We start from the raw sequence: 71,764 nt of genomic DNA on the forward strand, positions 1-71,764 counted from the left end.
TCAGCCAGATATCGACTGGGGAAGGAAAATTCTCACCACCGCACTCCTGTGTATCTACTCCTCTGCTTCCAGTGGTGCTGGGTCTCCGTGAACCCGGCCAGGTCCCTGTAGTCAAATGAAGTGAATTACGGATCCGCACACACTATCTTCAAGCAGATGGGGATTGACACCAGTTTATTGTGCAACCACAAAGATCCTTTGTGGTTGCACAATAAACTGGGGTCAATCCCCATCTGCTTGAAGATATAGTGTGTGCGGATCCGTAATTCACTTCAATCGACTGGGGAAGCACATCAGAAGGCCTCATAACACTAATCAATAAGATGCTGACTTAATCTCTTGGCACCTTATATCAGCCTGTTTATGGTCACCTTAAAAATCTGTTTAGCTGGATAGTCTTCTAGTACAGTGCTGTCTAACAGGTGGCCCACTTCCCCCCCCTTGTGTGGCCCCCCGCATGAAAGTCTTTCTGCTGTGACTGCTTCCCTTGTTTAAGCTTTAAAATGTATCTGTAGTGAAATTAACTGGTTCCTGCATTGTTTACGCCTCACATATGAGTGATATCCCTGCAGTGAGCACCAGCCATTTGGTTTTTGGTGTGCTGCTACAATTTGGGGCAGATTTATCAAAGGTCAAGGTGAATTTTTGAATGATTTTTTTTTTATTTTTGGGTACCTCGAATGCGATATTAATTCAATTCATACTATTCAATAAAAAACGGACCTATTTGACAAAAAAACTTCAACTTGATTTCGGTTGGTTTTTTTGAATTCGAATTTCAACGTTTTTTTCAATTCAACCCTTGATAAATATACCCCTTAATGTGGACTTGGTTTTGTGGTAACCTGGGTGTGGTTTAAAAACAGGGAGTGGCTAATGTCGGCTTCCATTTTTTTGCCCTCCACCATGTAGGCGCAGACCTGGCCAAAAGAAACATCTGTAGAGACCACAGAATTCTGCCCTTGGTCCCATTCTTTTTCATTTAGAAAAAATTGTGATTTGTGTACTCGGTGCAGAATTATTGGACATTATTATTTACAGACAGAATCATGTACTGTGTTTGGTTAGTATTTTATACCTCTTAATTGCACTTACAACAAACTTCACAGAGGACAAGCAGCCATTTTTGCTGTAAAATCCACAAATAGCACTCCCTGAACTGCATTATAAATTCCAGGGACCAAAAAAAAATGGTTACTTGCTGACCTGCTCCTGACTCCTGGCCTGGGAGCTGCACTGGGACATTTCATATTAAAAATCTGGAAACACAAGTGATGGGCTTTACAGGGTTGACAGTTGTCTGGGGGCAATTTATCTGGGAGGAGGTGGCTATCTCTCTCTGTCTCTCCCTCTCTCCCCCAGATGGGAAATCAGACCAGTACCTGGAACAACCTCAGCAACCCTCTATTCCCTCCCATGCTAAAAACGCATTTAACCATCATATACAGTGGTGTTCAGAATAAGAGCAGTGTGTTTAAAAAAAATTATTAAAAAATCCTTTTAGTTCCATACATGTAAATGCAGTGGGGACACTGCACATTCTATTCCAAATCAAAACATGGCGAATGTATCTTATTCTTTTACAGAAATTGAACAAAGGGGAATATTTGGCTATTCCATAAAATAGCGTCTGATAGTGATGTGTGGGCTGGCCTGATGCCCGTGGGTTTGGGCCAACCTCGCTGCACCATTTGCAGGTCGTTGGCTCGAGATCTTACACGTCTGACTTCTGGTTTTATAGATGCGTGCATGCCCTGCCCCTTTTGTGATGTCATCAGTAGGGCGGGTCGGGTGTGGGGCGAGTTTTTCTCGATCTGCACGTCACTAATGTACATTCTTCTTTACAAACTCAAACATTCACTGTATAAACTGAAAAATGTTGCTTTCCTTTGAATGACTGAACTAATATTTAGTTGGATAATCAGTGTTTCTGAGAACTGCTGCACATCTGAGTTGCATGGAGTCCACCAACTTCCAACAACCTGTTACATTCCACAATTCTTCTGGATCTTTTTCTTGCTTTTGCCTCAGAAACAGCTTTTTTGATGTCACCACAAGTTTTTTATTGGATTAAGGTCTGGGGATTGGGCTGGTCACTTTATAAAGTCAATCTTGCTGGTCTGGAACCAAGATGCTGCTGGTTTACTGGTGTGTTTGGGTCGTTGTCTTGTTGAAACCTCCATTTCAAGGGCATTTCCTCTATGGCATAAGACAACATGATCTCTTCAAGTATTTTGATGTATTGAAACTGATCCCTGGTATGTGATAAATAGACTCAACACCAGAGTATGAGAAACATCCCCATATCATGATGCTTCACTGTCTTCACTCTGTACCGTGACTTGAATTCAGTGTTTTGGGGTCGCCTGTGGCCCCTAGACCCCAAAAGAACAATCTTGTTTCATCAGTCCACAAAATGTTGCTCCATTTCTCTTTAGGCCAGTCAATGTGTTCTTTAGCAAATTGTAAGCTCTTCAGCACGTTTTTTTTTCAACAACTTTGCGGGAGCTTCTTGCCGATAGCTTGGCTTCACATAGTCGTCTTCTAATTGTAACAGTATCACAGGTAACTTTACACCTTCTTTCATTTTCCTGGAACTGATCATTGGCTGAGTCTGCCATTTTGGCTATTCTTCTATCCATTCCAATTGGACATATTTATTCCCTTCCTTTTTTTTTTTTTTTTTAAAACTTCAAATTTCATGTACAGTGGGACAGCCTGACCAACACCTGGGGACAGATACCATAGGGCCTAGTGAGCAGTGAGCTCAGCAGTGGCAGCCATGGCATACTTCCCAACTGTCAAATTTTTCGCTGGACAGTCCCGATTTTGACAGTTCAACCAGCAGTCCCGGATTGTTACTGAAATGTCCCAACTTTATCTTTGATCTCCTGCACTGAACAGTCGGAAAAAGATACAACATTTCTAAAACGTAATTGGCTTTTGGCAGAGATCCCAGAATATGTGGCAGGTGCACGCAGATACCTTTGTAACAATTGAAGATAAGCAAAGAAACAATTGTAACAATTTAAGATAAGCCAATCTCTTGGGGAAACTGGCTTGCAGCTTAAAGGGCAATTCACCTTCATTAGCAAAACTGTAATAACACATAAAAACCACAGAAATGTGTCCAAACTGTCATGACTTGCCCGATTTTGTGAAATGAACATGGTAGTTAAAGGAGAAGGAAAGGTTAAAACTAAGTAAGCCTCATCAGAAAGTTCCACCTAAACATACCAGTAAACCCTCAAAGTATTGCTGCTCTGAGTCCCCTGTCAAAAGAAACACAGCATTTCTTTCCTTCTATTGTGTACACATGGGCTTCTGTATCAGACTTCCTGCCTTCAGCTTAAACCTCATTGCCCTGGGCAAGAGCATGCTCAGTTTGCTCCTCCCCCCCTTCTCTACTGTAATCTGAGCCTAAAGCAGACAGGAAGTGATGTCACACCACATTAATACTGCAGCTCCTATCCTAAACAAACAGAGAGTTTCTAGAGCTTTTTACTCAGGTATGGTAAAACATTCTACAGAATAAATATAGCATTCTAGCTTGCACTATTGCAGCTAATCTATTGCCAATAAAATGCCTCCGTAGCTTTCCTTCTCCTTTAAGGGGAGTGGCCACAAAATGGGTGTGGTCAAACATGTTTGCAACGCTACATGCTGCAAATCTTTTTGTCCCTCTTTCTATTTCCAAAATGTTGGGAGGTATGCCATGGGCAGGGCCTCATAGCAAGCCACTCAATTTCATTTGTTATTTTTGGGTTTGCTTTGGACTTGGAGGGGCTTAACAGTAGCCGAGGTCATTTGTAATGAGTAATTTGCTTGATTCCATCAGGAGAACAATAAACGTTTCCCAGCTAGGAGATGTTACTGAAATAGCATTTTGTTCACTGTGCTCCCTCCCCACATTAATCACATAGCATTTGGTGCTACCCACAGTATATCCTAGAGGATTACAAGAGGAATATACTCAGCTGGTAATAAATATTCTTGCTTCCAGTGCTTTGGGCGAGGCTGCTGAGCCTCATCTGCTATCCCGGTGACTGACAGCCTAGGTATATATATATATATATATAGGTATATATATAAAGCAGGGGCTTCAACCATCCCCAGTACAGCGTCCCCCTCACTCTGCAAGCTGCAGCTCAGCCATGGAGAACAAACGCGTGTTTTTCGATATTTCTGCGAATGATAGTCCTCTTGGTCGGATAGTGATGGAGGTGAGTATTTGCCACTGAAATGCACCAATAATGGAGTGGTTTCTAAAGTGAATGTTACCCTTTAAAAAAAAAGAATGTAATTACCCCCCACCGTGGCATCGAACAGAGAAATCTTATTGGCTAATTAGTGTAGTGAGAGGCTATACAAGGAATTGCATAGCGGATACAATATTAATGGGGCGGTTTACCTTTAGCTTTTAATATGTTATCGAATGTTCAGTTCTAAGCAACTACAATATTTTTTTTGATATGTTTTTTTGTTTTATTACTAAATCACCCTAAACGATAACTCAAAGCTGAACAACCCCTTAAGGGGGGGTTTATTGACTTTTCATATGATGTAGAAAGTGATATTCTAAGACAGTTTGTAATTAGTTTTCATTTTTTATTATTTGTGTTTTTTGAGTAATTTTGCTGTTTACTCAACAGCTCTCCCGTTAACAATTTCAGCAATCTGGTTGCTAGGGTCCTAATTACCATAGAAACCATCCATTGATTTAAATCTGGAATGTGAATATGAGAGTCCTGAATAACATAGTAAAAGTTAACTCAATGGTGAACCACCCCTAATATTCCATTAGGGCTCTGAAAGCTGAGTGCTGAAATGTACAGAAGTGTTTGTTTAATATCAGTGGGTACTGGAGTTCTAAGTCCGACTGACCATCAGTTATATATCAGCTTGTACACAGAAGTTCCCCATGGAAATCTAAAAAGCAGCTTAAGAAGCAAGTAAAGGGGTTGTTTACCTTCGTGTTAACTTTCAATAGGACGTAGGAAGTGATATTCTGAGACAATTTGCAATTGGTCTTCATTTTTTGTGTGTGTGATTTTTTAAATCATCACACCCATTGTTCAGCAGCTCTTGAGTTCAGAATTTTAGCAGCTATCTGGTTACCCTAGCCACCGGGCAGTGGTTTGAATGAGAGAGAATGAAATTAAAGAATTAAAGGAGAACTAAACCCTAAAAATTAAAATGGCTAAAATTGCCACTTTTTAAATACTGAACTTATTGCACCAGCCTAAAGTTTCCGCTTCTCAATAGCAGCAATGATCCAGGACTTCAAACTTGTCACAGGGGGTCACCATCTTGGGCTCTGAGCAGCTGTTGAGAAGCTAAGCTTAGGGGTCGTCGCAAATTATCATGCAGAAAAATGAGGTTTGTCTGTAATAAAAGTCAATGCTACAGGACTGATTATTAAATTCTGATGCTAGTTGCAATGGTTTCTGTGCTGCCATTTAATAATTATCCATATTAATTATTAATCAGCCTCATACTGTGACATTTCTATTCTATGTGTACTGTATATTTTGAGGTTGTCCCTAAGCTCAGTAAGTGACAGCAGCACAGAGCATGTGCAGTGAATCAGCAGAAAAGAAGATGGGGAGCTACTGGGGCATCTTTGGAGACACAGATCTTTACTGCTAAAGGGATGTTGTTGCCTTGGGCTGGTACAGAAGCCTGAAACATAATGTACAACATTTCTGGCTACTTCTTTAGTTAAGCTTTAGTTCTCCTTTAAGATCACATGGTTATCCAAGGGCCTGCATGATGGCACGGCTCAGGCTTATGCTGTGATATGCAGAGTGTGCAGAGTCGATGATGTGACAAATCCAGGGCCGCACTCCAGTTTTGGAGCAAAGCTAACAGGATAAATATCCCCCTTTCTTCATGCAAGTGTTTGGGTGGGTGAGCGGCCAGCTGATAAAACAGAAGACTTACTCTCCAAATCGTATTAAGCCCGCTGAGTCGTGCTGGAGCCTGTGCTATCTCCAGTTTAGGCGTTATACAGTCACTGTCCCCAACTACACACACTCCTTTCATGGGCCCATCACCTGCCCTGACCCTTCCAGCTCCACATTTTGGCACCTTGCTTGTGCTTATGGGGGAAACTCACTAAAACCAGAAGGCGAATCCAAAGCACATGGAAACCAATCAGCAATTAGCTTTTATCAGTGTGTAGTGGGCAGAGGAGTAATTACAAGATACTGCCCACAGAATTTTGGCAACCTTTTGTTAACACAGTGCTACTGAACTACACCTTCCAGTGAGGCCTGAGTACCCCTAGTGCTTCACCAAAGATCATTTAGTTCCAAAATGATTTGCTAGAGCAGGGGTCCAAATGCTTGTTTCTTATTCTTATCTCTTTATTCGTCTATAAACCTTTTATCTGTAATGCCTGAGAAATACATGACAGCACCCTGCAAAGAGGAGACAGTCCTGTGTCCCAGACAGAGCCACAAATGGCCATGCAGGAGCTAATGTTTCATAGTTCAAATAGTCCATTGCATATTTCAGTTAAAGGAATGCTGGGGGGTGGATGGATTCCAGACACCTGTAATCCCTGCTCATGGCTTTGTAGCTGCCGCCTCAGTTAGGGATACTGTGGGAGATAATCGCTTAGATGCTTAGACGGTACCTTGTATTGAAAAAAAGTCATGTTTGCTGCCCTGCGAAATCTGACCAATCCAATCTCTGGTTACATGCATGCCTTCTCTCTATACTTCACTCACATGCCAACATCTAATGCTCCTAAGCTTGCTCGTGAGATCTAGTGCATCATATTCCATCACAAGAAGGAGCAGAGCCAGAGTTAGAGAGAGGGCAGAGGGGGTTAAAATGTTGACGGTTGGGGGAGCCCATCTAAGTCCCATCAGGACTGTGGGTTGAGCTGTCAAAATCGGGGCTGTCCCATGAAAAACAGGACAGTTGGGAGGTATGTAGAAGGACCAGACGGACCCTGACTGATCAGCAATTTCATATTTACATATTATGATGTGTATAAAACGGCAGGATAATACATCACATATCACTAGCCTTTGACGTGTAAAAAAAAGTGTGTTTTTCCTTAAAGTGACTTCAGTCGGAAACAATGCAAAATAACGATGTAAAATCTGGCAGTCGCATGGCGTAAAATTACACACACACCTTGATAAACTCGCAATTTATTTTACACAACTTTGTACACCATTTTTTTCTGGCAAATGTATAATAAATATGCCCCTATGTATGTAGGGTTGCCACCCGGCCGATATTTTACCGGGCTAGCCGGTAAAACACCTGCCAAAGCCGGGGCCGGTATTGCAAATTTACCGGCAATGTAGCTGCCGGTAAATTTGTAATACTCCGAACAAAAGCCCTCGGCCCGCCCCAATCCGCTCAAATTTTACCTTTCTGGTGCCTTCTGTCCAATCGTGTGTTGTGGCTTTGCCCCTTTATGACACAACACGCCCTTTCTACGTCACAGCCCGCCCCTTTGTTCCCGCCCCCACCACCAGCCGATGGAAATTTTATTGAAAGGTGGCAACCCTATATTTATGTGAAAGGGATTATGTGTTTTGGGGAGCTATGATAGGCGCATTAACTTCTAACTGCAATGCTCAACCTACTGTATTGTCTTAGGGGCGAGTAAATGCTAGAACTACTTGTGGATTGGCTGGCATGGGTTACTATTTAGAATCCAGACATCTCTAGTTGTATGAATTTTCCCTTAGTATCTGCCTGTATGGGTACAACACAATATCATTACCCATGGTGCCCCCCACGTTCAGCCTCTTTAATCCCACCCTACTGTTCCAGTAGAAGACAAACAACCCACCTGCCTGATGGCCAAAATTATCCTCAAGGGGGTATAAAAATTCCTATTTGACCCCACAACTGACAAGTGGATCCATCTGGGATTAATCTAGAAGAACTGCATTAAATAATCAAGTAAAAATGCATTTTCTTTCTAGAAAGGCATTCAACTATTTAATTACCCAGCCAGTCCCCAGTGAATGTGTTTGGGCCCAACACACACACACTATATTATATTATTCCACCAGCCCTGCCCCTCCGACAACACCAAGGACACAGGTAAGTGTTTATACTTATAATCCCCAGTCCAGTAACCCATAGCAACCAATCAGCCATTATCTTTGATCAATCTATTGGAGACGGAAAATCATATCTGATTGGCATAGGTTACAGTCACATTTGCACCCTATTTATTATTTGCAGTTTTTAAGTTATTTAGCTTTTTATTCTGCAGCTCTCCAGTTTGAAATTTCAGCAGTCCAGTTGCTAGGGTCCAAATTACCCTAGCAACCATGCATTTTATGAATAAGAGACTGGAATCTCAATAGGAGAGGCTTGAATAGAAAGATGAGTAATAAAAAGTACCGTATAGACTCGAGTATAAGCCGAGTTTTTCAGCCCCCAAAATATGCTGAAAAACTCTACCTCGGCTTATACTCAGGTCAAGCGCAAAAACGGTCGCCGGCGTCTAAGAATAGTTGCCGGCGTCTAAAAATTGGCACCTCCAATGGGAGCAGAAAACCTCAATTTTTTGATTGAAACTTACCAGAAGCTGCTGCATTCTCACCCTTGGCTTATACTCGAGTCAATAAACTTTCCCAGTTTTTGGAGGTAAAATTAGGTACCTCGGCTTATACTCGGGATGGCTTATACTCGAGTATATACGGTAGCAATAATAATAAATGTGTAGCCTTAGGGCAGAGAAAAAAGGCGGAGATTCAGGGAGATTTAGTTGCCCGGCGACAAACATCTTCTTCGGGAGACTAATCTCCCCGAACTGCCTTCCCGCTGGCTAGAATGTAAATTGCCGCGGGATGGCACTCGGAGCGCTTCGTTTTCCGAAGTCACCCAAAGTTGTGTCTCTGCCCTTACAGAGCATTTGTTTTTAAGATGGGGTCAGTGACGCCCAATTAGTGATGGGTGAAACTTTTTAATTTTGCAACTAGCAGCAAATTGATGCGCAACAATTTTTTTTCACCAATTATACTCTATGGGCGTAATTTTCGTGGTTAAACTTGGTGACAAATTTCATTCATCACTACCCCAATGAAAGCTGGAAAGATTCAAAAGCAGCAAGCAAAAAAATCAAAAACTAAAAAAGGAAAAATGAAGGCCAATTGAAAAGTTGCTTAGAATGAGCCATTCTATATTCATACCAAAAGTTACAGCAACTTAAAGGTGAACCATCCCTTTAAAGGAACAGTAACACCAAAAAATGAAAGTGTGTTCAGTAATAAAAATATAGAGTACTGTTGCCCTGTACTTTTACAACTGGTGTGTTTGCTTCAGAAACTCTACTCTAGTTTATACTATAGTTTATATTCAAAGCTGGAAAAGGAGAAAAGGCACAGAATACACAGCAGATAACAGGTAAGCTCTGTAGTATACAATGGGATTCTTCAGAATTTATCAGTTATCTACTGTGTATCCTGTGCTTGAATGGCTGCCCCCATGGCTACACAGCAGCTTATTTATATAAACTATAATAGAGTTTTTGAAGCAAACACACCAGTTTTACCAATTCAGGGCAACACTGCATTATATTGTCATTCCACACTTTTTATTTTTTGGTGTTACTGTTCCTTTAAAAATACTGGCCGCATCGGGGGCAATTTTCCTGTTTTTTGTTACAGGGGTTAATCCTTCTTTGTTGTGTTGGGTGAGATTAAAAATAAACATTCCACAGATGAGTCATGTGTGTTAACTATTTAGTGACTGCACCTTAGGGTCTGGCACAGCTGCCTGTTTTTCTGGTGCTGAATGAAGCTTGTGGAGTGGCATGTGTGGCCTATTTATCTGTCACCGGCAGATTGGCACAGAACATCCGATTTTGGCTCCTGGGGCCATCCATTGGGATACTTGGGGGTCTCTTTGTATAAAACAGGGGTTTTCTAGCCTGTGGGCCTTCAGCTGTTTCTGTACAACAGCTGGTAGATGTAGCTAAACAACAGCTGGCGACTGCAGTATGGACTAACCTGGTATAAAGTTTCAGTTAAATCTGCTTACTAGATGCCCACTGCCATAGCCATGGACCCTTCCCAGATGGCAGTCTCAAAGCCTTGTATATACAGCTGCCAGAGTGTGGGGTTCCCTCAGCATGTGTGTGTTTTGCACCCCTGTGTGTGTTGTACCCCTGTGTGTGTGTCTTGTACCCCTGTGTGTATGTGTCTTGCACCCCCGTGTGTGTGTCTTGCACCCCTGTGTGTCTTGCACCCATGTGTGTGTGTTTTGCACCCTGTGTGTGTATCTTATACCCCCTGTGTGTGTGTGTGTGGTGTCCCCCTGTGTGTGTGTCTTGCATCCCTGTGTGTGTCTTTTGCACCCCTGTGTGTGTCTTGCATCCCTGTGTGTATGTCTTGCACCCCTGTGTGTGTGTCTTGCACCCCTGTGTGTGTGTGTGTCTTGCACCCCTGTGTGTGTGTCTTGCATCCCTGTGTCTTGCACCCCTGTGTGTGTTTTTTTGCACCCTGTGTGTCTGTGTGTCTTGCACCCCTGTGTGTGTATGTCTTGCACCCCTGTTTGTGTGTCTTGCAACCCTGTGTGTGTGTGTCTTGCACCCCTGTGTGTATGTCTTGCACCCCTGTGTGTGTATCCTGTACCCCCTGTGTGTGTGTTGTACTCCCTGTATGTGTGTGTGTGTCTTGCACCCCTGTGTGTGTGTGTCTTGATGAGTAAATGTGGTTTGTGATGCTGAGGTGCCAGGCTGTGAATTCTGCAGAGAGGAAGCTCCTGTGCGTGGGAGAAGGACGCAGAACCATGGGTGCACCTTCATTGTCAATGACATACCAATAGCCTCTCATGCAGTCACATATATAGTATATTACCATGGATACCCCCCCCCTGGCAATAAATTAGGTGCTCGTTACACTGGATATTGAGTCTGGATAGTGAAATAAGAGATTATTATGGCAAGGAAGCTGCAGTCGGTATCAGTGTGCAATCAGACACCGTGCATCTCGTTGTGTCATTAGCATATCAAGTAGGTGATGCTCAATTATTCCCCCTGCAGGTGGGTATCACTGAGGGAAATGATGAATTCATGTGCTGAATCATATGGCAGTCAGGTGCTGGAGGAGAATAATCACATGCAAAATAGTAATAAGGCACTCAGGGCATTGAGAGAGGCAGGTGGCACAGGAATTCAGGCAGAGAAATGAATTTATGCCATGCTGACTGGCAGGAGCTGAGACAGAGAGATGTAAGCAGAATGAGCAAATGGAATCTGAAACAATGGAATAAAGAATAGAAAAGTTGGTAGAGCTTGTTATATTGGCATTCTGCTGTAAATATGGCCAGCAATTACAGAATAAGGAGCTATAAAGGGGAAAAATGAGCTAATGGAAGATGTGCTGCAGTCAGGAGTCTATAGAGAAAATAAGGAGCCAGGGGAACTACTGCAAGAAAGAAACTGGAGCTGAGTGGGGGAAGCACTGCAGAGGGAGCGAGGAGCTGAGCAGGTGGGGCACTGCAGTTAGGAAGCTATAGAGAGAACAAGTAGCTGAGTGCGACACATTGCGGAAAGAAAGGTACAGAGAGTATAAGGAACAAGTGAATCTGTAGAGAGAATAAGGAGCAAAGCAGGTGGGGCACTGCAGCAAAGAAGCTATAGAGGGAATATGGGGCTGAGGAAATGGGGCACTGCAGAAAGGGAGCTAGAGGGAATAAGGAGCTTAGTGGGGGAATCACTGCAGTAATAGAGCTAAAGAGAATACAGAGCTGAGTGGGAGGACACTGCAATAAGGAAGCTATAAAGGGAATAAGGAGCAGAGTGGAGGAGACACAGCAAGGAAGATACAGAGGGTATAATGAGCTGAGCAGGCAGGGCACTGCAGTAAAGAGGCTTTAGATGTAAAGACGTTAAAGAGGGAATAAGGAGCTGAATTGTGAGGAAGACAGCAGTAAAGATGCAATGGAGGGAGTAAAGAACAGGTGGGGCATTGCAGCATGAAAGCTATAGAGAGAATGAGTAGCTGAGAGTGGGGGGGGGGGCACTTCAGCATGATAGATACAGAAAGAATAATGAACGGAGTGGGATGACACTGCAGTAAGGAAGCTATAGCAAGAATAAGGAGCTGAGTGTGGGAAGCTATAAAGAAAATAAGGAGCTGAGTGGGGGCACTACAACAAGGAAGATACAGAGGGAATAAGGAGCTGAGTTGAGGACACTGCAATAAGGACGCAATAGAGAGAGAATAAGGAGCTGAGTGTGGGAAGCTATAAAGAAAATAAGGAGCTGAGTGGGGGACACTACATCAAGGACAAAAGAGGGTATAAGGAGCTGAACATATGGGGCACTGCAGTGAGGGAATTAAAGATCTGTAGAGGCTAAAAAAGGTTTTTTTTATTTGCCTTCCTCTGAATCAACTAGCAGGCAGGTTATATATAGATTTAAAAGGTTGAACTTGATGGACGTGTGTCTATTTTCAACCTAACTTACTATGTTACTGTGTAAAAGATTTGGGTAAAAGACGCAGAGCTTGTAAAAATGTGACAATTCAGGCAGCACTGAGAGACATCAGAACAAGCTGTGAAAGGGACAGTTACCACTGCCAGCTAGATCTCTCAAACTAGTAGAGATCACTGGGCAATATATTTTCAGGTCTGATCTATCCAACCATATTTGGAATGATCGGAATCATTTTTATGTTGCAACAACTACTGTATTGTGCATGTCAGTGCATTGCAAGCTGGAAGCGAAGTTGTCGTGCATTCTAGTGGATAAGCTCCTGTTCAATGGTCAGCAACAGGGAGCTGAAATGAAGCTCCACTCTAGGTTTTACAATTTAGAATGTTTTATGGCTCTCTGGGTAGCCTCCATATTGGCCATACACAAGGGTAACTCTCCCTAGTTTGGCCTTTTGATTTGAACTGGCCATTTATGGACATATGATATAAGTATTAACCTGAGGGGCTCCACCAATTACTGTGCTTTGTTTTTATGGGAAAGAATATTTTAACATGAGTGAATAAGATCTGTATTACATCTCATGGTTCTGGTGCTTGTAATCAATTACTATGCTAAGATTATCAAGAGGTTGTAGTTCAACTGCAGTGTTGTTTTAGAGTTGTGATTGGGGCTAGTATTCCCTCACTGAACTGCAGTCCTTATATTTGATGGGAGTTGCAGTTCATTTTTTAGCTTGTCTAAAATGCTTGCCTCCATGCTTGCCGTACACAAGGGTAGCTCTCCCTAGTTTGACTGACAGTTTTTCATGAGTTCATAGAGACAGTTGGGATCAGCTGCTCAGTTATAGGGATCATTTATAAACACTGGGCAAAGTTGCACCTGGGCAGTAACTCATAGAAACCAGTTATTGGCTTTTTTTCAGCTAGTTACAGGTTGAACAGTGAATGCAGTTATCTGATTGGTTGGCAGGGGTTACTGCCTGGGTGCAAATTTGCGCAGTGTTTATAAATGACCCCCTAAGTCTCCCTAAGGAATGCTCCTAAATGCAATCAGTGAAACCAGAATTCCCATGTAAGTACTGAACATTAAGATGTACCTCATATGCATCTTTATATATATAAAGAAATCTGATTTATTTTCAGTTGCAGCAGTGCAGTTGCCTATAACAAATGATCTGACCTCTGCTTCTATTCCCTAACGGTTTAAAATGAACGGTTGCTTTATTGCTATGGGAAAACGCTCTGGTGCAGTTTAACACTCAGGGAGTTTGTGCACCAAGGTACTAACAGGCAGTAGGGATGGGCGAATTTGAACCGTTTTGTTTCGCCAAAAATTCTCCACTGCCGAAATGTCGCGACGCCCATTAAAGTCTATGGGCGTCAAAAAAATGTTGTTGCGCTGCAAATTTTTTTTTGACGCGCAACGCCATACAAGTCTATGGGCATAATTTCTGCGGCGAAAAAATTCGCCCATCCTTAAGTCAGGCAGTAGGGGAGTTGAACCAATGAGTTGGCTGGGGGCAGGAGGAAGCAGAAGATGTGTTGCAGTGGAACTATAACAAACAAGGGAAAATTGTGCTCACCACTATTTTTTAAAACCATTAGGCGGGGGTGCAATGAGGGTGTGACCACAAAATACATATAGACAAATACAAGATTCCTCTGCACTCAACCCATTATCAATATATTTAAGACAGAAACATTTTGTGCATACTACTACTGAAAAATGCCTTACCCTTTAAACAAAACAGGGATTGTTTGTCCATATATTGCAATATACTGTATTTAAGCTGGCCAACTACTGGCCAATGTGTTGCAGTGGAAGTGGATAATGTACTCATTGTATTCCCATTCTCTGTCCTTATTTCAGCTCCGGTTTGATGTGGTGCCCAAGACTGCAGGTATGGAGGGGCTTCAGCTCACTGGCAATTGTCTATTCCTACCCTAGAAGCTGCATCTCCATTCTTCTCACTGTGTATCCCCTCTGCCTCTTCACATCACCCTTACCTAACAGCATTACATACCTTTTCTAACCATCTACTTGACTGACACTAGAGTTCTGCATCAGGTCAGGTTCCCGTGGAATAGTGGTTGGGTTTCGGGCAGAAAGTCCTCAATTCCCTGACCATAGTGGCAGTCCATGGGTAACCTGCCTGGGTACCTGGTCCCTCACACCTATTCCCTGAGCAATTTTTTCTGTCTTACCCACATCACCATGGACAGGAATTGATTTTACTCCAAAGCCTGATTAGATGGGTAAAAAATTGCCATAAACTCAGGGGGTGGGAGGTTTTACAGGTCCTGGGTTGGAAGATAAGTTAACTATTCACGGGTCGGGTAGTGGTCTAGGTGCTGCTGTCATTTACTGAGCTTAGGGACCCACTCACAATATACAGTACACATAGAATAGAAATGTCACAATATAAGGCTGATTAGTAATTAATACAGATAATTACTACATGACAGCTCAGAAACCAGTGCAACTAGTATCCAAACTTAATAATTAGCCTTGTAGCATCAGCTTTTATTTCAAGCCAACCTCATTTTCTGCTTGATAATTAGTGACAACCCCTAAGCTTAGCTTCTCAACAGCTGCTCAGAGCCCACTGAGCATGTGACCAAGATGGCGACCCCCTGTGACAAGTTTGAAGTCCTGGATCATTGCTGCTATTGACAAGCTGAAACTAGACTGGTGCAATAAGTGCAGTATATAAAATATGGCATTTTTGATCATATTTATCTTTAGGCTTTAGTTCTCCTTTAAACTTCCTTTTGAAGATGCTTTGCACAAACTTATATTGAAATTGCTTATTACCAGTAACGTAACTAGTGGGGGGCGGGCCCTGGTGTGGGAAGTGCAGCCGTCTCCCCCTCCGTACACAATTTTCACTGCAGCTTCAAGCGGTGAGCGAGCTTCCGGGTGGCCCTGAGGGGGTGCGGGCCCTGGTCCAATCGCACCCCCTACTCCCCCGGTAGTTACGCCACTGCTTATTACTATAGACCCCACTGGTTCCACTGCACTTTTTTAGCTACAGCCACATGGTCTGCTTCTCCTGTGGTTTCACACCTAGGCAAAACACTAGCAACTTGTGTTATTATATGAAAATTTGCCACAATTGTGCACTGTGTGTGACGTGCTCATGACTAAGGCACGTTTGCCCTCCTATAAAAGCTCCCAGCCTTTGTTTGACGAGCAGGGTACAGCATAGTGTAGGGTAAATACAATCTGGTTATTTTGCCGGATGCAGCATGTATGGGCATCACTATTGTTACATGGTGGTACTGATGTAGTGCAGGTTATTTATATGCACAGTTCCTTGGGATGTTGTACAGCTTTGATGTTTTATAGCCCAGACTGCCTGGTATCCTTATTACACCCAAATTATCTTGACGCCCCAAGCAATTAAGCTAGTTATGATGCATAATGAATACAATAATGTAGCTTCCTTATCGTTGATGTCCTCTCTTTTGTCTTTTTACTCCTGTATATTATTTATAGCCAGCCATATTTCCTATGTCACAGCCCTTGTCAGATTAGAAATAATAGCACATACAGAATCTTCATACACACACACACCTCATACCATGTCCTGTGTCAGCCACTGTACTTGGCCTTCTGTACTACTACAGGGTAAGCACTGGTTCCTCTATTATATAGGCACAGAAAATATATAATTAGGTGGACCACCCACTTTCTTAACTTGCTGAAAACTTTTTGGGTGGATGGGTCTTTGCATTAAATTCTTTTCTTTCATTGTTGGCCTCCCTGATTGTTGCTTCACAACACTCCTAATATTTATTGGTCCTGAATAAATTTGTTGTTTCCTTTTTTGTACATCACAGTTAAACCACATGTAATTATGTTGTATTTCCTCTCAGATGAAATACATTGAGAATAGTAATAAAGCAGGGGCTCTCTATCATGTGACTTGTTTCAGCCATACCATTGACACCCTTATGCTCATCCAGTGCCATTGACTCCTCGTTTTACTTGCCAGGATTATTGCAGTTAGTAAGCCTACATTTAATACTGCTACAGCGAGCGCAATAACATTTATGTTTTCACTTGGTCTTCATTGTTTACAGCCTCAATTGGCTGTTGGGTCAGCGATGTTGGACACCGAAAAAACAGACTGATTGTGCAGCTTCACTTTTACTACTATTCCTAGGTTTTTTTATGTTTTTCTTTTTAAACCCTCTACTATTCATCTTCTGTCCGGATTCCAAAACTGCTGCCTAGTTGCTAGGGTTGTTACCCACCTAGCAACTAGATAACCAGCTTGAGAGCTAAAAAAATCAGACATTTACATTTTCTAAGAATTTTGCTCTCTACACCACACCATCAATTCATTTAAAGGGGGAAAGTCCCTTAAATGTTCTCTCTAAATGTAAATTGTCATTGCTCTATACAGTTCAAATACCTTGTACATATATATAATAAAGCAGGACCAGTGCCAGTTCTGTAATGATTTGCGCACAAATATTTTTGGGTAAGGGATCCAATGCGGCCATTAATGTATAGGTGCCTCCTTAAAGGGGTTGTTAACCTTCAATATGATATAGAGAATGACATTCTGAGACAATTTGCAATGTTTTATTATTTGTGGTTTTTGAGTTATTCAGCTTTTTATTCACAGCTCTCCAGTTTGCAATTTCAGCAATCTGGTGGCTAGGGTCCAAATTACCCTGGCTACCATTGCTTTGAATAAAAGACTGGAATATGAATAGGAGAGGACCTGAATAGAAATATGAGTGATCAAAAGCAATAACAATACATTTGAAGCCTTACAGAGCATTTGTTTTAGATGGGGTCAGAGACCCCCATTTAAAAGCTGGAAAGAGTCAAAAGAAAAATGCAAATAATTAAAAAACGATAAAAAATAAATAACGAAGACCAATTGAAAAGTTGCTTAAAACTGGCCATTCTAATACTCTTCTGAAAACTTTTGGAATAGCTATTTTTTTTTACTTTTCAAGGTATTAGAAACTGTTACACTGCTAATACAATGTATATAACACAACAGTGCCATCTGCTGTTCATTTTGTTCATGTAGGTAGAAAAGAAAAAGCAAATTCTCAAATTCTCAGACGACTCTTCTTTGCTCATTAACTTCATTTTCGAGCAATATCAGTTCTACCATCTGTGTCCAGTTAATTGAAATGAACAGCTTATTATAAGGTGCTTATTATGTTTTGGGTAGCCGGTGATGAGTAGAGTATAACAGTGCTTTATTAGCAGGCTCTCATGCAGCCATTACACAACAGTAACTTTCACTTTTAAGCTGACAAGAAGTATGCACAGTATAAGTCTGGGCACAGTGACATTTACAGGCCATTTGTATAAACACCACATATTCCCTCTATAGTAGGAAAGCATTTGGACAACTATAATAAACAGCAACAATTAAACAGTATGCATTTTAAAACAATATTATACATTATTCACATCACAAAGTCCTTGGTCCATGCAGGTAGTTTTCTGATTCTCTCAGTACACCGTATAGGTTCACTTTCTTCACGCCTAATGCAGTTGACATCAGGAGTTGTATAAACACCACAGTGCTGTTGCTTCAAATGAATTAAACTAGCAGTAAAAAAACTGATAATATCCATCAATCTAAAAAAATATATCAAATTTCTTAAGTGCAATTTATGCATTTCCTTTAACTACTCGCCTTTCACTCAGTGACTTCTTTCTACTTATTCCTCCTCCCTTTTCTTCTCCTGATAGAGAACTTCCTTAAACTATGCACAGGGGAGTGCGGCTATGGTTACAAAGGCTGCACTTTCCACCGCATCATCAGCAACTTCATGTGCCAGGTAAGAGGACGGAGCTACTTCTGGGACAAGTCTGTGCTGGACATTTTCAGTATTGAAGTGAGGCTGTCTCGCTGACTGTGACTGTAGTGACAAGAAACATTACCAGTGATCCAAGAGAACCCGTGTATATGTTCCTGCCATCCCTCCAACCCCTTGGGGGGTGGTCCAAACCAAGCACATAGTTGGGTAGTTGGGGGGGCTGTTCAGGCAATAAAAAAGGGTAGTAAGAAGTTGCTGGCCTTTGCATAGCAGAAATGCTCTGAATCACTCCTGCTTCATCATCCTACTCAACCAACCCTCTCTCCATGGTCCCTTTGTAAAAGCTTAATGCATTATTCATGCTAGAAGCTATTTACATCCCTATTTCCCTCAAGGAGGAACGTATCGTCTTCCTCCTCCACACTCTTTGGGTAATTAATCTTTATCATAGTGTTTATTGCAATAATCTCTTGCATCTCTATCAAACTCTGCCATGTCTCATTATTGTCCTTACCTCTCCACAGGGAGGTGACTTCACAAACCACAATGGTACTGGGGGCAAGTCCATCTATGGTGGCAAATTTGAGGATGAAAACTTCATTCTGAAGCACAGTACACCAGGTGTCCTCTCCATGGCCAATGCAGGGCCAAACTGCAATGGCTCCCAGTTCTTCATCTCAACCATCAAAGCTGAATGGTAAATGTCAGTTATTAATGCAGGGACAAAGGGAGTCTGGTTGGATTTGTTTTGGGTTAAGGGAGGCAAAGGATAACTATAAGCACTGTGGTATACATGTAATTTTAAATATTAAAGGAGAAGGAAAGACTAAAATTAAGTAAGCTTTATCAGAAAGGTCTATATAAATACACCAGTAAACCCTCAGTAATGCTGCTCTGAGTCCTCTGTCAAAAGAAACACGGCATTTCTTTCCTTTTATTGTGTACACATGGGCTTCTGTATCAGACTTCCTGTTTTCAGCATAAACCTCCAGGGCAGGGCTTGAGCATGCTCAGTTTTCTCCTCTCTCCCTCCCTCCTCCCATCCCTGCTGTAATCTGAGCTCAGAGCTATAAGTGAGCAGGGAGTGATGTCACACCAAGCTTATATGGCAGCGTCTATCCTAAACAAACAGAGACAGTGTCTAGAGCTGTTTACTCAGGTATGGTAAAGCATTCTGCAGAATAAATATAGCATTCTAGCTTGCACTATTGTGGCTAATCTGTTGGCAATAAACCGTCTTGGAGCTTTCCTTCTCCTTTAAGGTGCATTCATGAAAAATAGTGGCGCACAAAACTACCTTGCTTTCCTGTTCTCACTTTCCATACTGGCAATGAAGGGGGGGGGACCTCTTCTTTTGGCTGTAGTTAAAGGGTTCCCCTATTCTTTCCAATGAAGGGTGTGTTGACCTATGCTGTCCCAGTCAGAAGACTACCTATGCCATATGCCTATAACTTTATGCACTTTTCAGTGTTTTACTCTTTCTCCCCCGTGTCAGGCTGAATGGAAAGCACGTGGTCTTTGGTCATGTAGTTGAGGGGATGGAAGTCGTCAAGAAGATGGAAAGTTATGGATCGAACAGTGGCAAAACCAGCAAGAAGATACTTATCTCTGACTGCGGGGTCCTTCAAGATACACCCTCTGTGTGACCCTAAAAAGGAAAAGAGTATGACCCATAGTATTGTACCTTCCCACTCTTTTGATCTGAGGTCCCAAAAGATAAAGATAAAACTTAACTTTTACTAATAACCAACTAAAAATGATATGAAGCGAAAAAAGTGTATATTAATATGTTTAAAAGCAAGGTTAGGTACGGAAGCTGAATAGACACGAGGTCAGCAGCTAATAAACGGTTATCATAAATTGAGATAGTTGTATGGGTTTGTATTCACAGTGTTAACTGTTTCCCCACTATATTGTCAATTGCAGCAAAGTACTGGTGACCCATGGTATATGGGCGGACCGGATGGACCGAACGGTATTGCGGGTCAGTGTATGACCTTTGTGTATAATTGGGCCAAAATATGGCAACACACACTTATGCCTGTAAGATAGCTATACATAGATATATGAACACATGGGAATGATTGACATAATAACAACTCGGGTAAGGTTGTAACGAGGAGGGATTAGCGAACCCAGTCTTCAATACCCTCTCAGATCGTCCATCGTAACCATACCCTATGGCGCAACTGTAGGAGAGTGTCGGCGTGACCAGAGGGGGAGCGACCCACCGGTATCAAGTACGCTAACCGTTTCCTCCCGCACCACCCCTCCTTTGAAGTTAAACAAGAGAGCTGTATATAGGTATCCGACTGGTGGGATACTGTTGGCGTGATAAGAGGAGGAGCGACCTGCCGGTACTAATTGCGCTACCCGTTTCCTTCCCACACCACCCTTCCTTTAGAGTTGGACAGAGGAACTGGTCACAAGTATCCGACTAGCGGAATACATTAAGCCCATATCAGTATAGCGTAGTTTCCCGAGCCACCCTTCCGCCCATTCACCAGTAACAGCTAATTCACCGTCCCTGCCTAACAGTTTAAAAAAATCGTTATTAGAAGCGCCTGACGCGCGTTTCGCTCGCCAACCTGCGAGCTTTGTCAAAGGCTATTTTTGGCGCTCAAAAGGTGCAGGTTTAAATAGAGAGGCAAATGCCTCTCAAAATTTGAATTGGCCAATCATGACATTGAGGGCAGAGCACTGTCCCATGCAGTGCAGCGGCCCTATGCTTCTCCAAAGCAAACTGCTGGATATGTCAAATGGCAACAATAATTAGAGACAAATTCGTAGTGACAGTAAAGTATCAAACTAGGGAATTTTGCTATTGAATCTGCAACATTTGATGGAATGGCTACTGACATGTTACATAAAGCAACATCATACATAACGAATACACTTGTTCCTGTATTGGATAATATGGAATTAAAGATATGGCAATCACAAAGTGAAAATCATCAAATAAAGATATTCATGGTAATGCTCTCATTGAGACCATGCGGGCTTAAAGTATTCATTAAGAAAATTAATTCACTTTCTTTGGAGAGAAGTAATGTCTCCAAATCACCACCCCTAATCCCCAGATTAATATTAAATAGACCAGCAGCATGTAGTCCTTTACTTGAACTGTTATGATTTTCCATGAAGTGCCTACTCACTGGGGGGAGTTTTTTATTCGCTTTTACCCAGTCTAGGGCATTGTCAATGCTTGATACATGCTCAAGGATTCTTTTCTTGAAAGCGCGATTGGTCTTACCAATGTACATTTTGTTGCATGGACAAGTTAATATATATATTACATTAGTCGTATTGCAAGAAAAATAATGTGTAACCTTATACGATTTACCAAATCTATCCACAACTGATGGTTTATTATGTATGTACTTGCATGCTTTGCAATTCCCACATGGAAATGAGCTTGTTCTTACAGGTTTTGTCTTGTGTTTCGAAAAATGGCTTTTCACTAGGCGATCTCGTAAGTTAGGAGCTCTACGGCTACATAGTTGCGGACGGGAGCCTATTGATGTGGCCAAAACTGGATCATTTAGTAGTACATGCCAGTGTTTTACTAAAACAGAATTAATGTCTGGCCATTGTCTGCAAAAAGTAATAATAAATCTCGTGGGTTGCTCAGACACATTGCCAGTATTTTTTGTTCTATTCAATAGATTGATTCTTTGCGTCTTGATTGCTCTATGGTAGGCTTTCTGAATTATCGTGTGGGAGTAACCCCTCGTCCTGAGTCGCTCTGTAAGTTCACTTGTTCGAAGTTTAAATGTAGCCAAATCTGAGCAGTTTCGTCGTAACCTGAGGAATTCACCAACTGGAATTCCCCTTTTCGTTGAAATGGGATGATGTAGTATAGAATTGGTAGCGGTAGATTTGCGGTATAGATCTGTGGATATTGTACCATCACTATCCAAAATTAGTGTGACGTCTAGAAAATCCAGCTTATGATCGCTGATTGTGTGCGTCAATCTAATGTTCAGATCGTTATTATTCAGTTCCAGCAGGAATTTGTCACATCCTCTGTGTGACCCACCTTTAGTGTGCCGTGCGCTCATACACAGAACTCAGTAGAGTTTGGCCACAATGCTTTGCTGTTTAAAGACACGACCCATGCCGATTCTGACTTCCAATAGAAAATACAACGTACAACTACACATGTGGCAGCAACGCTTGACCACATTCCTGAAGATGGGTGCCCACCTGTACTACTCACACCCAAAATTAGAGAACTCTCCTTAGTAACATCAATCTCCTCTGTCCCACTCATTGGCTGATTTATTGTCTCCTAATGCAGGTTGTGCCTTTCATATATAATTGACCTCCACCACTGTACACTGTACAAGTACATTAGAGGACATTATAGACAAATGGCAGGGGACCTTTTTACCCATAAAGTGGATCACCGTACCAGAGGCCACCCCTTCAGACTAGAAGAAAAGAACTTTCATTTGGAGCAACGTAGGGGGTTCTTCACAGTCAGGACAGGGAGGTTGTGGAATGCACTGCCGGGTGATGTTGTGATGCTGATTCAGTTAATGACTATAAGAGGGACTTGGATGATTTCTTGGACAGACATAATATCAAAGGCTATTGTGATACCAAATTCTATAGTTAGTATAGGTATGGGTATATAGAATTTAATTAAAAGTAGGGAGGGGTGTATGTATGGATGCTGGGTTTTCATTTGGAGGGGTTGAACTTGATGGACTTTGTCTTTTTTCAACCCAATTTAACTATGTAACTATGTAACTATGTAACTGAAGCCTTATTATGTCAGTGCAGCAAAGAGCAATTCCAAAAATTAGCTTAAATATCCCAAATAAATAGAGTGGGGTTGAGGATGGATTCCTTTCTTTACATTTATTTAGTGCTTTTCCTAGACCTCTCTCTGTAGTCTCTTTTTTAATTCTCTATGAGATTGTATATTCTTTCAACCACTGCTCCGAATTGGAAGCAGCTGCAGCGTTAATACAACTGATTTACAGTAAAATATGTCTAGGGTAAATTGTGTTTTTAGATGAATATGGGTAAAAACAAAGTTTCCGTAAATAATGTTGATGTCGCAAAATCATTGTAAACAATCCTAACCTTTACGCCTTGACAAAGCTAACATAGCGAAACGCGCGTCGGCGTTTCATTTCCAGATCTGGTTATCTTTTAAACAATTATTTAAACTTGGGGTCAAACAATTTCGGAGGGTGGTGGATAGAATCTTTGCTCGGTTCAACTCCTTCTCTTTCTCTGCAATACTAAAACTCCCAGGAGACCGCGGAATTGTGGTTTTATAGGATATCGTAGTCTCTCAAATCAGCTTAGGGCTCAGTTAATTACGAGACCACAGTCCCGGTTACTCTGCCTTCTCCACCTTTGTGGTGTCCCAGGGATAGAACAAATTAGGTAGCAGTTTTGGGACAACTCCACCATCTCCTTTTTCATTTTCCTCCTTTTTCTCATGAATTTGAACATTGATTTATTTTTATTCTATCTAATGGCAGCCTAGTTAATTAACTAATCGAATCTTAGTAAGGATTACCTAATCCATTTAGCACTGTAGCACTTTATAATCTATTGTATTATATATTTCCATTTTAGTCAATCAATTATAACTATCAATTTATTCCTTAGTATTACTAGTAATTTAGAAACTGGTTATTAATTTTGGTATCACTTTATTAATCGCCGAATTTGTTGTGGGAAACAATAAATTTGGCCTCCCATGCTCCTCACTTATAATCCTTTGCACTGCACTTTATAATTTATTGCACAGCACTTTACAACAATAATAAGTGGCATATTCAACCTCATGCACTGACCAGTGGTGTTTAATTTTAATTTTTTAACCTACTACAAATAAGTGTGTTAATAATATTTTGTGACTGCCTGAGTTTAGTCTGTTCCAGTGGGGGTTCTTTTCTATTCTTTGGATATTGTGAAACAATCCTAACCAGAAACAGGCTTAGCCATTTGCCTGCAGCAGAATGTAAATTCTAGGGCGTTGGCATATTCATAAATGCAAGAAATAAACCAATTTCCAAAAAAAACTGTGTGTTGTTATGTGTGTGTTTTGTAACTGCACACAGTGTGCAGCAGAGGGAGCTGTAAACACAAAAATCAGGTCCATTCAATCTTCAGTCAACTACCTGGCCTAGATGGATGCCAGTGTTTTCTAAATTCCTTTACTAAGAGCATTTTGGAGGGAAGATAAGGGCAAACCAAATGATTGCCTGCCTTTAGCCAATAACCTTCCTAGTTTGAATACACATAGGAGAGCACCATGGAGCCTAGCTGCAGTCTTACAGATCCTGTAACATTAGGGGGAAAGGGAATCATTCTATTAACTCAGACTCGTTTTGTTGCAAGAAAACGGGCATCAAGCAGATGGGCTAAAAATCAACGAGTCACATAAGAAATGTCAGATTGTAGCACAGTGTGGTGCCAGCGTACATAGACTTTCATTTGAAAGACCAGGAGCTCCACTGCCTGTTTCAAATGAGAGACTGCAGTACTGAGCTAGAGATGGACACTGTATATCTGTCATGTCATGAACAAAAGTCAGCATCTGCAATAAGTCAGTGAGACAGCCTGTACCTTCACTGAGAGAGAGCTCACAATCAGTGAGATAGCCTGTATCTTCACTGAGAGAGAACTCAATACCAATGAGACAGCCTGTATCTTCACTGAGAGAGAACTCATAATCAGTGAGACAGCCTGTATCTTCACTGAGTGAGAAAGAGAATTCACAATCAGTGAGACAGCCTGTATCTTCACTGAGAGAGGGCTCACAATCAGTGAGACAGCCTGTATCTTCACTGAGAGAGAACTCACAATCAGTGAGACAGTCTGTATCTTCACTGAGAGAGAACTCACAATCAGTGAGACAGCCTGTATCTTCACTGAGAGAGAACTCACAATCAGTGAGACAGCCTGTATCTACAGTGAGAGAGGGCACAGAAAGTGAAACAGCCAGGCTGAAATGCAAGTTCACGGAGTGAGAACGTTACAGTAGTCAAGGAGGGAAATAATAATAGACTGAATATATGCTTCATTTTGCTAAGGTAAGGATGTATTAGGGCAATACTGAGCAGATGAAGCAAATGGATTTGGCAAGGGTTAAAAATAACTCCTAGACAGTGAGCCTGTATGTTATAGTTAAAGGTGATGTTGTGAACCATGAGAGCAGTGTCATGAATGTGTGCAAAATGTCTCGGAGGAGTGGTTAGCCAACTATGCCAAAAGCTGCCAAGAGATCTCAAAGGATGAGTATGGAATAGTGACCTTCATTCTAGAGTCCTGTATGGGTCCAATCAACCAGATCCATGCTCAGACTAGACCCACTAGCCCATCACCTGCCCCACATCCATCAGTCACCCAATACACCCCCTAACCAAAAAACACTACCTGCAAACCGGAATCAATATCATCATTGAGCGGAAGTGACATCACTCAGCCACTTATTCAGGTGCCAATTTGTCCAAGCCACAGGATATGGTGAGAAGGACCAGCCATGTCACGAGGTAGGTTAGCTGTGGACTGCCCAAATGTCAGGGAATTAGGGATTTTCTGCCCAAAACCCAACCACATTGCTGGTATTCCGTGGGTACCTGACCCGGTACAAGACTTTAGACACTTTTAGGTGAAGGTCATTGGTCATTAAGGCAGTTTATATGGATTAATTTGGGTGGCTGACAGTTTGCTGGGGGAGAAGTACAAAGTAGAGAAACTGTCCTACAGTTGGTAGGAGACCTGGGTTTTTGGAGGATGAGAAAAGTTAATTAGGTGAATAAGTGCAGGGCAGAGTGTACCAGAAATTGGGCAAAGTAAGTAAGAAGGCAGGTGGTCAAGGGAGTGCACCTGTGTTAAAGGAACAGTTCAGTGTAAAATTAAAAACTGGCTCTTATGTATCTATCTATCTACCTCCATCGATTTAGTTAATCTATCATCTCTCTCTCTCTCTCTCTCAATCTATCTATCTATCTATATCTTTCTATCTTATGTATCCATCTATCTACCTCTATCGTCAATTTAGTTAATCTCTCTCTCTCTCTCTCTCTCTCTCTCTCTATCATCTCTCTCTGTATCTATCTATCTCTCTCTCTCTCTATCTATCATCTCTCTCTCTCTATCATCTATCTCTCTATCTATCTATCTATCTATCTATCTATCTATCTATTATCTGTCTGTCTCTATTCTGTATTGATCTACTATTACATTGTATTTATTCTATAGCACATCACCCACCTATCAGGTTGCTCAGAGTGATAAGTGCTGCAGAATATTAGTGTGAGTCACTGTGTGAGTCATAAGGGTCAGGCGAGACTGCAGTGGTGCAGTGTGTGGTCTCTGCAGTCAGTGAAACTGATTCTTATTTGTACTTGGTTGTAATATGTATGCCGAAACATTTGATCAGGTTTTGAAGCACCTTGCAATAATAGTTGGGAATACTCCGTTTGAAGCACAATAAGGTACTGGTGTTCTATTTTTGTTTGAAAGATGTCCCCTTAACCATTAGAAGATGTTTTAAACCTCACAAAATGGTTGGAGTTTCAGGGTCTGCCACTGGCTTTTCTGCGAAAACTTTTTTGTGGTTTTCAGGCATCAAACAATTCTGGCTTGTTCAGACTTTTTTTTTATTTAAAAAATCAGAAAAATTCGGGTTTTGGTAAATAACCCCCTAGGTGTTCCACTATACTGAGCCAAATTTAGCAGAATTTCAGAATATAGTGGCACACTACAAGGCAGCTTTGAAGGGTTCATTTTATAAGGAAGGAATATGGAATAATGTGAAAAGGGTAAACAAACAAATGCTTATTAATAAACAGCTCCTGTGACCCTCACAACACTGCTCTGAATTGTGCCGGAGTTTGTCAGGAATGAGCTATAGAGCCCACCAGCTCCAACAATGGACATAGGTGCCAACAGTAAATTTATTCACACTAAGGGTGAACATGAGCCTACAAAACAAATACCAGTTTACTCATTTGGGACCCCACATGCTCGTGCATTAGGGATTGGCAGACAACAAGGCTTGCACAATGTTATGCTTGCAGACGGGTGACAAAAAATCCCCAAATAACCCATACATAGACTATTACATGGCTAACATGTAGAGGGGTATTTGGGGGTGTTTTGTCGCCCATGCTATTTCTCACCCATGGAGTGGCGACAAAACACCTTGAGTGCCATCACATTCCTCCCAACTGTCCTGTGTTTTGCGACAGACCTGATTTTGACAGCCCAACCTGCAGTCCGGATTGTTACTGAAATGTCCCGACTTTCTCTTTGATCTCCTGCACTGAAAAACAAAGTTTCTAAAACTTAGATACTTTTGTTACAATTTAAGATAAGCAAAGAAACAATTGTAACAATTTAAGATAAGCAGGTCTCTTGGGGAAACTGTTACTTGCAGCTTAAAGGGCAATTCACCTTCATTAGCAAAACTGTAATAACACATAAAACCTGAACCCTAAAACCTCCCAAATTTTGTAAAATGGACATGGTAATTAGGCAGTGTGGACATAAAATGGATGTGGTCAAAAGTTTTTGCTGCTCTGCGTGCGCTTGCAAGCTCTTTCTATGGCACTTTCTATTTTCAAAATGTTGAGAGGTATGCCATTACCCTAATGCTTCAGTGACTTTAGTGACTTCGGGTCTTTTTGACTTCGGGTCTTTTTGTAGCTTCGGGACTTCGGCTCCTCGGGTCTTTGGCTTTTTGGGACTTTGGCTCTTTGGGACATCAGCGGGTTTGGCATGGCTTTGGCGCTGTCAAGGGGAGCCCTGCTATTTGGAAAAATGCAGCACAGCCGTGCCCCACTTTAAGCCCGCTACAACAGTATCCCCTGTGCCCCCTGATGGTGGTCCTGGTGTAATTATTATCTGTGCGGTGTGACTTTGTATGCTTTTATTCCTGTGGCTTTAGCAGCGAGTGTGTTATGTTTGCACATGATTGTCACATGATTGTTATACAGGTTTAGTGGCAGGGAGTGTGTGTATGTGCTGCATTTATCCGGCTGAAGCATCGCTCTGTACTATTCTTTACAATTCAAATGCATTCTGAGCTGTAACCACCAATTACACTTATATGAGCCGACCTGTCAACACATCTCTTGTTTGTGCTGTAATGAGAGTTGCATTAGAATGTGATTATAAAGGCAGGGTAACAATATACAGGTTATGTAACAGAGCCATGAGCAATAGAGCAATAACACACACACACAGAAATAGAAAGACATGGCAGTGAATAGACATGTGAGACAACTATTATCCTTTATAATTATCACACTTGTCTGCAGCTCACAATCTCCACTATTATCCTGCAAGTACATATTTCTGTTTTCAGGAAATAATCTCATTATCAGACTGCTGCTATACTAACCTTGACTTTGTTCCATTCTGCTTCCTTGCCAGAAACCAATGTACAGGCGTGCCTCTCACACTGACAGTATTAATAAACCACAAAAAATCTCCACCTGCTTTGCACAAGCATTCTGCAGAACCAGGGGTGTAACTACAGACGAAGCAGACCCTGCGGCTGCAAGGGGGTCCAGGAGGTATAGCGGCCCCAATTCATATAAAATTCAATAAATGACGATAAAACATGTCAACCACTAGACATTTTGGGAGACTGATAAATAATTTGCCGTGGGGCCCAGAAATATCTAAATAAAACATTGTGCAGAACCACCCATTATCAGACTCTGGTTTTGGTGCCTTTCTCAAAACAGTAACATCAAAAAATGAAAGTTTGAAAGTAATAAAAATATAATGCAGTGTGCCCTTGCATTGATAAAATTCATCTGTTTGTTTCAGAAACACTACTATTGTTTATATAAATAAGCTGCTGTGTAGCAATGGGGGCAGCCATTCAAAGGAGAAAAAGCTCAGGCTACACAGCAGATAAGCTCTGTAGAACATAGTGGTGCTATCTGTTATCCACTATTTAACCTGTGCCTTTTTTCAATTTCAGCCATTGCTACACAGCAGCTTGTTTATATGGACTATAGTAGTGTTTCTGAAGCAAACACATCAGTTTTACCAGTGCAGGGCAACATTGCATTATATTTTCATTACTTTAAAATACTTTCATTTTTTGGTGTTACTGTTCCTTTAAACAGCAGGATTTTAGCATAGAAAATTGCATTTATTCATACTTTTTGAAGAAACAGGTAACTGTGATGGGTATATTAGGGGTTTCTGTGTTATGTGGGCCTCTATCACATTTTGGTTTGGAAACCAGAGTTCGCCTTTAAGTCAGCATTGGAGTGCACCCACAACCCCCCTTTTTTGTATTTTAACACTGCTGAGAGCAAATGATACAGTCAACTTCCAAACCTTAAACTGCCTGTCACTCAAAACGCTGGCACTCAATGACTGCACAGTGCACTCCTATGGTTTCCTTCCCATGAGAGTAATCATTTAATTTAACAGACCTGTAATCATACACTGATTTCCTTAAACTCAGGAACCATAGGAGATATGTGCTGGTTTTCAGGACCAATCATAAACAGACTTAAGGCAGATTTCTTACAAATATATATATATATATATATATATATATATACAGGTATATGTCAATAACAGTTGCATAACTATAGAGGAAGCAGACCCTGCAGTTGCAGGGGGCCCTGGGAAAACGGGGGCCCAGTCTGCTTCCTCTATAACCAACAAGAAACCCCTTCCCCAGCTGCTCTCTTACCTGCGGCGGGGAAGCAGAGCTTGTCGGCACAGGACGGATAGTGGGTGGAGCCTGGGTGGGGAGTGGGTGGAGTCTGAGCAGGGTGGGCAGAGTCCAGGCGGGAGTGGGCGGAGGCAGGGAGTGGGCAGGAGGATGAGGATCAGAGTGCGCTGGGCTAGAGTCCTGCGCGGGTCCATTTTTTGGGACCTGAACCCGACCCGTACCAGCAACCTGCAATCCACAACCCGGACCCGCAACCCGCATTCTTACCCGCTTGGACCCGCTACCCGACCCTACCCGCAAGTACCTTATCCGCAACCCGGACCCGCGACCCGCTGACCATCAAGAACCATCAAGTGCTGTCATTGTAAACCGGAAGTGACATCATCGGAAGTAGATGTGATCAGGGAAAAAAAGGAGTAAAACAGGAAGTGCTGTCATTGTAAACCGGAAGTGACGTCATTGGAAGTAGACGTGACCAGAAGAAAGGAGTGAATATTGATATTGACAGGCCCGGATTTGCGGCAAGGCCGCATAGGCCCGGGCCTAGGGCGGCAAAAATAGGGGCGGCATGCCGCCCAGCCGCATTATGGGGACGTTCGCATCCCCGTTCAACCACACCAGCTGCGCCGGCGTTTTTTCGCCGGCGCGCTGGGAAGGCGGGCGCTAGGACCGCGCGGCCGCCAGGTCGGACCGCGCGGCCTAGGGGCGCCCAGAAATGAAATCCGGCGCTGGATATTGAGAAGAACCGCGGCCCAACCCGCAACCCGCAGAACCGCCGACCTGCAGGTATACCCGCACCTGGAACTTCTAAACGCAACCCACAGGGTACCGCAGGTTTTTGCGGGTAACCCGCGGGTACCCGACCCGGTGCAGGACTCTACTCTGGGCCCCTCTGAAGATTTTTTGCAGGGGGACCCGGCGTCCTCTAGTTACGCCACTGGTCAATTAATATGAATGGTGACAGTAATGGAAAATATAACATAACATAAAAAGAAAATGAGCCATTCTGATGTGATGTCAATGTGTTTTTATATTAAAAAGTGTTTTCATTTTAAAATTAACTAGGGATGCACTGAATGCACTATTTTTGGATTTCAATCCTTTGTGAAACATTTAAATACTGAACTGAATCCGAACCCTAATTTACATATGCAAATTATGGCCAGGAAGGGCGAAAGCGAACAGCGCCCAGCATTCCTGGCAAAACATTTTTCTTACTTCCTTGTTTATCATGTGATTTTAAGGATTCAGATTTGGTTCGCTAGGCACTTGGATTCAGCCGAATCCTACTGAAAAAGTTGAATCCTGGCTGAATACCAAACCAAATGCTGGATTTGGTGTTTCCCTAAAATTAACTTTTAGTGTGATGTAGAAAGTGATATTCTGAGACAATTTGCAATTGGTTTTTATTTTTTATTATTTGTCATTTTAGAGTTATTTTGCTTCTTAATCAGCAGCTCTCCACTTTACAATTTCAGCAATCTGGTTGCTAGGGCCTAAAATAACCCTAGCAATCATGCATTGATTTAAACGAGAGACTGAAATATGAATAGGAGAGGCCTGAATAGAAAGCTGAGTGATAACAAGTAGAAATAACAATAGATGTGAAGCTTCACAGAGCATTGGTTTTTTAGATGGGGTCAGTGGTCCCCTATTTGACAGCTGAAATGGGCCAGAAGAAGAAGGCAAATAATTCAAACTATAAAATATAAAAGAATAAAAACAAAGGCCAATTGAAAAGTTGTTTAGAATGAGCCATACTAAAAGTTAACTTAAAGGTGAACCCCTATAAGGACCACAGAGAACTGGTCATCACTGGAGACAGACAGAGAATAAAGTTATTTTATCTGTAGCTCTGCACTCAAGGTGCTAAACACACTGATATAATGCATACCTTACTCACCAGGGGCCACACATTTACTATGATAAAGGGCTGGAGCATTAGGGTAATGGCATACCTCCCAACATTTGTGAAATAGAAAGAGGGACAGAAATTGTTTTGACCACGCTCATTTTTGTGTGCACACCTCCTAATTACCATGTCCATTTTTACAAGATTATGAAAGTTTGAATACATTTCTGTGTTTTTTCTGTGTTATTACAGTTTTGCTGATGAAGATGAATTGCCCTTTAAGCGGCAAATCAGTTTCCCCAAGAGACCTGCTTATCTTAAATTGTTACAAAAGTATCTAAGTGCAGCTGCCACAGATTCTGGGCTCTCTGCAAAAAGCCAATTAAGTTACAAACTTTGTATCTTTATCTGGCTGTTCAGTGAAGGAGATCAAAGAGAAAGTCGGGATATTTCAGTAACAATCCGGGACTGTGGGTTGAGCTGTCAAAAACGGGACTGTCCCGCGAAAAAAAGGGACAGTTGGGAGGTATGTATAAAGTAATATCATAAAAGCAGTGGGACGGTAAAAGGTACAGCAATATGGAGAACCCCGCCCCCTCCTTTAGTAGCAGAGATTCCACACGACTGAGTGACCTTTAACAGACAACCCTGCAGTGACTCAAGTAAAGGTCAGTCACAGCTGTCACTGGCAGCAAGAAGGGCTTGAAGCTATTTTCAGTGCCTGGTCTCTCCATCACTGGTGTTGGCTTCCGGTTGCTGCTGCTTGATTGGTCACTATGTAAAGCAGTATTGGCTATATGAGACACATATCCTATGAGTATCTGGAACAGGGACCAGACTTCAGGCTGAGTTTCATCCTGTCTAATAAGCATCAGTAAACATCTATATTGGTTGAGCTTCCTTTGCAAAACTGCCATCCATACTAGTCATCTTGTATAGCCACTATGCCTCACCGCCTAGTCATTGTACGCCACGGGGAAAGCTCATGGAATCAGGAGAACAGGTTCTGTGGCTGGTTTGATGCCGACCTGAGTGAGAAAGGGACAGAGGAGGCCCGCAGAGGTGCTCAGGCAATAAAGGAGGCCGGGATGGAGTTTGACATCTGCTACACCTCAGTGCTGAAGAGGGCGGTGCGTACTCTGTGGTACATCATGGATGGAATAGACCAAATGTGGCTGCCAGTGGTCAGGACCTGGAGACTGAATGAGCGCCACTATGGGGGACTGACGGGCCTCAACAAGGCAGAGACTGCGGAGAAACATGGGGAAGAGCAGGTGAAGATCTGGAGGCGATCTTATGACATCCCACCACCAGTCATGGGAGAAGATCACCCCTACTACAAGCTGATAAGTAAGGTAAGGAGATCTTGGGGCCTCTTGTGAATTTCTCCCATTATCCCAATTTTGCTCTTGTCCTGTTTTACCAAGTGCCTCAAAACTTCTACGCCTCCATATGACCACTACTTGTACCCCATATTTGTCTATATACTTTTTCTCTATATAGCCCCTCCTATTGCTTTGTATAACTGCACCCTGTAACTTCTTCTGATGCTTTAAATAAATCTTTCTTCTAACCTTCACTACTGTTCATATATTTTCCTACGATTTCTCCTATTGAGCATCCCATAGCCCAACTGATACCCCCCTTACAGCCTTTGCTGTATCTCCTATTGTTGCATATTATCTTTGTCTTGCTCTATAATTCCACCTAATACTCTATGTATGGACAGGGTATTTATTTGTGTTGCTGTGCAACTAGATGCTGTATTGCTACGGTCCACTGCTTGTTACTATGGAGACAGAATCAGCACCTTTAAGAGAGCCGGCTACCTTGCTGCTAATGCAAGCATTTTTGCATTTCAAGTACTAAGTAGCTGTTTAGTGCATTATAATACATTCTTCCTAGAGCATTCTCATTCCTCTTGCACACGCCATGGAAAATCTGCAAGCTTTTACAGTAACCATGAGATGATTATAAAGATCCAGAAAGGTGCTTCCAACAAGGGGGTCATCCAATAAAATGACCCGTTCTCAATTATAAAAGTAAGCAGATGGCTAGGGTATATATACCTCCTTCGCTATCTGATTTTAGAAGAAGTCAAGTGATGGTGGGAGTTGTAGTTTAACAATAGCTGGAGGTTGGGCATCTCTGATTTATGTAAACACCCCCCCGTCTACGGGGCTGCAGCCTTATTGCATTTACAAGGGCCTCACACTTCTCTAACGCTGAGCCTGGATGTACTTGCACAAGGCAAATTTAAGAATTTTTTTTTATTGGTCTGCATATTTTTACTTTTTTTTTATCCTGGTTCTAAAAATGTATAAATTATGATTACTGTATATATCGATTTAACTCACTTTCCCTTTAGAACCTGCAAATGAGGATTGCTATATTAACTGCTAATTTAATGAATCAGCAGTGCCCCCCCCCTTATTTGGCCTGACAGCCAGCTGAAAATTAATTTTGTGAGAAAAGGAAAGTCTTGCTTAGAACTGACCAGCGGTATGTCAGATGACTCTTCTCTGCTAACATCTTTTTCTAAGCAGAGCAACATCACTGGACTTTCTTTTTCTCCCAGATGTTATTTTCAGCCAGCTGAAAATATAAACAGCTGGTGACACTTGTTGATTAAAATTTCTTATATTAGAAGTGTAAAAACTTCCAATATCTTCAAAACTAGACAAAAAACTGATTTCACTAGAAAAAGTGCTTAGAAGAGGGCTCTGAGCAACTTGACATTTTTTTGTTTTGAGATTTTCTACTTCTGTAGGAAACACACTGCACAGATACAGGCTAACTGGGAGGACATGCTGAGACCTACATAGGACACGGCAGGATCATTTATCAAGAGACTCAGGGCTAAAATTAGCACAATTTTGCACTTTAACTAAGTTCAGAATATTAATTCATGCCTGGCGAGCATTTTTTATGGTTTCCTTCACAAAATGTCCTGTGCTCATTTACTTGATGATAATTATACTTCTGGGGTTATTTATCAAAATCTGATTTAAAAAAAAGTAAAAAAAGTCAGACCAAACTAGAATCCATGATTTGACCTTATTTATCATTGAAAAAAACTTGATAAAATCTGTTCGGGCAAAAAAAATATATTTGGGTTTTGCAGAAAAAAAAATCAAATTTTTTGGGTTTTGTGCCCGAAACGCTTGAATTTTTCCTGAAATTGCTCAAAACCCACCGATTTTTTCTGATTTTTCGACAAAATTTAGAGCAGACCATGTTATCTTCAAATTTGAAATGGGACATTTGCCATTGACTTCTACAGGCCCCCGACAGCTTGGAGTATTTTTGGAATATTTTTCCACTGAAAATTCAGATTTTAGAGTAATTTAATAATTAACCTCCATAATGTTAAATTCACATGAATTTTAAGGGCAGTTTGGTCAAAGTCATGCTAATGTATTATCTATGCACCATGTCCTGCTGATCACAATGGCACTTGCTCATCTGTATCCTCACAATATTTTATCCTACTACTTGCCCCTAGGATCGGCGTTACAAAGATCTCAGCGCCAAAGAGCTGCCCTCCTGTGAGAGTCTGAAGGACACCATTGCCCGTGCCCTACCCTTTTGGAACGATGTGATTGCCCCCCAGATCCTGGCTGGAAAGCGGGTACTGATCGCAGCACATGGAAACAGCTTGAGAGGCATTGTCAAGCACCTGGATGGTAAGAAATTGCCTACAGAGTGTTGGTTCTTACTAGAGCTGATAGGGGACAGCTGTCCTGGACCCTGTGCATAGGTCCTGCAGAGAAGCAGCTAAAGGTAGGAAGAGAGAAAGATATTAGATACATGGGGTTTTGTAATAAAAAATGCAAAATTTGAAAGTTTACCTTGGCCTAGTAACTCGAAGCAACCACTGTTTGTTTCCAGATAGGTGCCTTGTACATGCTTCATGCTACCAGGAGCAAACTTTATACTTTTTATAAAATTAACCCCACAGAAGGTAATTTAAGCAACAATAGGGCAAGTGTCTTACCAGACGTGGAATCGCGGGTGGTGCGATTACGCATGGACTAACAGCTGCACCGCCAGTACAAAGGCTGGAGATGGGTAGTTAAGTTACTGTGTCTTAAGGTGGCCATAGATGTTACAATTACAATCTTTCCTGGAAAAGATCTATCCAGGAAGATCGTTCGTTCGGCTCCTCTCCCACCATACACACACCGAATATCGTACGAAAAAGTACAATATTATCGGTGCGTCTATGGTCCCCTTTACCACTTTTAACTATCTGACCCCCATGACTGTTTAGAAGCCACATTCCTTAGATTCCAGCTCTGGCATGTGTTTTATAAGATTACTGTACCTGTTCCATCTGCCCTCATACTGTCCCCTCTGACCCACCTGTCTATGTTCTGACTGTCCTGTTACTATATCAGTAACTCTGACCTTTTCATGGGTCCTCCTTGAGACCTTAGCCCAAAATAAGATTAACATGACCTTCTGTGCGGAGGACAGAGGGAGGGGTAAGCTATGGGATCATTAACCACTGAGCTGGTGCACTGTGCTTTTTAACTCTTTACTCACAGGGGAGGGGGGTCCTGGGACGCAGAGGTCATCAGCTGCAAATAGAAAGAACCTGGGAAATTCATTAACCAGAATGATTTTTCTTATTTCTAAAGCTAAACTAGACAAAACAGTGAAGTTGAAGCTCCTCCAAAATAATAGTAGGATAATAGTCTCTGGGAAAGGAGTGTGGCTGTGGGATAACAGGTATAGTAGGGAGAGATGGTGCCTATAGTAACAGTGGATAATAGTCTCTGGGAAGGGAGTGTGACTGTGGGATAGCAGGTATAGTAGGGAGAGATGGTGCCTATAGTAACAGTGGGATAATAGTCTCTGGGAAGGGACTGTGACTGTGGGATAGCAGGTATAGTAGGGAGAGATGATGCCTATAGTAACAGTGGGATAATAGTCTCTGGGAAGGGAGTGTGACTGTGGGATAGCAGGTATAGTAGGGAGAGATGGTGCCTATAGTAACAGTGGGATAATAGTCTCTGGGAAGGGAGTGTGGCTGTGGGATATCAGGTATAGTAGGGAGAGATGGTGCCTATAGTAACAGTGGATAATAGTCTCTGGGAAGGGAGTGTGGCTGTGGGATAGCAGGTATAGTAGGGAGAGATGGTGCCTATAGTAACAGTGGATAATAGTCTCTGGGAAGGGAGTGTGACTGTGAGATAGCAGGTATAGTAGGGAGAGATGGTGTCTATAGTAACATATGGATAATAGTCTCTGGGAAGGGAATGTGACTGTGAGATAGCAGGTATAGTAGGGAGAGATGGTGTCTATAATAACATATGGATAATAGTCTCTGGGAAGGGAATGTGGCTGTGGAATAGCAGGTATAGTAGGGAGAGATGGTGCCTATAGTAACAGTGGATAATAGTCTCTGGGAAGGGAGTGTGACTGTGGGATAGCAGGTATAGTAGGGAGAGATGGTGCCTATAGTAACAGTGGGATAATAGTCTCTGGGAAGGGAGTGTGACTGTGGATAGCAGGTATAGTAGGGAGAGATGGTGTCTATAGTAACAGTGGGATAATAGTCTCTGGGAAGGGAGTGTGACTGTGGGATAGCAGGTAGCATCCCTAAGAGAAATGACACACGGTACTATTTGTAGCCTGGATTTTGTCTTACAAAACAACAGAAACCTGCTATAGACAATACTGAGAAATGTCTATGCTAACACTAAAATCATGTAATCTCTCAAAAATGCCTTTGTATGCTGTTTTGAGAGACAACAGCAGAGACAATTTTCAGACGTTTTGTAGCTTTGGCCAAACACTGGCTAAATAAACCCCTGTGAGTCATTGCCCTAACCCTGGGTCCTGTATTCACAGTGTATAAATCCAGTGTACTTCAGTGAACTGCTTCTGTGAAGTTTACTGTAATCCCAACCACCTTTCATCCTTTATTTCTCCATTCTATCCTCTACGCCTCTTTATCATTAATTAGCCCATAATTACCACTTCTCAGTTAGCTTTTGACCGTAAGTATCTCTATCATCAACATGCTTTAGATCTCTCCTTTTAACCTTCTCTTTCTCAAGAGCTGCCTGTTATCATGTTAATGATATTAAGGCACTTATCAGTGGCGCTCTCAGTATATATACTCTTATCAAATTTGCTCCCTACATTGAACCTCTTCTCCATTACTCTGCCCTCCAGTGGCTGTTATGGGTAATACTGTTATTAGTTGCTCAAAAAGAAAATCTGGAGCAATTTGCCATTTTATATTAGAAACAGTACAGCTAACACATATAAAATCTATTTATATAATATTAAAACACCATAATATACATGGACCACACGGTTGCACAATGGTTAACATGCTGGGGTCCTATTGTTTAATTACAGTAAGTTCCATAACGAGTTTGCAAGTTCTACCTGTGTCCCTCCATGTACTCAAAGACACATTACAAGGGACAGCATAAAAACGAAATTAAAAAAACTAAATTTGACACAGTTATTCAACTTGGGTGTTGTTTCTGTCTCTCTGCAGGGATGTCTGATGCTGCCATCATGGAACTCAATCTCCCCACTGGAATTCCCATTGTGTATGAACTTGATGATAACCTGAAGCCAACCAAACCCATGAGCTTTCTTGGGGACGAGGAAACTGTACGGAAAGCTATGGAGGCAGTGGCAGCCCAGGGAAAAGTCAAAAAATAGATGTAGAGCCAGATCTGGGTTTGGGTTATAGAGAGAGTGGGAGGGATAGTATGACCCACAGAAACTTTCTAGTCCCTATGTTATTCTTAAAAAGTAAGAAAATGATATTCTGGAAAATAACATAGGGACAAAGAGAGGAGATTGCTTCTAATGTTAGCTCACAAAAAGGAATGGCCCCTATGTAGCTGTTCTTTGGTCCATATTATTAGAGAAATATATATATATATATATAAGGGCAGTGTAGATACAAACAAGCACAAATAATATATTTAGTTAGATCCATTTGTTCTTGTGTTAAAGAACAAATATTCCCCCAGTGTCTTCATTCTCACAGTTACCATTACAAGTTAACATTAAGAATTTTCCCCAGGGTTTTGAATGTTCTTTTCACATCGCCACCATTTCAGTAATTCTGTATTTTTAGCCAAATAAATAAAAAATAAGGCCAAAAGTGTCTGCTTTTTAATATGTATATTTTCTTGCTATACCAGACACAGCATTTCATGTTGAGAGTGTGTTAGTGTGTATTGATGTGAGAATGAATGCAATATAACGTTATCAACCTAGTCCTGTACATAATGCAGCAAATTCACTAACCTCCGAAAATTCGCCAGCAATGCAATCGATCACAGCGCAACACTTTGCCAGGAGTAGATTCGCCAGGACAACGCTAATTCACTAAAATCCGAAGTTGTGTCCAGGGCGCCGAACGCTGGCGAAGTTGCGCTAGCATTACTTTAATTTGCATACAGCGGTAAGTTTAAGTTCAATGGACGTATAATACATTACACTACACAAGCCTAGGAAACCTTAATAAAATAAAATAAAGTTGTTATAATGCCCTATAGTTTATGTGCCATATGTTAGGAAATGTAGGGGGGAAGCCGGTTACCCCCAAAAAATGTTACGCTCTTTTGCAGCCTATCACCCTAAAAAAAGGAAAAGACGCCACCGTTTTTTGGGACTTAGAAACATTTTCAACAATTTTTTTAGGAACTCCTATCTACTCTATTGCACTTCGCCTGGTCTGAGGTGGCGAGGGCAAGTCTGGCGCATGAGGTAACGTTCAGTAAAATCCGCATCTCAGTTTATTTGCGTAGTTACATCCTCTCGCCTGTGCAAATTCGCCTGGCGTTAGGAAACGAAGTACCGCTAGAGTCTATCTCCTTCACTAGCGAAGTTATGCCAGCGACTGTTAGTAAATCGGCAAAATTCCCAAACAGTTTTGGACTGGGATGCCAGGGGCCTACCAGAAAACCTTAGACCGTGGGCCCACTTTCCAAACTATTATTCCTTCTCTACTCACTCAAACTCTTTATTCTCCTAGTCTTTTATCTCTACATACTATACTTAATTCTCCCATAATTAAGCCTCTTAAAGAAATAGGGAATGGCCAAGAAATAGGCCAAATGAGTAGAAGCAAGAGGGCCCGCTGACACCTGGGCCCACCGGGAGTTTTCCTGGTATCCCGTTGGGCCAGTCCGACACTGTTCCCGAAATGATGTCAATTCGCCAGCGTTAGTCACTTCGCCCTTTAGTAAATTTGCCCCAATGGCTTAATGCTACCCTGTGGCAGGTAGTGGGTCAAAGATGGCCTGAACCCCCTGATGCTGAACTCTACACCCTGTGCCATATTTTTTATTTCACCCCACCTTCCACCACGATTGGGAGGGGAGGTCAGAGGTTATAGGTCAGAGGGGCCCACCAGGTTTTTTTCTGGTGTCCCACCAGCCCAGTACTACACTGCATGAAGCACAGAGATCAGCAAAAATGAAAGCAGAAATACTGTCAGCATGCACACTAAGTGCTCTCGCCAGTGGCATAACTAGATGTTACTGGGGCCCCACAGCAAATTAATTTGCAGGCCCCAGATATGTCAAGAGGTTGCCTTGTTTTACCAATATTAATTGAAATTGTATATGAATTAGGGCCTCATGGGGCCCCTAAACCTCCTGGACCCCCCTGCAACAACAGGGTCTGTTTCCTCTATAGTTTCACCCCCTGGCTCCTGCCCATTTGTCGGGGTCTTTGCATCAGACAACCAACAAGTAATGACATAAAGTGATCGGTTAACTTTTGCAAAACAGAATTATGTCCCATTTTAGGGGGTGGGGCAACTCTGAACTCATGATAGGGAAGGCTTACTGAAAACTGGAAAGGGTTTCAGTTGTGTTGAGGAATATTGGGCTTAACTACCATGGCTGGTGTGGATATGGGGTATGGCCTAAATGATCCTGCTTTTTAGTTCAGGTATGGCTAAAGGCATAACTGGAGCTCTGCCAAATCATGGAAAGGAGCAGAATAAATGTCTCTAGAACCAGCCTCTGCATATCCACATTGGTTTTTAGGTGCTTTAACACCATATATTTTTGGAAAATTACACATTTAGACAAATCCAAAATGGGTAATTATGTATTTCTACTCCAAACTACCCAACTGCAAAGCTACACTAAAGGCAGCAGTTTTTATGACATTTCTGAAAATTGCCTAAAAATATTGCAATTTGCAGAATTTATCACACAATTTTTTTTTACATACAATTGGAAAAACCTTTGAAGCCAAGGGCCTACTGCATATCATGTTTTTAAGGTGCTTTAACTATAGTGTCCTTGTTGGTATGGGGCCAATAATTTGGATAATAGAAAACTGGCTGAGGAGCAGGATGAAGAGGGTGGTTGATGGGACATTTCCCATCTGTGCCAATACTGTAGGGGGGACTGTGCAGGGCTGTAATCTTTAATAACATTTATAACTGTATTGTAATTAACAGAGCATCCCAGTGTTGGCTATGGCACACAAGATCATTGGGCAGGAGAGTTGATATTAAACTGAAAGCTTCAGGCAAAATGGTAGCAGGCATTCATTTTACTTGATAACAAATCTAAATGTACATGCAGTGAAATTAAAAATACATAATACTTATTGTAAATCCAAGCAGTATATAAATATACTGTTGGCTTTGGGCTGCACAGACTGAAAAACAATACAGGGTTGACTATTTAATACCTATACTGACTATCAGAAAGCCAATGCAAAGTATCAATAACAGAACCAATAATAATCCCTATTAGGGTCATACACAGCCCTGTGACTGCTAGGCCATGTAGTAGTACTGTAACTAGACTCAGTACTGTGGGAGGTGATAAGAAATATAGGCATAAAAAAAATCGAATTAAATAAACGTGAATTGAAATATTTTTTTCCATGGCACTTGGTGATAAAAAGGTGGCCTCTGATTAATACACTGCCCTAGTTCTACATATGCCCACTAGCAAACCCTATCAGCGTCAGACTGGGGGGGTCCGAGCCCTCTGGGCCTGCAGCATCAGGGGCCCCACACCACCCACAGGCCCCCCCAGCCATAAAGCACCCTCTGCCCGCCCAGCTGCACCCCCTCTAAGGACTCCCCATCCAAGTTGCAACCCTCCTTTGGCCCCACTGCGCTTACCTATATTCTTCACTGCAGCGAATGGGCCGGGAGAGAGGTTGGGTAGTGACGGCGGGTAACAGAGGAAGGTAAGGAGTGTCTTGGCCAGCGGGGCCCATAAGAGCCGGGACCCACCATGTTTTTTCTCCCGGAACCTGAACCCTATGTTACACAAGGGTTGGACTGGCCTTTCAGACTATTAGCAGATCTCAAGGTGGATCCCAGCCAACAATATCCATCAGCCCCTTTCTTCTTCTTCCACCAGGTCAAAATGACAGCTATTACATTTAACTCTGTCTACACGTCTAAAGTGGCCCTTGATGTTGGGTTCTTTAATGGGCTATAGGCCCGGTCTGTCACTATACAATCCTGATGAGCCCCAATAAGGGTGATCTATAGTTGGGATTTGATCAGTAGTTACCCTGTATTGTATGAAAATGGATATTTTATGTGAAAAACTGGATTTTCTATAAATGAGGAGTGGGGCCCCTCGCTCAAAAAGCTTTTCATGTGTATGCACATGGTTGCACAAATACCCTGGGTGATCATTAATATATTCCTCTACTGTGATAATACCTCACTTTGATTTCACCATATTGTATAAATAGAAACTGACAAATAAATACACAAAACACTCCTGTCAGCTGTCAGAATAGTCTTCCCCAATCAACTCTAGAACTGAAGTGCCTACAAGAAGCAATGATAAACTCTATTCTTAAAGCCATGTTTCTCGTGCATGCACACATAAATTGCAACATAAAAGACAGACATAAAACCAAGCTCTTGAGCAAAACCACCCACAGTTCTTTTAATAAGGTGTGACTGGAATAATATTTTTGCATACACGGCTTACAAGAAATGAATGCTAACTATTGTCAAATATATTCTAGCTCAAAGCAAGGAGCTCTCTGGAGTATTATCAGGGGTATTCTGAAAAGAAGTAGAGATTGCCCTCAGATCAACAGAAAGCAGATTTCACCTTCAGAAACTGAGAGGGGTTCTTGACTGTCAAAACAGCACATTATCCGATTCTCCGTCAAGCCGAGCACTCCTCATTGTAAAGATGTCTTTATGAGAAAGCAGTGCAATCAAGGCTACAAGAGATTCAAGCACGGGAAGAATCTTGGCCCAAGGGTTGTCATTAAGCAATCAAAACACCCAACCGCCCACTAAAGAAACCAATTTTAGTTCTGAAAGGAAAAATGGAAAGAGATATTGTAAAGGCTGCAGGCCTTTTGTATCTATGTACGTTCTAGTCCTTTTAAAGATGGCAGATCTTCAGGAGATGGCAAATCTATTAGATTAGACTTTTCTAGTAGTATGTGCCATTGGGTAATCATAAATAGAAAATTGCCATTTTAAAAAATAAGGGCCGCCCCCTGGGATCGTAGGATTCATTGTACTCACAAACATACCAACAAACCATACATGTTAGGTCACATGAGCCAATTAACAGACAGAGTTGTGTCTTTTGCTTCCACACTTCTTCCTGTTACAGTTAGAGTTGAAGTATTTCTGGTCAGGTGATCTCTGAGACAGCAGACAGACTATCAGTAAAATGGTGGCTCAAGGCAAGAGATGTAAAAGGGCAAGATTTACTTAAATATATATTCCAGTTTGGTAAGATTCTTTAATATGCCACTTAATATGATATGAACTATCTGTTGCTTAAGTGTTCATTTTGGGGGTATAGTTTTCCTTTAATAATAAGGACGAAAGATAAAGACTGCAGCCTCCTGATCTGGTAGCCTGAATTTGGTAGCCTGCCAGGTAGTAGGGATCCAAGCAAGAACAAGTTGCAGACTTTTCTCCATGCCATACCAATAAATGACAAGTTTGCATCTATTGCCTAGTGTAGTTAATGCATATGTTTAATTGGTTGCTATGATTTCCCCTTAAAGAGTTTGGCACCGTGGATTGGAGATTTGTACTTTACAGTGAAGGCAATTATAACAGTTATTCATTTGATCTACAAACAAAAACTCATCCTTGTTTATGTGGCAATATATTACTGTGAAAGAAATAGAGAGAGAGGGTGGCGGTAACTGGGTAGTTGTGGAATGCCCTACCTCTATGCCAGTAAGGTACTTGTTCAACATTGATACACAGATTAGAACAAGTGCAAATTGGAAAGTTTTCAGAGCAAGAAAATCACTTGAGTTTGTCATTTGTCTGTTCACTGTACAATGATAAAATGCTTTAAGCAAGTGATTCACCAGTGTAACAGTGACACACTCTCCAACATGCATCTATAAGTGCTCGTTCCGCCAGTAATTCCGCATGTTTATTGCCAGTTGGGTGGGTTTGGGTTGAAATTTGGACAACCACTGCAGGTAAGGGTTGAGTGTGGTTCAGACTAGATAAGTATACTCCACTTATGATCCAGAAGATTCCCTGTCTGGGTACCAGAGACACTTATAGCAGCAGCATACAAAGTAAGAAGATGCAGGTATGGGTCAAGCATGGATCCTACAATGGCAACATTTTGCAGGTTAGGGTCAGATGCAGGTTAAGTACAGGTTAAGTTTTTCCTGACACATGACTACAGGCCAGCCATGTCCTTACTGCGATAGTGCAGATGATAAGGACTAGACCCCACTGCAATTGCATTCTATGCCACTCCCTAGCGTGTGCACCTCAATGACACACAGGTTAGGGGACAGGTAGGGTGCGAGAGGGTGGATGTCTTTGTGCCTCTCCTGCCCACCCACACAAGCAGTGTTTTATTTAAGAGGGTATGTGCAAGTTTCTGCACTCCAAAACTGAATGCAGAGAGCTGTCACAGTTTAACATCCAAGGAAGTCAGTCTGCAGAATGCAAAACAGTGCACATAATGTGCCCGTAAATAACCCCTAACGACAGGCACATTTTAAGGTGCTTTTCTGCAGGAAGAAATATGCTGTAATATAAATATTTCCTAATTAAAGCAATAGGGAAAACATTTTGTTCAGCTCATGCTCGTGGTGTTCCAATTCCAAATAAAGCATTCCCTTTTTATCCTGGATCATTATGTCTGAAGAACTGGCTATTATGTTTTTTCCTCATCAAGAGAAAAAGATCTGGAGGCAACTGCTCCTTATTTTGCAGTTAGTTGAGGCAGCCTTGTGTCACTTGCATAGTCCTAAATATAAAGAATTACTTATATAAAAATATATTCCTTGTAAATGTACTGTCCTTGTACAAACTGCCTGCATTTCTACAAGGCATCTTTGCTAATGAAAGTCAACAGAACATGACAAGCTCTTCCTCACAGTTCAAGTTCTTCAAACCCCTAATTAAATTTGTTGCCCTTCTCTGAACTCTTTCAATCTAATGTTTTCTGTATGCAGGTACCCAAAATTGATTTCCAGCAGTGGACTAGACAGATACTGTCTAATAAATGAGGACAAATAATAGCACCAAGGGAGGCAGTAAATACAGTTTGTTACCCTAATATCCTCTTACCACTCTTGTCTTGTGTGTCCTGAATGCATGTGCACCAAGGGTCACCCACCCTTATATATTTTATCACATAATCATTATACTCACCACTCATGCAATCATTGATGTACAGGTTGTTAAAATGTTAACATTTAGTTGCAGGCTTTTGAGTGCAACAGTCTGTGGGAACAAGCCACGAATACAACATAGTTATAGTTGTGTCATGTTTATTGGCTGAGGAAGGGAGTTCTGTAGCAAAAGACTGCCACTATATATTTTGATATTTAGGGGCAAATTTATCAAAGAGTGAAGTTCCACCACTAGAGTGAAATTCCGCAGCTCTCCATTCATTTCTATGGGATTTTGAAAGGCGTATTTATCAATGGGTGAAAGTGAAATTTCACCCTTTGATAAATACGCCTTTAAAAATCCCATAGAAATGAATGGGAAGTGGCGGAATTTCACTCTAGTGGCGGAACTTCACTATTAACTTCACTCTTTGATAAATATACCCCATAGTGAGAGAGTCTATTAGGGCAAATGGTGACATCCAAAGAGGGAATACAGGGGATCTGTGAGAGCAAATTGTGAAAATGGCATAAAGACTCAGGGTAACCATGAAAGCAAATGGTAGAAAAGAAGAGAGGATAGAGAGTCAGGAGATCAATGAAAGCAGATGGTAGAAAAGAAGACAGGATAGAGACTTGGGAGATCCATTAAAGCAAACGGTAGAAAATAAGAGAGGATAGAGACTCAGGGGAACCAAGAAAGCAAACGGTAGAGAAGAAGAGAGGATAGAGACTCAAGGGATCCATGAAAGAAAAGAAGAGAGGATAGAAAGTCAGGAGATCCATGAAAGCAAATGCTGGAAAAGATGAGAGGCTAGAGAGTCAGGAGGTCCATTAAAGCAAATGGTAGAAAAGAAGAGAGGATAGAGACTCAGGGGATCCATGATGGAAAATGATGACATCAGAATATCCCCCACAAGAGAGCCACTTAGGGCATCTGGGAGAAGAAATGGTGACAAAGGATGGGATAGTTAGGGAAACTATGAGGGACAAATGGTAGCAGTACAAGATGGCACACAATGCCAGTTCAGGCATATCCGAGGGTATATTGTGACAGTAGAAGAAGGGAAAGAGAGTCAATTAGGGGATCTATAAAAGGAAATGATGGCCTAGTAATTCGTATAGAGAGTAAGTGGAGTAATATAGGAAAGCAAAGATTGACAAAAAAGAAAGAAACTATGCAATGTGAGAAGAAAAGGAGAAAGCAAGGAAATTGGAAACTGCATACACTTTATTTAGTTATTTGCAAGCAAACATATCCACTGTAATACAAAGAACAACAGAAAGGAAATAAGAGAAGATGGGTGGGGGGAGAAACTGCTTAAACCCCCAAATAATGTTTCTCAGTGCATACATATGATGTAATCTATGCCCTACAGACTGCATTTTATTTCACATTTCTATACAGAGAGCCCAGCTATGAAACTTCTGTGAGGGATCTATGAATAATTCTGATTAAGCAATGCATGGGCAGGAATGCCAGTGAATAGCCCCCATGCATTCTATTCACCAGAGCGCCTGTACATTGTCTTCACCTCTCTTCAAATAAGAGCTTCATTCATCTGCATTTGTGCTCTTTTGAGCTGCCCTTTGGTAATAGTGCTGGGAGGTCTGTGAATGACGGTGAGCAATATCCAGCAGTGGGATGTTAAATATTTCACCGATTGCCTGTTTCCCATTGCTTCTAGAGATGGAGAGAGAGAGAGAAGGGAAGAGATGATGGATTTACTAAGAGAGCGAGGATGTAGACGTGGAGAATAGCCGGGAATTAGGAGTATATCATACCTATCATCTCCCTTTGCCTGCCTCTCCTCCTATTCCCCCTTTTCCCCCTCTCAATCTTCTGTCTTTAATCTCACTGGCTTCCAATCAACAAGTCGCATTTAGTGTGAGAGGGAGCAGCAAACACACTGGCATTCGCACACACACACACACACACAGTGCTGCAGGAGGTAAGCCGCTGGAACAGACCCTGCCTGTGTGCGACTGTATGTATGTATGCACTGCCACATGCGAGTGTGTGTCTGGGTTTAGGCAGCAGGTCACTCTAGAAATTGCATGAAAACTGTTGAATGATTCGGTGCCCTGTATCCTATGGTGTGCAAAGCGGCAAAGAACTGTGCCAAATCAAAGTGTTCCATTATGCAGTGTTAATGCAGTCAATGGAGCAATGCTGTGCAGTGCCGGTAGTTGGAATAATGCCCTACTCCCTGCAGTATTTGCATCAATTAATGCAATGTGTCCGTATATATATATATGTGTGTGTGTGTGTGTGTGTGTGTCTCTAAGTCCTCTTAGTGCAGGAGGAGTGATATACATGTCTACTGTAGTACAGATGCCTGTGCAGATCCCCTATCTGGAAGAGTATGACAGGCTTTACTATGTATATAGATGAATATTCTGATCATAGCTATTGTTATATGTGCAAGCATGCCATTGTACAGTGTATATATATCTGTCATGTCAAATTCATATATGTATACCTGTACACTCCTTTGGGTATAGTATATACCTCCATGCCTGCATCGAGCTCCATGTAAGGCTAGCACTTTTGCAATGTGGCCGGTGCCAGAGATAAGCATATTTTTTAACACTTTCCTTTGTATGCAGCAGGTCTCGGATGGCTGCATGTAGAGACTGCAGTTGATAAATGAGTGGCGGACGAGCGGAAGCTGCAGTTCCCAAACTACTGAAGGGCAGGGGGAAGCTGCACTTCCTAAACGACTGGCTAGCAAGTGAAGGCTGTAGTTTCTAAACAACTGGAAGGAAGTGGAAACTGCATTTCCCCAAGGACTGGAGGGCAAGTGGAGAGGCTGCAGTTCCTAAACGATTGGAGGGATTTGAATTGACGGATGGGGAGGAAGAGGATAGAAAGAGTGAGAGAGATAAAAGAACAGGCAGAATGTGAAGAATAGAAAAGGAAAGGTAGAGGGACTGTATATAGGGAACTGAGCAACAGAAGGGAAAGATAGAGGCAAAGAAGGGAGGCAATAGGAAAGGGTTGAATAAAGCAGACGGGAGTTGCAGGAAGAATGAGGGGGTCACTTTGCATGTATATATCTTTAATCTTCTAATGATTCAAGCATTCTGAAGCAAGCAAAATTGAAATACAGAGAATAAATTTTCAGGACAAAAGCAGCCCACTTATTACAGCCTGTAATCTAAAAGCTATGCGGGAAGGCAGTATATTAATTTCCTAGCTATTTACTAATCAGCTGCTGCCAGCATGACTCCCTCCCTCCCTTGGATGCCCACAACTTTGCCACCCTCTTCAGCCTCACTGTCGCTTAGGGGTCCAGGCTGGGGGGTGGTGTATGGGGTGATCTGTGGCTGTGGGGTCCTGTGTAACGGGCTGGTCTTGGCCGTGCTGCTTAGCTGCAGGCACACTTTGGTATCTGACCTGTATGTGGTGAATCTGGCACTGGCCGACCTGTTGTCTTTGCTTGGCATGCCCCTACTTATTCACCAGCTCCTCCATGACAGAGGGTGGGTGTTTGGAGATCTCTTGTGCCGTGCTGTCACTGCTCTGGACCTCAACAACCAGATCACAGGAGTGGGAATCATCACAGCTCTCTGCGTGGACAGGTAAATATCTAGTTCCACATGTGGTACCGGGGTCCGCATTTAACTCTTCTGAGAGTGGAAGGAAGGGGAAGTTAACCTTTAATGTAACTTTTTAATATTTTGAACCACTCAACTTTGCAACTGGTCTTTATTCATTTTTGTTGTTTTTTTAAATTCTTATTCTGCATCTTGGAATTTCAAAAGCTAATTGGCTGTCGTGGCAACCAAAAATGCATTACTTGTGAGGCTGTATTTTTTATTGTTACATTTTATATATTTCCATAGAGGCCTTCTCCTATTTATTTTCAGACTTCCAAGCAAGTGCCTGGTTGCTAGAATAACTGGAGCCCTAGCAACAAGACAGCATTTTGAACTGCAGAGCGGCAAAAAAAAAAAAAAACACACAAAATAAAACATATAGACTGTTTGAAAATTGCCTACATCAAGAGTGCCAATGGCAAGTGACTATTTTAGTGCAGGGAACTAGGTTTATGCAGAATTATTCATACCCTTTAAATGGGAAGCAGCAGCACAAAAGAAGAAATTACTCCATATGAACACATTATATATGTAGGGCATAGTTATAAAAGGGGAGAAATAAGTGAAAAGACTATGGGGCAAATTTACTAAAGGACGAATTGACTAACGCTGGCGAAAATTCGCCAGGTAAATTGAGGTAACCGACTTCCCCCCTACATATGGCACATAAACTATACACTGGGCTCATGTGTAGGGCAATATAAAAACTCTAGTTCATGTTATTAAGGTTTCCCAGGCTTGTGTAGTTTAATATATTTGCTGCAACATATACGTCCATTGAACTTTAACTTTCCGCTGTATGCAAATTAGCCAACTTCTCTTCGCATGGCGCAACTTTGCAAGGGTTCGGCGCTCTGGAAGCAGTTTTGGATTTTAGTGAATTAGTGTTGTCCTGGCGAATCTACGCCTGTCTGCCTTTCTATCACCAAGAAAGCAACACCAAGAACCTACCAACAACTTTGCTTGCCAACCGGCAGCTTCAGAAAGTTGTTACCTCCGGCACCATCTTGCATGCCAACCAGGGCTGGGCAAATAACAGGAATTGTGGGAGATAATATAACTTGCTATTAACAAACTTTGTTTGTGTGTTAGTAGCCTGAACCCCTTAACACCACAACTCATCCTGTACAACGTATCCCTATAAACTAAACTGTCTTGATTGTTGTGAATACATTCTTTATAAAGGTGACACATACTTTTCAAAGAGAGTTCTCGGCAGTGGAGAAACGGCATGAAAGAACTGAATACAATGGTGGCAATTGCTAATTTGGGTATTGCAGATACTGAGTCATTGTGCATACAGTGTAAATCAAGAGTAGGATATTGCTATATTAGGTTACATGCTATTTAGTAAAGACAGGGTAAGATCAAGGAGGAGGAGTTGCCCTTTATGTGAAAAGCAACAACAAAAAACAACTTAATACAAGGTACTGACACAAAGACAGAGACCCTTTTAGTAACCCTAGAAACAGGCACAAAGTGGCAGGGTGTTATTATAACAGAGAAGAGCAAATATTTATGGTGTTAATAGATATCATCACTACAAGCACAATGCAGCGTGAAATGACCATTACATGTCGAGAGGGTTTAGAAGAGAGCTGCAGTAAATGGAGCCATTCACACAGATATAATTATATATTAAAGAAATAAAGAGATAGAGGGTAATGCATTGACATAGACAAAGTTTGCCTGGATGCAGTAACCCATAGCAACCTATGATCAGTCAATGGGGTATATTTATCAAAGAGTGAAGTTAATAGTGAAGTTCCGCCACTAGAGTGAAATTCTGCCACTCTCCATTCATTTCTATGGGATTTTTATAGGCGTATTTATCAAAGGGTGAACTTTCACTTTCACCCATTGATAAATACGCCTTTCAAAATCCCATAGAAATGAATGGAGAGCTGCGGAATTTCACTCTAGTGGCGGAACTTCACTCTTTGATAAATTTACCCCATTAATGTGTTTTGCAGATAGACTCATAAAGGAATACACCTGCCTTTGTGTGGGGTATCTACATGGTGCCTTAGATATACATGCCAACTAGGGTTGCCACCTCACCCCTTTAAAACTGAACACATATGAAATCCACAGCCTGCATGGCTAATTAGCAATTCATTTGAATGCATGTGCAGACTGAACTGATTTATGTGTAACTCCAAAAGATTCCCTGGCACTCAAAGCAGGGACGAACCCATGTGTGTTTATTTGCAGTTGTGCAACGTTTCACGGTTGTACCCCTTTGTCAAGCATAAAGGTATTAATACTGGGCACATTTAATTGAAACTCAGGTCAAACAAACACCAGCCTGTGCTTAGGTTGCAACATCAGTACCACAATCTGGCAATGTGAGGTTATAACCTAAGCACGGGCTGATGTTTGTTTGACCTGAGTTCCAGGCAAAAGAAAAGCTGTGCACAACCCTTTTAGATTTGATATCCTCCTTGTCTAATGAAATCATGTTCCCCTGCAGATTAAAGTAAGAATCAGTAAGACCAGGGATAGGCAACCTGCATCACCCTAGATCAGGGACCCCCAAACTTTTTCCACCTGTAATCCAAATTTTAATGTACCAGAGCGAGAGAGCAACACAAGCATGCAAACAGTTCCTGAGGGTGCCAGATATGGGATATAATTGGCTATTTGGTAGCCCCTAGATGGACTGGCAGCCTACAGGAGACTCTGTTTGGCAGTACACGTTGTTTTTAAATCTATACCTTGCCTCCAAGCCTGGAATTCAAAAATAAGCACCTGTTTTGATGCCACTGGGAGCAACATCCAAGGGATTGGTGAGCAACATGTTGCTCATAAGCCACAAGTTGAGAATTACTGCTCTAGATTATTTTACACTACTCATTTTGGCTGTCAGAGGGATGCTGCGAGTTGCGCTTCAACAAGATCTAAAGCAGTGGTCTTCAATCTGTGAGCCTGGCCTCCATAATAAGTCTCAGAGCAATGTCAGCATGAAAACCATTTTGGGGACTTGGGGAAAATGAGTATTTACTACCCAAGATACACCTAAAAGCCCTGCTTAAGGATCAGTCGGTGTAGATCTGGGATGAAAACTTCTGATATCCTGGATATAAAGCTAGCTCAAAAAATGCCATATATACTGTATACAGGAACAAGCGTGCTCTGTTTCCATTTGTTTTTCAGTTTAATCACCTTTAGATTAATTTTAGTATGGTGTATAGAGTGATACTATGAGATAATTTGCAATTGACTTTCATGATAAGTTATTTAGCAGTCCTCCAGTTTGCAATTTCAGCAATTTGGTTGCAAGGGTCAATATCATTCTAACAACCATGCATTGATTTGAATAAGAGACTGGAATATGAATAGGAGAGGCCTAAACAGAAAGACGAGTAACAAAACGTAGCAATGGCAATAAATGTGTAGCTTTACAGAGCATTTGTTTTCTAGATGGGGCCATTTGAAAACTGGAAAGAGTGAGAAGAAGGCAAATCATACAAAAATATATACAGTATAATATATAATAAAGAAAAAAATGAAGGCCAATTGAAAAGTTACTCAGAATTCTATTACATATTAAAAGTTAACTTGAAGGTGAACTACTGTAGGAGACAGATCTCCAGTGTACATCGTTATGTTGCATTTGATTTTCCTTTCAATCTTTCCTTCAATCCTGTCTCCCAACAGATATGTGGCGGTTGTGCATTCGGCTACTATGGGTCCGCGTCGGAGTGTGCGATGCACGTGGCTGGTGACTGGCTGTGTATGGGTTTGCTCCCTCCTCCTCAGTACACCGGCTCTCCTATACTCTGGGGTGCGATGGGGTGAGGGTGTTGCCCTGTGTGTGTTGGACCTTCCTGGAGCTCCACCGTCCTTGTACTGGTACACATTGGTGCACAGCCTACTGACATTTCTCCTTCCATTGTCAGTTATAGTGGTGCTGTATTCCCTCACTCTGCACCACCTTTCCCGAGTTATGAAGAGAGTCCAGCGGGCTCCATCTCAGCGCAGTCGCCGGGTAACCCGCATGGCACTGGCCATTGTGGCCGCCTTTCTTTTGTGCTGGGCCCCATTCCATGTTGTGCAGCTGCTCAATCTCATCTCCACTGGGCCACCCTCCAACTCTGCCTTCTACCTCAACCAGGCAGCAATATGCCTGGGATATGCACACAGCTGTGTCAGCCCCCTACTTGTTATCTGCTGTACTGAGGGCTTCCGGGAGAGGCTGCCGCACGCACGGTGAGTACGTATTTCATATACGACCCCATACTCCATCAGAAACAATTATTTGCTAGAAGGGCCATATAGAGGTATAGCATTTGAGGCCCTCTGTGCCATACTGAACAGAACTAAAAACTGGTTTTCTAGGCCCAGCAATGGATGCCTCTGCTCCACAAGCTGAATAGTAACAAACCGAAACACAAATATAAGCACAAATGTGTCCAATTCAAGTCAAAGACTCACCAAAGTGAACCAGTGGCCCAAGTACTCCTGCCCCAGGCCCTCTGCGTAGGGGAGCGATCAATCCATTTAGAAACAATAGCAGGTATAGGACTTTTTGCTGCTGAAAATCGCATTTCACTGCAGTATTAACTTGTTAACATATACAGTAAATCTGTGAAGGTTTCGCAGACTGATTGTCATATGATATTATTGTTTTTAATTGCACTCGTGGGAAAAGCACTGCCATGAAAAAATATAACAAGAACTTTAACATGCCACATCATATTATTGTCAAGCAAGCATTTGACATACATCACAATAAAGCAAATAGCCCTGAATGAACTTCTGATAGCTAAGAAAGTGTGCCATAAGCTGCATTTGCATGCTTTCTCATGGCCAGGAATAAGATGACACAGGGATCATTAGGTAAAGATGTCCATACATGTACATATTCACTTTTTGGCTTTGGTGAGCTTGAGGGCCAAAACTATTGGAACATAAAATAAGCCTATGCAGACCCACTGAAAGAAGACAATAGCAACTGCCCAGTGCAGTCCTTGCCTGATGGGACGTCAATCCTGATAACACTGGCCAATAAGCTGCCACCTCTATTACGAGTAACCAAAAGGCAGCTAACGTTGGGCTGTGTATGGCCACCTTAAGTTGAACAGACTCAAAAAGTTTAGTGCAGATTGGAGAGTGTGCAGCTCCTTCTTACTTCACTATACCTGTATCCTACAGCATTTTGGTACCCTCAATACCTTGCACAATTGAAGTATTGGGTGGGTAGTAACATGTGAGTGCAGGTACAGTGGAGATCTAATACCTTGTAGGTCAGAATTTTGGAAGAGAATTTTACTAGACTAACTCTTCTCTCTGCAACTACTCTTCCTCCGATGCTGCTTTCTGCCTTCCCTCCATCTAGGGCACTAGCATTTGGTTTCTGGGGAAATTCAGAAACTTTAGGTTTATTTGACATGAGCTCAATGAATTCTGAACTTACAAAGAGTAGAAGAGCATGGAGATATCACCCCATGGCACAGAAAAATAAAGAACTGCTCTTATAGCCAAGCAGGTGGTTCTGCCCTCAATGACCAGAGTGGACAAGGCTAGCTTGAACAGAATTCATCCAAGTCAGGGTGGCTCCTGGGGAAATCTGCATACACAGAATTATATTCTTTATCAGAGGTATGATACCTATCAACATAATGTGAGACATATACAGATAAGAAGCTGAGATATCAGCTAATTTCTTTCCCCTAACAAGGAATGGGGACCTAATGTGCAACTCATATTCAACCCGTAAAACCACTGAGAACAACAAAGGCAAAAAATGGGGGGGGAAATGTTTTCACAGGATTTAGAGTTACGCAAACATAAGGAAATACTTAAGAACCAAAGCTGCCTCCATCAAAGAAGCTGCTGCTCACTATAGTTGTTTTGTGCAGTCTGGCAGGCTTGAATATTCAGCATATTTATCGGAAAGCCTAGACAGCCATGAAGACCACCCCCTAAATTGTTCCATATTTACTTCCACAGTCAACAGGACAAATCTTTACCATGATCTTCAAAAGAGGTTGCTTTACAACCAGTATCTGGGGGGCTATATTGTGACCAACTATGTAAGAACTGTGTTTGAAGACTTTAGAAACTTGAGGCATCCAACTCATATAATTAAGAGAGCACCAGATTTAGAAAATGTACTGCATTAATTTGAGTTAAATTTAAAGTTGAATTTTTGTTCCACCTGGTGGCTTGCAATCAAGTAGAAGCCTTAGAAAACCTCTGTCTGGAAAAATGTGTCCAAGCAATAAATATTGGCATTATTTTTATATGATTTATTATATATTATTTATTCTTTTAGAAGAAGTACTTTGAGGGATGTTCTATTTTCAATTGGGATTCTGTTTCATGAAGGTCTCCAAAATACTTGATAGAACCTATGAGAATCTATGAGGGAATCCAGCCCGATAAATGATGCTTTGCCACATTAAGATCCTTTATGGCATGCTGGCAGGTAATCTGACTTAAACTCCTCAGCAGGAGAGGCCTGTCTCTGATCTCTTGTCAAAATGAGACTGGAAAGGACTTTAGCTTTTTCTGGGACAGCCGATCCAGATGGTCATTATGGTACTGTCAGCTGGGGCATGAAGGAAAATAAGTATATATAGTATAATTTAATCCTGCTTGAAAACATTTGACTGTTGATGTCACCTTGGTTCTTCATACTGTCACATCACTGACAAGGACACCTGTAGTGGCACAGAAGACCTGTCAAGAATACTGCACTTTCTTTCATTGCCTGGTGAACTGGTGACACTGGGAGAGACGGCAGCCTAGGGTTGGACAGGTTTAGGGGAGTTAACCACTAAACCTCCCCTTGTAGCTTGGTATGCTGCAGTAGGTAAAACAGCAAAAGAGGATTTTAAAGTCTTTTGTTCTCAAAAAATTACTTATTTAAAACTTCAGCATTAGCACAGGCGACTTTTCATTGTAGCCTGTGGGGAAAAACGCAGAGGCAGTTCGGGGAGATAGTCGCTTAAAAGACAAGGCGATTAGTCGCCAGGAGACAAAATCTCCCCGAATCTCCTCGTGTCCTTACCCTTAGGTTGCAACATTCCTCAAATAGCTTTGGTAGGTACATCTCCCATGATGAAATTCTGGCATGTATTGAGGTGTTGTTACTTCACATAAGGCACTGGTACACTGGTTTCTGTCTTTCCAGACAGTTTAAACCATGTTCTGAGTCGCAGCTTGACGCCTCTAAGATGATTCTGCTCGGAATGTTCTACTGCAAATAATAAATCTAATCAACTGGTTTAAAAACGTATATCCGGTAGGAAAAGGATGCAAAATAAGCTGCGAAATAGCTCTAATCAAGTGGCGTTTATGGTTCGGTATTGGATAAAACAAAATGGAAATCTTCTGCAGAGGAAATGCTGTGTTTGTTGTGGTACAGGAGGGGAGGGATAGTTACATAGTTACATAGTTAAATTGGGTTGAAAAAAGACAAAGTCCATCAAGTTCAACCTCTCCAAATGAAAACCCAGCATCCATACACACACCCCTCCCAAATTTTTTTTTTTTTAAATTCTATATACCCATACCTATACTAACTATAGAATTTAGTATCACAATAGCCTTTGATATTATGTTTGTCCAAAAAATCATCCAAGTCATTCTTAAAGGCATTAACTGAATCAGCATCACAACATCACCCGGCAGTGCATTCCACAACCTCACTGTCCTGACTGTGAAGAACCCCCTACGTTGCTTCAAATGAAAGTTCTTTTCTTCTAGTCTAAAGGGGTGGCCTCTGGTACGGTGATCCACTTTATGGGTAAAAAGGTCCCCTGCTATTTGTCTATAATGTCCTCTAATGTACTTGTAAAGTGTAATCATGTCCCCTCGCAAGCGCCTTTTTTCCAGAGAAAACAACCCCAACCTTGACAGTCTCCCCTCATAATTTAAGTCTTCCATCCCTCTAACCAATTTAGTTGCACTTAGTCTCTGCACTCTCTCCAGCTCATTTATATCCCTCTTAAGGACTGGAGTCCAAAACTGCACTGCATACTCCAGATGAGGCCTTACCAGGGACCTATAAAGAGGCATAATTATTAGGGATGCACCGAATCCACTATTTTGGTTTCGGCCGAACCACCGAATCCTTTGTGAAAGATTCGGCCGAATACCGAACCGAATCCGAACCCTAATTTGCATATGCAAATTAGGGGTGGGAAGGGGAAAACATTTTTTACTTCCTTGTTTTCTGACAAAAAGTCACGTGATTTCCCTCCAGCCCCTAATTTGCATATGCAAATTAGGGTTCGGTTCGGCCAGGCAGAAGGATTCGGCCGAATCCGAATCCTGCTGAAAAAGGCCGAATCCTGGCCGAATCCCGAACCGAATCCTGGATTCGGTGCATCCCTAATAATTATGTTTTCATCCCTTGAGTTAATGCCCTTTTTTATGCAAGACAGAACTTTATTTGCTTTAGTAGCCACAGAATGACACTGCCCAGAATTAGACAACTTGTTATCTACAAAAACCCCTAGATCCTTCTCATTTAAGGAAACTCCCAACACACTGCCATTTAGTGTATAACTTGTATTTATGTTATTTTTGCCAAAGTGCATAACCTGCATTTATCAACATTGAACCTCATTTTCCAGTTTGCTGCCCAGTTTTCCAGTTTAGACAAATCACTCTGCATGCTCTGATGCAAGCAGGTGTCTTATATCCTGAGCCAAGGTAGGACGTAAGCAGCTGTTTTGAGTAAATATAATGGGATTTCAATGAAAACTATAATGCTTCGTTAAAGGGATTATTTTATGATTTTTATGGTGTCGTTTCTATTTCTAAATTACACTGTTTACACTGCAAATATTTCACTCTACCATGTAAAATTTAATTCCTAACACAAGTGTATTTTTTTGTTGTTGTAATATTGGCGTGTAGGCACCATCTCATGTCCTTCTGACCAATCATGTGCTTTGCGAAAGAGCCAGCACTTCAGGACGGAACTGCTTTCTGGCAGGCTATTGTTTCTTCTACTCAATGTAACTGAATGTGTCTCAGTGGGACCTGGATTTTACTATTGAGTGCTGTTCTTAGATCTACCAGGCAGCTGTTATCTTGTGTTAGGGAGATGCTCTCTGGTTACCTTCCCATTGTTCTGCTGATGGGCTGCTGGGGGGGGGAGAGGGGTGATATCACTCTAACTTCCAGTGCGGCACTAAAGAGAGAGTGAAGTTTAGCAGAGCACAAGTAACATGACTGGGGGCACAATTAACATGTTTTCCCATGACAGTATTCCTTTAATTAAATGATTGCAGGCTGTATCAGATTTAGGGTTGCTACTTCACCCCTTTAAAACTGAACACAACAGCCTGCATGGCTAATTAGAAATTACATTTAGTTGCATGATGCCGACTGAATTGATTTATGTGCAGCCATGCATCATGCATCTAAATGAATTGCTAATTAGAAATGCATGCAAGGGGTAATGTAATGTGGCATCTGTTATCCAGAAAGCTATTCTGAAAGCTCCAAATTATGGGATGGCCATCTCACACTCCATTTTAATCAAATATTTAACATTTTTAAGTATTTCCTTTTTCCCTGTAATAAAAAAACAGTACCTTATATAAATAATTAGGGATGGGTGAATTTTTTCTCCTCGTTTCACCGAAAAAATGACACCCATAGACTTGTATGGTGGCGTTCGTCAAAAAACAAAATTTTTTTGGACGCCCATAGACTTTAATGGGCGTCTGCGACATTTCGCCGGCAGCAAATTTTTGGCGAAACGAAACAGGTTTAATTCGCCCATGCCTATAAATAATCTATATAAGTGGCAACACAATTCTATTTGGTTTAATTCATTTTTAAATTAGTTTTAACAGACTTAAGGTATAATATCCCATATCCAGGGGATACGGGATATTAGAGCATTGTGGATAACAGGTCCTATACCTATAAATAGATAGCCATGTTATCACTGTATCACATTTGTACGTTTTATATATACACCCTTCTGAGCAATATGTCTTGTTAATGATAATAATCACATAATGCCTTTATTCCTCTTCTGGAAGGTGCTGCCAATTTCTCTTTCGTCGTTGGGCTGGGTTCTGGCCTGTATCTGCCTATCCTCCACAGGGCCCCAATTCTGCTATCAACAGTCCTCCTGGGAGTGGGATTTGTGTCTCCCAGTACCGGCGAAGGACTATCAGCTTGGAGACACCTCCATTCTCTGTTACTGAAAACACCAGACTGAGCCCTGGCATAAGGGACGAGAGCAGTATCCTGTGAGCCCCTGTCAGTGAAATTGAAAAGTCACATTTCTTAAATATTTGACTAGTTCCATTCGGGGGCCTTTGCTATCTACATCTGCTATTGCTATAAGATGAGCAGGAGTGAGGCCAAGCCAGAAAGGCACAGAGGTACAGAGTGACTCGGCTGGTCTCAGCAGGTTACCATTATTTGGAGTCACTCTCTTTGATAGAGGTTCAGCATCTTCCATGTGGTATTATTATTACTCTATTACAGACAGTTGGTGATTGTACTGATTTACCATTATAAAAAGGCTGCCTATCACTCCGAATATATCCTCTTTATTATCAATAAGCCGTATGCAAAAAAAAGTAAAGAAAAGGAAGAAAAATAAAAATTCTATAGTATTTTTCTTGTGATGAATACATTTTGGATATGATGTCAGTATCCTTCTCATTATTCCAGTGCTTCAGAGCCGACTCTTATTGTCCTGTTATATTTTACCGGTTATGTATCACACACGTGGAGAGACATAAATGATCTATATGGTGGAGGCAGCCACATTGTTATAAACTAAACCTCAAAAAAAAAGATTGTTTTAGTTGTGCCTTTGAGTAAAAAAAAAAAAAATTAAAGGGCATATAAAGGCAAAAAAAAAGAAACCTATTTCCAATATACTTTAATTAAAAAATGTGTACCGTTTTTATAAGAAACCTGACTGTATGCAGTGAAATTCTCCCTTCATTTACTGCTGTGGATAGGAATTGTCAGACGGTCCCTAACTGCTGAGTAGGGAAACAATTATACTTATGAACAGCAGGGGGAGCCCCCGCCTTACTTCCCAGCCATGCAGAACTCAAGCAGCTTTGTTTATTTCCATGTAGAGCAGTCGGTGACTGTGTAGAGATTTGTATTGGATTTTATTTTGGCTTTACAACTCATTTACTGTTTCCAACTCCAGCTGCAGGGACAAAGATCATGGAGCCAGATTTAATCAGATAAACTGGAATTCTATTTGAAAGATTATTTTGCTGCAGTCACTGGTTCTGCAGAGTTGGAGAAAGTTTGTATTAAACAATACAAAAACTATTAAATCCACATTAGATTACATGGCAACACAGGACCCAGTGCAGAATGCCTATTCTGATTATTAATCAGTCTTGCTGTATTATTTGACCTGTGCTGTTTCGATCATTTATGACGATCCCTAAGAAGCCCAGACCACACTGAGCATGTGCACAGTCTTAGTCTTGCAAAGATGTTTAACAAAGTTACAAGATGGTGACCCCCTGTGGCCAACTTTGAAAGCATAAATCATTTGTTTGATTAGGCTTGTGGTGCAGTAAGTTCATGTTTATGTTTAGTATACAAAATACAGCATTTCTCGCCTTATTCTATTTTCGACTTTACTTCCCCGTTAATTCCAGGTACAAAAGGCAAGTGATGCTACCTTTGCATGTAACTGAAGCTTCCATTTTAGGTAAAGGAATAATTAATGAAAATGTGTCCAAGTATAAGCTGAAAACTGTTGCATGGGATCTCAACCCAAAAAGTGTTTTTTGGTATGATTTGTTGTTCACTGATGGCTGGTGCTGGCAAGGGTTTTGGGGAAAGCTTTAGTGATTAGTATGACAGCTTTTCAAGGCACATTCTGGCAAAAGCTTGTTCTTGACACAACATATACCCTTCACGCTGAAGCTATGGGATTGGAAGGAATATATAAAATCAATTTTGTTTCTGCCCATAAGTAGCCAATTAGCATTTTCCTTTCCTCAGCTTGCAAAAAATAAAGCATGCTAAACTGAAATTGTATTCCACTTATTCCACTGAAATATCCAGAGACTTTCATCCAGAGGCAGAATGTGGCCTTGGAGCAAGAATATGGTCCTCCAAGGACTCACCCTCCCACCTCATCAATTCATTTAAACGCAACAATCAAACCAATCAGAGGCCCAACGGCACCACTATGGCTTCTGGGGATTTTCACTCTGGTCTCTTACAACTACTTCAATGAGGAAGAACAATAGCCTCTAATGGATAAATTTTACAGTGAACAATTAGCATTAATGTTCTGCTCTATGGGTATGGAAAAAAACCCTTCCCCTCTCACATACAGGTTTATAACAAAAGTAAAAAAATGTGTTAATTGCTATGGGATACTGGACCATGCAATGCTTACCTGTGTTACCATATAACTCCCTAGTTTCTGGATAGATTCAAGGACAACATTTACTCTCTGCATTTATCCCTTCTGTTTATTGCTCGAGGGTGATGCTGAGCTCTGGCAGGCAGGAGGCTCACCTGTGTTCACATAGCAAGCATCATGCCTGTCTGAGCTAAGCATTGGAAACATCTAGTGCACTGAAGTCAAAATAAATGGACGCTGATCAATGCTTGTGAATATTTTAAATGAGAGTCACTGTTATAATGTGTTTACCTTTTGAAAGCCACGACTTTGGCTCGTGTGCATTTTCCATAAGAGATGTAAAGTAGAACCTGTGATATGTCATTGTCCATCATAGCTCTTGTATCTTGTCATTCTGTGGTTAAGAAAAAACATTATTTATATATTCTTGCCTATTGAAAAGTCCTTCCCTGTAAACCCACAATCTGCACTGTTTTCCTATTTCTTGCGTGCAAAAAGCAGTGTTTGTAAACCAGTCACATCTTTCCGGTGATACAAATCTCCAGTAATCCTACCTTCTCCCTCATCCCCATGCTAATTGCTGCCTCTGCTTCACACTGAGTTCTCCATTATGCACAGTTATTACACTGGTAAGTGGCTATTCTAGTAGTGTTTGGGCTATGGCATACAGTGGGGCTTATTTAAATATGCACCTGGGCAATAACCCATGGCAACCAATCAGATGTTTGCTTTCATTGTTTTACCTGCATCTGGCTGAAAAGTGTTAATCACTGAGCTATGGGTTACTGCCCAGGAACAGATTTGCCCAGTGTTTATAAATGAGCCCTAGTTGTATTTTCTGCCAGCTGAAAGGAGAGGGAAAGGCATATTTACATGGGGGCGCCAAGTTATTTGCTTTCCTGAAACCCCAGGCCGGTGCTCCTTTCAAGATAAAACTGCACTGGTCCGGGGGTTCTTCTAGCGAGCACCACCGAGAGAAAGGCTTTCTTCTTCAAAATTCCAAGGGCAGTCACATGCGCAGTAGAACAAAAAAAAGTTCGGCTTTTTGCACTACTACTCATGCACACCTGCGAGAAGAAAGAAGAAGAAGGAAACTGATCGATCTGTGGTGCTCACTGGAAGACTGGTGCAGTTTTCTCCTGATATGAGCACCGGCCCGGGGTCTCAGGTAAATAAATACAATCACTTGGGGGTGCCTAACTTTTGGCACCCTCAAGCAAATACTGAATTTCCTTCTCCTTGAAGCACCAACACCACTACTTCAATCTTCCATTCATATATGGCATAAGTGTGGCAGCCCTGGGAATTGATTGTTGGAAAGGAACCACATCCATTGTGCAGCCCTAATAATGACATTAGCCTCCTATTCATTTGCATATATTAATAAAGCCCACTTAAAGGATAACTATACCCCCTGAAAAATGTAGCTCTATAAAACGATATTGCATAAAACAGCTCATGTGTAAAACCCTGCTTCATGTACATACAGTAAACCATTTCCATAATAATAGACTTTTTTAGTAATATGTGCCATTGGGTAATCATGAATAGAAAATTGCCATTTTAAAAAATAAGGGCCGCCCCCTGGGATCATACAATTCACGGTGTGCACAAACCATACATGTTAGGTTACATGAGCCAATTAACAGACAGAGCTCTGTCTTTTGCTTCAACACTTCTTCCTGTTACAGTTAGAGTTGTAGTATTTCTGGTCAGGTGATCTCTGAGGCAGCACACAGACCATCACGAAATGGTGGTTCAAGGCAAGAGATGTAAAAGGGCAATATTAACTTAAATATTTATACCAGTTTGGTAAGATTCTTTAATATTACACTTAATTTGATATATGATCTGTTGCTTAAGCATTCATTTTGGGGGTATAGTTTTCCTTTAAAGAAATCTGGAGTGAACAACAGCTCCAGGCTGTCCAATAGCAAAGGATAGGAGCAAATGACCTACTGAATAGTGTCCGAGTGTACTCAACTATTGCTTACAAGAGCTTATTCAAGGTGTACATTTGTAGAAAACATTGCCTTTTACACAAAGGCACCCAACTCCCTGCACCCCCCCCAGTAGAGCATTCATTACACGTGAGTCTCTCAGGTGGCCCCTTGCAGTGTAGGTCTAGGAAGGGTTATCCACGCTGATATCAAACACATGTACAGATCTCTAAGTAACTTGGGCACCTGTGATTCTAAAGTAATAGTGAATGGTTTATTTGTTAGATATTTTATATAATCATTGGGAGGTTTTATTTTCAAGATAATACAAAATGTAGTCACTTATAGTGTTAATTCTATTGATGCCTTCTTCTGACTTTTTCCAGATTTTAAATGGGGATCACTGACCCCATCTGAAAAAAACAAATGCTATGTAAGACTACAAATGTATTGTTATTGCTACTTTGCATTACTCATATTTCTATACAGACCCTTTCCTATTCATATTCCAGTCTCTTATTCAAATCAATGCATGGTTGCTAGGGTCAGGGCTGCGCCGCACAGGAGCCCAAGGCAAGCCGGTGGATGCGGTGGCGGCTTAGTGCTCCTGTGCAAGGTGGCGTTCGCGTGCACAGGAAAGACTGTTTTATTTCTTTTTTTGCTCCTGCGCATGCGTGAATCATCGCGAACGTGCGCATTTGTAAATTGACGCAAGCCTGCGTTCGCGCGAATGCGCAGGAGCACAAAGAGAAGTAAAAAGAGTCAGGCACAGAGGGGACTGGACTGGGGGTAGGCGACAGAGGAGGTACTACCTGGTGCCCCCCAGCTTTGCGACCTAGGCATGTGCCTACTCTGCCTACCCCTTGGCTCGGCCCTGGCTAGGGTCATTTGGACTCTAGCAACCAGATTGCTGAAACTGCAAACTGGAGAGCTGTTGAATAAATGCTAAATAACTTAAATGCTACAAATAGTAAAAAAAAAATTGTCTCAGAATGTCTACATCATACTAAAAATTTATTTAAATGTGGACAACCGCTTAACCGTTTCACTTAAATATTTTGCATCCCTATAAAAACAATATGTGTGGAGCTAATCTAACAACTCCCCCCCCCCACAACTCAAAGATTTGACAACAATCAATTTGTAACAATTTGTTAAAAAATTTAATTTTCTGAGAAAGTTGATCTCTCAGCTAGAGAATGATTGCAAACAGAAGATCAGAGTAACACTGGAGCAATCTAAAGTCTGCTGGAAGAATGGACCAAACTCAGCTGTAGAAAGTAAAGTCACATTCTAATTACTGTACTTGTGAGCACCATAAGAACAAATCAGCAGTCCACTGAGACACTTAAGGACAGTTTCACTAAAGGGTGAAGTGAACATAAACTTGATTATTTCAGAAATGATGCCGAATATTCAATTGATTGTATTTAGAAAGTTTATTATTTCATTATGCTGAATCTTATGTTACATTTTCATTTTACCGATAGTTCCCCTTAAATGGCAATTTAGCATTTAGAAATACACCCTAAACTGTGCCATACTAAAACGGATTCATAATTACTGCAAGCACAGTTCTATTCATAAAGGATACTTGCTCTAGTGATGCACAGGTCAGGCCAAATCCTGTGAGACCCTCGAACATTTGTCAAGGGTCACAGGGGGTGGCAGTCAGGGTCGGACTGGGCTCCCTGCACAAAGCCTACTGTGGCTTCTGAACTTCCTCTCTGGTCCCCCCCACCGTGCGCGCCCGCAGGCAGGGGCGTTTCTGCCATGAGGCAAGGTGAGTACCTTGCCTCAGCGGCATCTCCCCAGAAGTTACAAGGGGCGGCAAAAAGCTGCTCCTTGTAACTTTAAGAGCCGAATTTCCGTTTTTTAACCGGAGCAATTCCGCTCTCTGCTCTAGCGATGCACCCCCGGGACCCTCATCGGCGATTTTAAGGTAAGCACGACGGGCGGCATTTCAAACGTTGCCTCAGGCGGCAAAACAGCCTGGAGTGTGCCTGCCCGCAGGGATGCCAAGGGGGGTGAGGTGGGCCCTGAGGCATCAAAGCCCCACTTGCGCTTGTTTATACTTGTGTCCAATGATGTCAGAGAAGGGTGGGTATATAAATCAGAATTATATATGCTGCAAGTAAAAAAAGTTAGACAACAAAAATGCTCAGATTAGCAGCCTGTATTTGAGCCACAACAGCACTCAGCAGCTTTTTTCCTGGAATCCTGGCAAAAAACCCATGGAGATTTCATTCAGAACAGTAACATAGTAAGTTAACCTGCCTAACTGCTAGTTGATCCAGAGGAAGGCACGCATGTTGTTGGGGCCCTTGAGAGTTTGAGTAACACAAGCAACAAAATGCTAAATGTTGCCTATAACAAATATCTGTATTTTCAAATATACCAATTGGTTACCCTAGGCCTGGCATGCTAGTACAAAACTACACCTATAATAAGGCTTTAACTATATACTGTAGGTGCCTTACTTTCCATCTGCTCTTTTACAGGTGGACAACAGATGGGTTATTTCTTGCACCAATTATACTAAATGCTGTGCATATTCACTGACTCTGTATTATTAAACGCAACACTTTTGGGTAGGGTTGCCACCTGTTCGGTTTTGACCCGAACAGTTCGGTTTTTGTAAGGCCTGTTCGGGTCTGAACTTTCTGTTCAGTTTTCAACCTTATGAAACCCGAACAATAATCTGGTCAATACTGTACATGAAAAACATTTCAATACTAAGATACTCCCCTTTCTTATTATTACAGATACAAAAAAAAGCAAATCAAGCAAAAATAAGAATATTTTTTTCTAAATTAGCATTGTTGTATTTCAGAGCTTTCTGAATAACTGATTTCTGTATAAAAGATCTCATACATGTAATTAAAGGATTGGGCTTGGGCTCATCAAGCAGAATATAGATAGAGATAGGGGTTTTGAACTGGGCATCGACACTTTAAAACCGTGGTGCCCAACCATTTTTGGCCCAGGGACCAGTGTAAAGGAAAAAATGTTTGCAAGGACAGGAGGGTCGGGAGAGGGTGGGGGGCCAACGGCAACTGCGCATCCAATTCAGGGGCGCCAGCATCCAATTTGGCAAGCTGTTGTTAATTGTGGGCGAGGCTCGGCGGCCCAGTTCAGGACTGTCCGCAGCCCGGTGGTTGGGGACCCCTGCTTTAAAACATTCAAAACTGGATAGAAATCCAGCCAGTTGCATCTGAGTGATGCAATAACCTTGCCCTGGTGTCATAACTCCACCAACACCATTGTGCCCACCTCTGATGTCATCATGCCTGTTCCTACATCACTGCCCCACCCCCAATGTTATTTGCCCGCATTTGGGTTTAGCCATCAGCAAAGGTGGCAACCCTACTTTGGGGCCAAAATAATACTTCAGGGTGAATTTGGCTAGTGTTTTTGGAGAATTTTTCTGGACTAAGCACATAAAACATGGCCTCCTATGCCAGAATAGGTCTCTTGAAAAACAGTCCCAGACAGGCAAATGCCAGAGGGGCTGCTACAGCAGATGCCACGGGCAGTCACTTTTTATTGGGCTGGCGGGGGCTGTTTAGGACTCTGTGTACTTTCAAATACCTGCCCAAATCAAATTATATAACTGTTGTAACTACAGGGGTGGTAACATTAGCCCTTTCCACCAAAATTAAAAGAATAAAATTGTGAAGAGAAGGATGTCATTTATAGCGCTAACATTACCAACGGTCAGTCCCTGCTATTGAGAAAGTCCCTGAAAAATTTTGTCCCCGATTTAAAAACGGACCAATTGCACAGAAGTATTTAACATTTGTATATTCAGAAAAGTGTTTCAGTTCCTCTTTGAAAAGAGGTGGTTAAAACTTTTAAGTGTGTGTTTATCAATGCAAGCTCTAGATGAAACAATAGTCCTCAAATAGACCCCCTCTTTTAAAGAACAATCCAGCATTTCACCCCCCAAAGTTTCTAGTGTAATATAACTGGTGCCTGGGAAAGAAGCATCATTGGTAAAGATGAGGTGCTGGGTTTCAGATTCACTGTGGGCACAAAAGGCACCACATTCACTGATGAGCCTGGCGCTAGGGTTGCCACCTTTTCTGGTGCCGGAAAACAGGCAGGGGCGGGATGGGTGATGTCAGAGGCAGGGCAGCGATGCTGGGGGCGGGGCCAGTGATGTCACGATTGGCTTATCACCTTCTCATTTCTGGCTGTCCTGGTGAAATCCGGAGAGGTGGCAACCCTACCTGTCGCCAAGAATGCCACCTTTTGGCCTCATGATGCAATGGATGTGGGGCGGACTGTGATGCTGTGGGGACGGGTCATGACATCAGGGGTTGGGCTATTACATGGCAATTGGCAATCGCCACCAGGCCCGCATTTGTGGAAAGGCAACCAAGGCCTGGGCCTAGGGTGGCAGGATTTTAAGGTGTGCCATTTTGCCCAACCAGACCCACATTGGTTCAGAAATACTGGGGATGCACAGGAGATACGATAATTCTTTTAATTTCCTGTACGCAGATCCCCATTGCTTGGTCCTGATGATGAAAATGTGAGTGAATAAAAGGAAGGGGACTGGGGCGACGAACAACAGCAAGGCCTAGGGGCACCCGCTATGTAAATCTGGCCCTGATCGCCACGTCAATGATAGGGAATCCTGCCCGGTTTTCCTAATTTGGAAAACCAGGCAGGCAGCCCTTCAAAAAACCAGGCTGTCTTGGTCAAAACCAGACAGGTGGCAACCCAAGTATGCGGTCACCCAGCTGCAAGTCAGTTGTTGTATGTGTAGGCACAACATGAACAGGAAACCCAATCTGGTTGCTAGGCTCCAAATGACTCTAGCAACCATGCATTGATTTGAATAATAAACTGCAATATAATTAGGAGAGGTAATTGAAATTACTCTCTAGCAACCATGCATTGATTTGAATAATAAACTGCAATATAATTAGGAGAGGTAATTGAATGGAAAGCTGAGTAATAAAAAGTAGCATCACCTCATCTCACTATTCCAGACATGGTGTTAGTAATGTGTGCAGTAGGGGAAAAATACCCATAGCAACTATAGAATCAGTACTAGAGGTGGGCGAATGGTTAGTACTGCTTCCACCTACAGACAGATTACAGCTGTCCATCTAAGCTAAAGCACACAGAGAGCAGAAGCCAGGGCTTGTTTGTAACCCACAGTGCGGCAATCAAACTGTATCCATGGTTACGAGATGCTGAAACTTACGGCGCTCGTGGATTTCAGCCCGCCCCAGGGTGCCATATTTGTTACTGGCAAAACCATTCCCTCAACAAAAGACGCGCTGGTTTGAAAACGGAAGCGGAAGCCGACTGTCAAGCAAACAAGCGCCGGAAGCGCCTCAAGCGCCTCTTTGGGAGAAGACACAGGAGCGGAAAACAGTAAGTTGCAGCTCAGTCATGTGTGATATAGAAGAGGAATTGCAAATTTTGTTGTACTAGGGTTGCTGCTTTGTCTCTCATTGGGTAATCGCTGCGCGGGGGTGGGGTTTCTGTTCCCTCAGTCTGAATCCTGCTATGAGCTTTGTATTTCAGTGCCATAGGTATAAGACTGACACAGTGACACTTGAATATATTTGTAGAAATTCAATATACTGCACATGCATTTTTTAAAAAAGCAAAGTCATTCTCTCTCTCTCTCTATCTATCTATCTATCTATCTATCTATCTATATATATATATATATATATATATGTCTGCCTTTTTCTGCAAGGAAATACCTGTAACCCTGTATATGATAATTACCCTTTCAGGCTGCAGTTATGGAGCCGGCGCTTTCAGACCGCTATGATCATGCTCTGCTGGGAATTTTGCAGCATGTAGGAAACATCCAGGACTTTCTAAACGTTTATTTTGGCTTCTTGTACCGCAAGACAGACTTTTACAGACTCCTCCTCAACCCTCAGGATCGCCTCGGTTTCCCCCCAGGAGCTGCTCAGGCCATGGTGACTCAGGTAAGTATTTGATGGTATTTACTTTGCTCGGTTGATGGGCTTTGGTGCTGGCAGTGAATCTCACCTGCTCCCTCCCAGACTTTTAAAACATTTGAGAGACTGGCGCTGAAGGACCATGAGCAGAGGACGCGTGACCTGCAGGAGAAATTAAAAAAGAGCCAAGAGACGGAGGCAAAGAATGAGGCAGTACCACCCACAGTCCAGGAAGTCATCATTGAGACCCCTGAAGAAGAGACACCACGGGAACAAGACAAGGCAGAAGGAGAGCCGGAACAAATAGATTCAAAAGGAAAAGCAGAAGAACCAGAAACCAGTGGAGATGGCCCAGGACAAGCAGCTGCAGAGCCCAAGTAAAAATCATTGCCCCCTGATAATGTTTGTTTGGTGGTGTTTTTATAAACAATGAATGTTCAGCTCTCTGCAGACTAACTGCTGGATAACTCAACTCCCATCATCTCCAGCAGATAATTTGAGTTGCAGTCCTAGAACAGCTGAAACCAAATGTTTTGCTGTTTCATTGTTTCCAATTAATATCATTTTTTGTACATTATGCAGTATTCCTGAATTTTTCTTGCTTTCCCATAGATATTTAGTGCATTCTATTTTTTTTTCTTCCTCTGATTCTCTTTTTATCCCCTTGATCTCTCTTCACAACAAATGTTGTCTACCTAAACCCTGTCAGAGATTGATGTACTACAACTCCCATCATTAAAGGCGTTGTTCACCTTTGAGATAACTTTTAGTATGATGTAGAGAGTGATATTCTGAGATAATTTGCAATTGGTTTTCATTTTATATTATTGAAGGTTTTCGGGTTATTTAGCTTTTATTCAGCTGCTGTTCAATTTGCATTTTATGCGATCCAGTAACGAGGGCCCAAATTACCCTAGCAACCATGCATTGATTTGAATAAGAGACTGGAATATGAATAGGAGAGAGTCTGAATAGAAGGATCAGCAATAAAAAGTAACAATAACAATACATTTGTAGCCTTACAGAGTATTTGTTTTTTTTTTGAAGGGGACAACGACGCCCAATTGAAAGCTGCAAAGAATCAAAAGAAAAAGACAAATAACTAGAAAACTATAAAAAATAAATAATGAAAACCAATTGAAAAGTTGGTTCTATAACATACTAAAAGTTACTTTAAAGGTGAACCACACCTTTAACTTCTGTAGGCTTTTAGTCTGACCATTTCTACTCTCCATCCTTGCCCTCTTCTTCATTATTTTTTTAGCTTTACTCCTGCCTTTTATCCTCGCCTTTGAATTAATGCAATTTTTTATATGTTGAATTATTTGGATTCAACAATCAAATGTCAACTCTGATGTATAAGTATATATATATTTGCATCCATTCAGGGGACAAGAAGACTACCAAGCTGACCCTGACAGTTACAATGGAGCTGTACGAAAGAATTACATTTGGTCTCAGGATTATACAGATGTAGAAATTAAAGTGCCAGTGCCTAAAGCTGTAGTGAAAGGTCGTCAGGTAAGCAGGACCGTATTTATTCAGTTCCTCGGGATATTCTGGTGTGCAGATGTAAAACCAGGAGAGACAAATCTTAAAGGTACTGTTCTGTGTAAAAATAAAAACCGGGTAAATTGATAGACTGTGCAAAATAAAAAATCTTTTTAATAGAATTCGTTATCCAAAAATGTAATGTATAAAGGCTGGAGTGACTTGATGTCTAACATAATAGCCAGAACACTACTGCTTTTCAGTTCTCTTGGTTACCACTGATTGGTTACCAGTGAGTAACCAATCAGAGACTTGAGGGGGGAACATGGATCATAACTGTTGCTTTAGAATGTGAGCTGAATGCTGAGGATCAATTGCAAACTCACTGAACAGTTATTTCCCATGTGGCCCCCCTTCAAGTCGCTGACTGACTCAAAGTTAGAGAGCTGAAAAGCAGGAAGTAGTGTTTTGGATAACTAACAATATTAGAAACATTTATTATTTTGCACAGCCTATCTATTTACCCAGTTTTTATTTTTACACTGAACTGTTCCTTTAAAGGAATTGTTCAGTGCAAAAATAAAAACTGGGTAAATAGATAGGATGTGCAAAATAAAAAATGTTTCTAATATAGTTAGTTAGCCAAAAATGTAATGTATAAAGGCTGGAGTGATTTGATGTATAACATGTCAGTCAGAGCACTACTTTTCAGCTCTCTTGGTTTACACTGACTGGTTGCCCTGGTTACCAGGCAGTAACCAATCAGAGACTTGAGGGGGGCCCACATGGGTCATATCTGTTGCTTTTGAATCTCAGCTGAATGCTGAGGATCAATTGCAAACTCACTGAACAGAAATGTACCATGTGGCCCCCTTCAAGTCGCTGACTAGCTCAGAGTTATAGAACTGAAAAGCAGGAAGTTGGATTCTGGCTGTTTTATTAGACATCTGTTCACTCCAGCCTTTATACATTACATTTTTGGCTAACTAACTATATTAGAAACATTTTTTATTTTGCACAGCCTATCTATTTACACAGTTTTTATTTTCACACTGAACTATTCCTTTAAGGACTTTTGTCCTGAAGGGGGCAGTGTAA

The 71,764-nt window shown here is 41.7% G+C and overlaps 4 protein-coding genes and 1 long non-coding RNA gene across 9 annotated transcripts in view; 4 read left to right on the forward strand and 1 right to left on the reverse strand.

Moving 5' to 3' along the window:
- Nucleotides 1-3,658: 3,658 nt before the first annotated feature.
- LOC108712737 (peptidyl-prolyl cis-trans isomerase) lies at nucleotides 3,659-20,086 on the forward strand. 2 transcript variants are annotated; one of them, XM_018255123.2, is made up of 5 exons: nucleotides 3,659-4,223; nucleotides 14,294-14,324; nucleotides 18,155-18,243; nucleotides 18,747-18,919; nucleotides 19,718-20,086. In XM_018255123.2, exons 1-5 carry the CDS (start codon nucleotides 4,155-4,157, stop codon nucleotides 19,866-19,868), a joined length of 513 nt encoding a protein of 170 aa, XP_018110612.1. In that variant the 5' UTR covers nucleotides 3,659-4,154; the 3' UTR covers nucleotides 19,869-20,086. The 2 variants fall into 2 exon arrangements, with proteins under 2 accessions (XP_018110612.1, XP_041444062.1); XM_041588128.1 differs by lacking the exon at nucleotides 3,659-4,223 and adding an exon at nucleotides 10,658-11,543.
- A 12,522-nt stretch (nucleotides 20,087-32,608) lies between these two features.
- Nucleotides 32,609-38,895, forward strand: pgam2.S (phosphoglycerate mutase 2 S homeolog). The gene is given in 3 exon segments (NM_001094437.1): nucleotides 32,609-33,109; nucleotides 35,260-35,440; nucleotides 38,275-38,895. Coding segments are annotated over 3 exon segments (762 nt in total). The 5' UTR covers nucleotides 32,609-32,698; the 3' UTR covers nucleotides 38,445-38,895.
- Nucleotides 38,896-46,570: 7,675 nt separating this feature from the next.
- Nucleotides 46,571-68,546, reverse strand: LOC121402130. 2 transcript variants are annotated; one of them, XR_005966591.1, is made up of 3 exons: nucleotides 68,458-68,546; nucleotides 61,591-61,693; nucleotides 46,571-47,043 (listed from the first exon to the last, which is right to left on the reverse strand). It is a non-coding gene; the product is annotated as an uncharacterized LOC121402130 (long non-coding RNA). The 2 variants fall into 2 exon arrangements; XR_005966590.1 differs by lacking the exon at nucleotides 68,458-68,546 and having other exon boundaries at nucleotides 61,591-62,342.
- LOC108712738 (melanin-concentrating hormone receptor 1) lies at nucleotides 47,043-59,484 on the forward strand. The gene is made up of 4 exons (XM_018255124.2): nucleotides 47,043-47,311; nucleotides 47,970-48,944; nucleotides 52,623-53,174; nucleotides 58,976-59,484. The coding sequence occupies exons 2-4, from the start codon at nucleotides 48,586-48,588 to the stop codon at nucleotides 59,190-59,192; spliced, it is 1,128 nt and encodes a 375-aa protein (XP_018110613.1). The 5' UTR covers nucleotides 47,043-47,311; nucleotides 47,970-48,585; the 3' UTR covers nucleotides 59,193-59,484.
- A 33-nt stretch (nucleotides 68,547-68,579) lies between the features above and the next one.
- nudcd3.S (NudC domain containing 3 S homeolog) overlaps nucleotides 68,580-71,764 on the forward strand; it is an 11,222-nt gene continuing 8,037 nt past the window's right edge. The window contains exons 1-4 of one of the 3 annotated variants that reach the window (XM_018253954.2): nucleotides 68,580-68,714; nucleotides 69,002-69,202; nucleotides 69,281-69,552; nucleotides 70,564-70,696. In XM_018253954.2, the coding sequence (XP_018109443.1) occupies nucleotides 69,011-69,202; nucleotides 69,281-69,552; nucleotides 70,564-70,696 (597 nt within the window). In that variant the 5' untranslated portion in view covers nucleotides 68,580-68,714; nucleotides 69,002-69,010. Of the gene's footprint in view, nucleotides 68,792-69,001; nucleotides 69,203-69,280; nucleotides 69,553-70,563; nucleotides 70,697-71,764 lie in introns of all 3 variants that reach the window. The other 2 variants (NM_001097659.1, XM_018253952.2) reach the window with 2 other exon arrangements.

This window comes from Xenopus laevis, chromosome 3S (genome assembly GCF_017654675.1).
Source record: "Xenopus laevis strain J_2021 chromosome 3S, Xenopus_laevis_v10.1, whole genome shotgun sequence".
Classification (NCBI taxonomy): domain Eukaryota; kingdom Metazoa; phylum Chordata; class Amphibia; order Anura; family Pipidae; genus Xenopus; species Xenopus laevis.

Bases quoted from the DNA above. Each gene is read 5' to 3' on its own strand.
- LOC108712738 (XM_018255124.2), top strand. From the start codon at position 48,586: ATGACTCCCTCCCTCCCTTGGATGCCCACAACTTTGCCACCCTCTTCA. The intron at 48,945-52,622 runs GTAAATATCTAG...GTCTCCCAACAG, and splicing joins ACAGCTCTCTGCGTGGACAG to ATATGTGGCGGTTGTGCATT. The intron at 53,175-58,975 runs GTGAGTACGTAT...CTCTTCTGGAAG, and splicing joins GAGAGGCTGCCGCACGCACG to GTGCTGCCAATTTCTCTTTC.
- LOC108712737 (XM_018255123.2), top strand. From the start codon at position 4,155: ATGGAGAACAAACGCGTGTTTTTCGATATTTCTGCGAATGATAGTCCT. The intron at 18,244-18,746 runs GTAAGAGGACGG...ACCTCTCCACAG, and splicing joins TCAGCAACTTCATGTGCCAG to GGAGGTGACTTCACAAACCA. The intron at 18,920-19,717 runs GTAAATGTCAGT...CCCCCGTGTCAG, and splicing joins TCAACCATCAAAGCTGAATG to GCTGAATGGAAAGCACGTGG.